Source organism: Carassius carassius, chromosome 34 (genome assembly GCF_963082965.1).
Source record: "Carassius carassius chromosome 34, fCarCar2.1, whole genome shotgun sequence".
In the NCBI taxonomy this organism is placed as follows: Eukaryota; Metazoa; Chordata; class Actinopteri; order Cypriniformes; family Cyprinidae; genus Carassius; species Carassius carassius.
Genome location: NC_081788.1, coordinates 23,988,236 through 24,060,324, shown reverse-complemented (window position 1 = coordinate 24,060,324; position 72,089 = coordinate 23,988,236). Strand labels below are relative to the sequence as shown.

The 72,089-nt window shown below is 35.4% G+C and overlaps 4 protein-coding genes across 5 annotated transcripts in view; all 4 read right to left on the bottom strand.

The window, feature by feature from the left end:
- The window catches only part of LOC132115240 (E3 ubiquitin-protein ligase TRIM69-like), an 8,927-nt gene extending 2,529 nt beyond the window's left edge, over positions 1-6,398 (bottom strand). Inside the window, exons 1-8 of the mRNA XM_059523627.1 lie at positions 6,302-6,398; positions 5,127-5,225; positions 4,873-4,974; positions 3,606-3,770; positions 839-976; positions 669-720; positions 378-404; positions 206-232 (exon numbers count right to left, since the gene is read on the bottom strand). Coding sequence (XP_059379610.1) covers positions 206-232; positions 378-404; positions 669-720; positions 839-976; positions 3,606-3,770; positions 4,873-4,974; positions 5,127-5,162 — 547 coding nt within the window. The 5' untranslated portion in view covers positions 5,163-5,225; positions 6,302-6,398. The remainder of the gene's footprint in view (positions 1-205; positions 233-377; positions 405-668; positions 721-838; positions 977-3,605; positions 3,771-4,872; positions 4,975-5,126; positions 5,226-6,301) is intronic.
- A 3,939-nt stretch (positions 6,399-10,337) lies between these two features.
- On the bottom strand, positions 10,338-21,325 carry LOC132114810 (occludin-like). Of its 2 annotated transcripts, none has more exons than XM_059523145.1 (8): positions 20,986-21,325; positions 17,579-18,367; positions 16,472-16,633; positions 13,379-13,530; positions 12,188-12,403; positions 11,335-11,506; positions 11,218-11,259; positions 10,338-11,100 (listed from the first exon to the last, which is right to left on the bottom strand). In XM_059523145.1, exons 2-8 carry the CDS (start codon positions 18,341-18,343, stop codon positions 11,002-11,004), a joined length of 1,608 nt encoding a protein of 535 aa, XP_059379128.1. In that variant the 5' UTR covers positions 18,344-18,367; positions 20,986-21,325; the 3' UTR covers positions 10,338-11,001. The 2 variants fall into 2 exon arrangements, with proteins under 2 accessions (XP_059379128.1, XP_059379129.1); XM_059523146.1 differs by having other exon boundaries at positions 17,579-18,364.
- Positions 21,326-26,087: 4,762 nt separating this feature from the next.
- On the bottom strand, positions 26,088-54,353 carry LOC132114809 (small conductance calcium-activated potassium channel protein 2-like). The gene is made up of 9 exons (XM_059523144.1): positions 52,724-54,353; positions 42,169-42,621; positions 39,850-39,945; positions 38,667-39,085; positions 33,410-33,551; positions 32,955-33,065; positions 32,531-32,658; positions 28,028-28,097; positions 26,088-27,343 (listed from the first exon to the last, which is right to left on the bottom strand). Exons 1-9 carry the CDS (start codon positions 53,477-53,479, stop codon positions 27,044-27,046), a joined length of 2,475 nt encoding a protein of 824 aa, XP_059379127.1. The 5' UTR covers positions 53,480-54,353; the 3' UTR covers positions 26,088-27,043.
- A 6,038-nt stretch (positions 54,354-60,391) lies between these two features.
- LOC132114808 (coiled-coil domain-containing protein 124) lies at positions 60,392-68,929 on the bottom strand. Its single transcript, XM_059523143.1, has 5 exons — positions 68,788-68,929; positions 66,391-66,562; positions 62,790-62,973; positions 61,986-62,091; positions 60,392-61,354 (listed from the first exon to the last, which is right to left on the bottom strand). The coding sequence occupies exons 2-5, from the start codon at positions 66,547-66,549 to the stop codon at positions 61,153-61,155; spliced, it is 651 nt and encodes a 216-aa protein (XP_059379126.1). The 5' UTR covers positions 66,550-66,562; positions 68,788-68,929; the 3' UTR covers positions 60,392-61,152.
- Positions 68,930-72,089: the final 3,160 nt, after the last annotated feature.

The following is a 72,089-nucleotide window of genomic DNA, read 5'->3' as shown; positions in this document are numbered from 1 at the left end:
GGACATATATTATACGTCTATTTCTACAAAATATTAAAATGATTTCTGAAGGATCATGTACTGAAGACTAGAGTAATGATGCCAAAAATTCAGCTTTCCATGTGTGTTTGTATTATATAATATATATATATATATATATATATATATATATACACACACATACATACATATATACACACACACACACACACACGGTGACACATACCTGCAGCATCACATATCCAGTTCCATACTGAAAAGAAAAGCAACATTTCTGTGTTACTATATAAATAATAGAAATAAACTATTGCATTTGATGCCTATAGCTGCTGAATGTCCATGCATTTAAATGGGATTCAGTTATTCATTATTTGATTAATGAACCTACAATCTCTCACCTATGTGTGGAATATAGCCAGTGCAATCTAAAGAAGATCAGAGAGAAAAAGAGATTATCAGAAAGCCCATCCGAGACACACGGATCATAAACAACTTACTAATAAAAAAACTAATAAAACTGCTATATGTGATCTTTGGAATATATACGTATAAAATCTATTCAAGAAAATACCAGACAATATGCTATTTGTTTTTGAAATTCCACTAGTGGAGCAGAAATCACTTACAGCATCTGTACTTAACTATACTTCAGAATCAATTCTGGGACATTAATGTCATTGCCTTCTCACCGATCTTCTGGGTCTTTTGTTTTTGTACCAGCCACAGTCTTGGAATGAGCTCCTACAAAAACACAGGTGTGCTTAATGTCAGTGGTGCTGGTTATTAAATAAACTAAAAATTAAATTTAGAATTTGTGAAAAGTCTTTGAATGTTGTATGTGTTTCTAGAGGCATCACACCTTGTCCAGATGTTCCCCAAGCACGACCCCTATGAGCATCTCCAAGGCAGACTGCAGGTGTGACAGGTGACCCTGCTTCCACTGCAGCTCCACGTCATCCAACATCATCAGCACCGCCTCACCCGGCCAGATACCATGCTGAGAGAGAGAGAGACCAGAAGCAAACAGATTTTTATAACACACTTTGGAAACAACCATGTTCAAAGTTTGCAAAAACATTCATTTGTGTGTATGCATGTGACTAAGGCAGGTCAGAGGAGTTGTTTGTAATGAGAGAGAGAGAGAGATGATACTTCATTAAAAGTATTAACTTGTATTGAGTTACACACAAATTACTCCTAAGAAAATAAAAAGGACTCTGAGAAAGGTATGAATTATTGATTAGGCATGAGAAAGGTAATGCTATATTGAAAGGATGCATGTCCCTATAGACTTAAAAGGTGTGTAATTTTATCGATGTTTAAATGCTTTCTCGTATCTAGGTTAATGTGTGACAGCAAATAGCTAGCCATTTGAAGGCTGACCTCCCTGAAGAGTGTCAACAGCAGCTAAATCATCTGCCTCAACCATGATGCGAGTTTGGATTGTTTAACAATTTTGTATATGAAAGAGAAAATGCATTTATTCAGGTATTGTTGCATAATGCATATACTCTTAAAATCAAAGGTTTCGCAGCGGTGCCATTGAAAGAACAATTTTTGGTTTCCCAAAGAACCTTTCAAATGAACATTTTCTAAAAGAAATTTTTTTTCTTAGTGTGAAGGACATTTAATAATATATTCTGTGCAATGAAAAGGTTCTATGAATTTTACAGTTTCTTCATGGAACCATCAATACAAATTAAAAAACAAACAGTTGCTGGTAGCTATTGACTTTCATAGTATGAAAAAAAAGGTTACACACATTCTTCAAAATATCTTCTTTTGTGTTCAACAGAAGAAAGAAACTCATACAGGCTAGAAACAACAGGAGGGTGAGTAAATGACGACGGATTTTATTTTTGGGTGAACCATCCCATAAAGAACCTTTCAAGACCTGCAGAAACCCTGGTAGTATATGGTGTACACCAGTAGTATGCAGTAAGCTACAAGTGTTTGGGAAATCTGTCATTATTTTAAATGAAAAAATTGAAATCAGTGGTAAGTCTAATTTCTACAGCTTAGCGGGCTGTGCAGGTCTCTCTCAGGTCAGTCTGTGAGGTCGTTTGTAATCAACCCGGTCTGACAAGAGGATCATATCTTAATTCTTAATCAGAGAGCAACCCGAGACTAAGATCCAAAGAGAGAGTATGATGCTTCATTAACAGCATGGACTGATATTAAACTTACAAACCAATTACTCCAGACAATGTAATGGATTTATGGATATAAACGTATTTTCTCTATAGAAGCCTATATAAACACTATCAGACAAAAGTTTGTACACACTTGATTATATTATTATACAAACCTTTTGATCTGGCTTATGCTTAAATGACTGAAATTAGTTTTGTAGACATATATATATGGCAATACTTTAAAATAGGTAACACTTGTTAACTATTAACTATGACATTTCTTTCAATACATTCTTAATTTGCTGCTTATTAATAGTTAGTAAGGTAGTTGTTAGGTTTAGGTGTTGTGTAAGATTAGGGATATAGAATAAGGTCAAGCAGAATAAGGCATTAATATGTTCTTATATATATATATATATATATAGACACACACACACAAACATACATGTATTTTTGTAGGGGTGTGCGAGTACCAGTATCTGTACCGAATTGTTTAAGGGGCAAATTCTAAATGGAAGTGATCATCGCCAACCCCATGGAGCGGTGACTTTGGAGTGAACAGGGCACTTGTGTGCCATTATGTAGTCGTTTGGAATACACTTGGCAAAGAGAGTGACTATTTCCTCATTATCTTCAGCTGGGATGTTCCCGTGACAAAGCAGCATGGTGTACGTCACCAGATGTCACTGTTTTACTGACTTAAATGTCTTTTTATTTTTGTTAGCATAACGGTTGTAAATAAACATACATTTTATATCTTAAAAAGTTAGTAAAATATGCTATATAATATATAAAAACGAATATATAAAACTTTTTAAAATATAAAATGCATATTTTTTTATGCCGTGCACGTGCCCTGCTCACTCCAAAGTCACAGCTCCAAGGGGATAGGGATGAATACTTCCATTTAGAATTTGCCCCGTGAACAGTTTGGTACCGGTACTCATACCAGCACACCCCTAGTTTGCTGCATAAAAACATGGGTGGATGTTCACATTGGTCCGAACAGAAACAGCAGATGGGCTTGTTGAAAATGTAAATTCATTCTCTACCTGTAGATTGAACAGCAGAAATATAGCCATATCACAATTCTTGTCAGTCCCTCCCCACATTTAAGACCTTTTGAAATCATAATTAAGACTTTCTTGTACCTTTTAAGACTTTTTACGGCCTTAAATATGATACAACTAAATTTAAGACCTCTTAAGATTTAAGGACCCACGGAATCCCAGAAACAGAAAATGTGCGCTGCATTAAACCACGCATTAATAAAATGAGTGGCATTGAAATGGTTTTTGTGTTAATGCATTATTAACGTGTTAATTTTGACAGCCCTAATATATATATATATATATATATATATATATTTTTTTTTTTTTACTTTACATTATGAACATTCTCAATACGGTTTGAAAAACATCCCAGAATGCACCTCATGAAGTTAGTTTTGATAGTGAATATGCAGATTAGGACTTTCTGGATCTTCCTCACCGGGTGTCTGTTGCGCTGTGCTCTTGTCCAGTCCATAATGATCCTTTTGTACGGGCCCATGTCATATTCTCCTCCCTGCTCCAGCATGCTCAGTAAATGACTCTTCCAGTCCTGCTTTTCCGGATGCAGATCCACATGAACTTGCATGGGATTTTCAATATTTTCCTTCATATTGAAAAAAACAAAACAAAACAGACAACTTGGAATATAGCATGCAAGTTATGGACTTTTATGATATTGTTATGGTGCTTTTGAATATTGAAATCTATAGTCATGGCTTTGGAATGAATATAAACTACATCTGGCCAGCTGAATGTCTGTATCATCTATATGACATAACCACACATTCTGATCTCCAAGTCCCAAGTCCCTCAAAACTGTACAAATTTTGCAACATACAGTATTTTTGATTCAATATCAGTTACTGTGAAAATAATTGCCTCAATAACTTGAGCCCCTTGAGCTGACATTTATGACGCAGTAACCTTTTTAATAAACAGCCCGTGTCTGAAAAAAATCAATTACTTTGATTTCTCAGACGCAATGTGCTGACAAGAAGCTTTTTTAAAAGTACACTAAATCCGCGAGGCGGACACCATGGAGTGAACTACAGCTCAAGGACACAAAAGGACTGTGGACTATACTAGAACTTAAAAACAAACCACGATTAAAGCTTGATCCTTTAAAAATTGACAGAATTGCAAACCCTCAAGCTACTGGAGCTGTCAGTCTGTCAGCCTGATAGAAACAGACTAGCTGGTTACTATGGGGACTGGTGGCAGTTTGTGTCTAAAGCAGGATTTTTTTCTAAATATAACACACGCCTCTAACCAACCAACATCAGCCTGTAATTAAAGCCATGCAGATCCTGAGAACCAACAGCTATCCGAAATGAATACAGGAAGCTGACTATATTTACTGAGGAACAGGAGTGTGCATCATTCAGAAATGTACTGAGAATGCTTTTTACATTTCCGAACTAAGGAGAAAAATTCAAATGAATTTCCTTGAATTTGAATGTTTTATCATGTTGGCATATAAATATGAATAATTTCATTTTTCAGTAGGAATTACACATAAATTGTTATACATACACATAGCATATGACATTTATATTTTATTATAACTTTCTTCCCAGAATAATCATCTTTTTTCAGAAAATTCTATTTTAGTCTTGATGAAGCAGCTTACAAGATATAAACTTAAACAGGACATGTAAATGTGTACAATTCAGTTGCCTGTGATTCATTTAAACTCAGGTTCTAACCTTCATCTCCAGGATGTTGGCGGTCTCCACAATGAACTCTCGACAGGCATGTGGAGGCCATACATCCTCTCCGGTCCAAATGTGAGCTAGAATATCGGACCTCTGAAAGACATCAGAATAAGCGCTTCCAACAGGGATAAAGAGAGTTTGCAAATGTGTGTAGAAATGTAGTTGATAGTAGTGGATGTATTTCTTGACCCTGACTAGACAGCTAGGCCAGGTACAGGTACAATACAACAATATATTTGTCTTACCTGACAGATCCTGTTGAGTTCTCGCGCAAGCTCCATTATAAACAGCTGACTCTCTGTTAATGGCTCGTTCTATACATGTTTCACTCTCTTCCGTGTCTCCTGCACAAACAGAAATCGTGGAGTAACTGAAGCTCCACCAAGGAATATATAATGGCTTAATTTATAAATGCTATATTAAAAAAAAAATTCTTAAAGTCATGGACATCGCCACATCTCAAATGTTGTATTGTTACATTATGGACTGTATTATAACTGCAGACTAATTTCATATCCTAAATACACAATTAAAGAATATTTTCATATTAAACATATTTAAACAATATTTTTACACTTTTTACACAAGTTCAACAGTTACAGCTTGACTGGAACTGATTATATTCAAAATGAAATTATAAAAGGATAAAAATGTTAAAACACGCAAAAGATATTTTTCTTAATTTTCCTTATTTTCCGCACGCGCCACAGCTTACATTTAATTTTGTAGCAGGAAAAACTGTTGTGATGAAAATGATGTCACAACTAAACTAGTTTTCACAGAAGTCAATTCATTGAACAAAAAAGCCTGTAATTGTGCCTCACAATTTATGTAGTTTATTCTAAATACAAAAAAATGATTACTGTATCATATTAAATAATTAAATCATATTTCCACAGTTTTTTTATATATTTTGACAATTTTGGCTTGACTGTAAATAATTATATGTGACGCTGGACCACAAAACCAGTCATAAGGATAAATTTACATTTGTGACAAGACTGGTTGTGTGGTCCAGGGTCACATATTTGGCAGAAAATAGACAAAATATATATTTAGTGATATTTATCTTAATTTCCTTATTTTCCTCATATGCCACATGTCTCATTCATATTGTCTCACTGATAAACAATTACACTACTTTATTAGTGGGAAATATTGTTGGTTGTGGTTTAAATGATGCCACAACTAAGTTAGTTTTGATCAAAATCAACTCATCAGACATAAAAGTGTCAGTAGTTGAAGTTCATAGTTCATAGCTAGCATTTTATGTAGCCTATGCCAAATAAACACAATCACTTAATATTTAACTAAATTGCCTGTTATTGAAAAAAACACCATAATATAATGAGTTTCCCTGAATTACTGGAAAAACAAATCCTGTGATGCAACAAACGAATGAATGAATGGCCCACTGTACCTTCAGACGAAACTTGAGCTTCTTGGCTGGCTCAATGAGGAACTGAAGGCAATCTTTCATCATACTGGACAGGCTGATGTGACCCTATTAGAAAACAGCAAAAAAAGAGAAAAACAGAGATTGAAAAGGTTTAAGATAGTGTTACAGCTGTGAAAGATGGGAGGGGTTTGTAAAAAGCCTTACTCTCAAAACTCAGCAAACTCAACCTGCAACATTGCATTATTTTTTGTTCACTCTGCGGCTCTGCTCCGATCGGCTCGTTACAACAGTGGGTTCAGGTCCAGAGAGACCCGAGGAAGCAGTGAGAGCACTTTTAATGGACGCTCAGGGACAGAATGGGATGTAATTGTGCCAAATCAGCAAGTCTTCTCAACGTTTCTCCAGCACACCCACAGAACCTGCCAGAGCACCTCGACACTCAATTCTTCATTCCAGTCCCAAATCTTCACACACCAATGCGAAAATATTTACAGTAAAAGCAGCTTACAGCCCAAATGTCTGAGACCACCAGTGAAATAGCTTCCATTTCACATTATTTTTAAATGAATTAAACATTATAAATTACAATTTCAATTGTCATCATGACAATCTGAGATTAAATAATTACATTTTAAATTTTTTTTTTTTTTTTTTTTACACGAAATGCCCTTTTTTGTTTTTCCACACGGCCACAATTACAGGCCATCATTATTATTTTTTTCACATGTATGAATGATTGAGGACATTATTTTATGACTAATACAGATCTCTAGGTTACATTTGTGGCCAGTGAGAAGAAAAAATAAGAGCTTATGACCCTGATGAACAGAAAATTACAGATTTTTTTAAATAAGTTTTTATTTTTTACATTAAATGGAATAGAACCAAAATGTTTGACAGCTGTTGTTATTTTCATATGTACATTAAAACCAACACCTATATAATACGCTAAATCTGCATTCTTGAAAAAAACTACATGCTAACATGGAAGTTGTTATTGATATTTATTTATGAAACCACCATTATCAAATTAGGTCATTCTAAGCATTTTTTCTCATTTTTATTTTCTTCTTTTTAAGATGCAGAGCTTTGTAATATATATGTCTTCTTCATTTTATGTAAATATTTCTTCGTTTTAAAATGTTTACAGATTAACTGGAGTTTAGTTGCTGTTTTTAGACAATAAGAAAAATGTAAACAATGGTTCTCTTATAAATGTGTACATTATGCACTGATAAAATTGGATTGACACCCTATGTCACAAACCCCTAGGAAACCACGCATACATTACGATGAAATATATAAATTCTTTAATTTTATGTTAGTTTGGTGTGCAAACACTTGCTTTCTGTTTGGCACAGCAGTGCAATGTCACCAAAGACACTACTTCAGCTTAATTGCATTTTTGAAAGATTAACTACTTGTTGACATGACAGGACTCCGATAAGTTTTTATTAATGATCTGCTATACTCTGAACTAAATTATGTGACCAATCATGTTCTTCTGGTGTGCAATGTTTTATTTAGGCTCCAAATAGCTCCCTCATCCATTTATGATCAAATAAAACTGCTGACTTACACAGATGAATGAACATCATGACTAATGAAGGAGACAAAAGTTTGTTCATATACTGTACATGGTGCACTGAGAAAAATGCACTGCCATATAGATCACAAACCACATACATTGACTACATTACTGATCAGCAATACCTTCAAGTATGTGCGCGCAGTATTGGTGGCTGGAAAAAAACTGGTGGTGTGTTTAAGCTTATTATTCTGAAAACCCAAACTGTCAGACTAGAGTTACATCCACCAAACTTGGATCAGACCTTTGGACTGTATTGACCTACAGTAATAAGCTTTGTTTTTTTAATATAACATAATGGAAAATAAATAGGATTCAATAACATATCATTTGACCGTTTAAATATAAATATTTAAATAAACAATACATTTATTTTTGCTTTGTACCCTACAAGACATCAGCAGCACCCTAAAAACAACCCAGAACACTCACTAAACTGGATAGCAACACCCTATCAACCACTAGGACACACAAGCAGCCACTCCATCTATCTGTAAAGTTTTAGAATTATTAATCAAATTAATCACTTGACTTGTTTTCAGCCAGGTGAAGTGTTGGCATCGTCACACCACGTGTCAGGTCGGGAACAGGGACAGATTAAAGAGCCCCTGACAGATTCACACACACACAAACCACGTGAACGAGCACAAGGTGCAGATCTCTCGAAAGCACACTGATCCTTTAAGCGAATTAAACCAGTACAGACCTGTGTGTATTTCTGAGCAAGCGTGAGTAGGTGGTGTTGGATGTAGATGTAAAAAGCTGCTGAAGACAGAATCATTCGTTGTCATTAAAATAAGAATATCACGTATTTGCATTTTATTAATACAACTAATAACAAAAATAATGTGTTAATATGACCATTTAATTTTCCTCATCAGAGCATTTAGAAAACCTAAATAAAATAGCCTACTTATACTTCCGTTAGGTTTATGGTTGCAGAATGTGCGTTATTCCAGATGACAAAAAAAGCAGATGAATGAAGACGTCATAATACACTCCAAACTCGGAGAAGCGCAATGCAGTCATAATATAACGCAGGTGTGCGCATATCCAAAAGTCATTACATATAGCAGGTGCACCGCTGCCAATGACAGAATATAAAGTTTACTAAGATGTAAGTTACATACCTTTCTGTTTAACCTTTCGAAATATCCTCAAAGTTTTTCTACATCACAACCTCATTTGATGCATGTGAATGTCGTTGCTGGTTCAGCGAATGCAATCAGGACAGGAGTGTGGTGATGAATCTCGTGGTGACCAATCGGCGTTCACACGTCTTGGTAATTTAGTTATTAGCCTTTTTTCGCGGAGTGATTACCGATCGTGTATTTCCGTAACGTTCCGAACGCAACCGAAAGACTCATCGTATGTTTCCGTAACATTACCGAAATTGGACAACTTCTTCTTCTTGGCTTATTATTTAAAAGACATCCACCAGAGGGTGATATTGTATAACCTTTTTCCTTTTTTTTTTTTTTTAATCCTTTCACTATTATTCCGGTCGTAAACCGAAAAATGTACTTGATGTATTATAGTATAATCTCAAATAAGACATTAATATTTAATTTATTTAAATTCAAATGTAATTTACTTAAATGCAATTTACTTAAATTTAAATGACCCTAAACATTTCTCTTAGCTCTGTATTAATAAAAGAAAAACAAACTTTACACTTTAAATACTCTACTACAGCCTTAGCTATACTTTTAAAAACAGATGTAAAACTTAAAATACAAAACTTTATTGAAAACAGAAAGGACAAAAAATGTGTACAGATGAAAAAAAATGCTGTTATGCACGTGAGAAAGTACTGTACTGTACCACTTGAAATGTTTTCAAACAAAATATTTTACAGGAGTAAATAAACGGAACAGAACTTACTTGCCGTCCATAACAACAGACATCTTGCATAGACATTTGATTAGTTAGAGATAAAAGCAGCAATTATTGTTTTAAATAGCGTGCAAATCACAATTTTCAAAACGAATCAAATGCAATGAGACAGTGAGACATCTAGAACTAAATGAACAGAATCCTTGCATATTTGCATATTTACATAGTGCACCATTGGCAAGGTTTTGTTTCTTTCCAAACTCGACTGAATATGAAATTAAATATACTACAGTTGAATATCAAACATCTTTGTGATTTAAAATTCCATTTCTTCTTTTTCAGAGGCAGTCAGCTGTTAAAAAAAGAGAATATTCTGTAATGATCTGCATATTTAAATGAGTGAGTGATGTGAAATGTGGCCAAGAATGGTGCCATACTCAGAATTTGTTCACTACATCCAAGTGCAGTAGTGCACACACACAGTAGTGAGTAGTGAACACACACACTGAAGCGTGAACAGACATTTTTACTGCGGCACCGGGGGAGCAGTTAGGGGTATGGTACCTTGCTCAAGGGTCTCACTTCCGTCGTGGTCATTCACTCCCCCCCCCCCCCCCCACCCCCCCACCCCCCCACCTACAATCCCTGCCAGTACCGAGACTCGAACTCAGAGTCTCTAACCATTAGGACACAACTGCCCAACTAAATACCTTGTTTCTGGGAACAATTCTGGGACACCTCGAAACAAAACAGTTTATGATTTCTGACTTGAAAACAAGCAGTGCCCCACTGTTACATCTTTACAGACAATAAAAACACACAACTCATTTACAGTCATACACAAGGAAATGGATTGCATAGATGCCAATGCAGGTGCAAATTACTCGGTAGAAGAGGATTGTCCAAAGTACATTTCCTCCAACAAACACATGCACCGCTGTAATCAGCTGACCTTGAAGTTAGCACTCACAGCCGCACCCAACAAACAACAGAACAACAATATTTTTATGCTTTATGGGATTGTACAGGCCATATGAAGTCACTCACTTTAAAAAAGCAGTTGTTTCTGGTGAAAGAACAAGCTCCAGGTAATGGAAAGACTTTGGAAGGACCGGTTTTGGAATCTTGGAGTTTTCCAACCATCTTTAGGGCTCAGGTTAATCCTAAGAACTGGGTGAAACCATGGTTACGGCAGTTTCGGGCAACTTTGGTCCCACAGTCATTTGAAGGCTTTGTCAGTTAAATGTAAAAGTGTTTAACAAGGAGAGCAGGTGTGGTGGTTTAATGGAGCTCATTATTACTGACGGCGGTCGTAGATCTTAACCATTCGTTTAATATGGAAAACCTTGTGGCGCAGTTTGCGACATTGGTGCTTCTTGTTTTGATAATCTGCCATCTAAACAGGGAATAAGGAAAAGAAAGCCTTATATTAGCATCAAAAAAGCAGAGCATCTATTACTATGAACATGAGTCAAATGTTTAGTCATACTTCAGTTTTATCACCATGACTCACCCGTTTTTGGTCTTTGAGACGATTATATTCCTCTGCTACAGCCTGTAATGTGAGATAAAAAAGAAAGTCAACAACAGGGAGGTGAAGTAGTCATCTTAAAATGTTTCAGTCCCTCACCTGGTACTTGGGCGAGCCTTCTTCAAGTGTGTCCAGCTCTCTGCTGAGTTTGTTTATCTTATCGTTGATGTCATCCATTTCGGCACACAGTTTCTTATAGGTCCTGAGGTCTGAGTCAAACTCTTTCTTATACTCATGTCGCTGGGCATCAGATGTGATCTCTGGGTATAGACTGATTGGAAATGAAACACAAAGCAGTTGTTGTGATGTTACTTTCTGTGATTAATATGGTCATGCAAATTAGAAAGTGTTGACAATCCAAAATTTGCTTGGTTTGAAAATGGCCACCATTCATATAATTTCAATAAAGTGAAAAAAGTGAAAATAATACCATTCGTCAAAAAAAAAAAAAAATCACTAATTCAACCGTTTGCCTTAATTTTGCAAACATGAAAAGTTTTGCTAATTTCTCTAATGTGAAATACTACAATTCGCCAAGAAATTTTCTAATATGAGATACAACCATTTGCAGAAGTTTCAGTAATGTGAGAAAGTACCATTTTCCCAGACATTTGCTAAAGTAAAATACAACCATTTGCAGAAATTTTGCTGATATAATAAATACTATAGTTCGCAGAAATTTAACTTTTGCGAAATACTACCATTTACCAAAAAATTCACTTATGTGAAATACTTCCATATGCCAAATTTTTGCTAATGTAAAATGCCACTATTTGGAGTAATTCCTAATATAAAAATACGTACCAGCATTCACTGAAATTCTGCTAATGTGACCATGCCTTAACTCTTTATTAAGGTAATTTTTGTTAGGTGTATTGTGTTAGCATGTGGACATGCCTACCAGAGATGATTACTATACTAACACTGAGCCTGAACCACAACAAATCCTCACCGTGTCCATAGATCTTCAAAATCATTGGCAGTCTCTCCTCCTGTTGTGTACTCGGTTTCGTACTGGGACTCATCCAGCTCGGGGTTCCTCCTGCGTCTCTTGCCCCTGGAGGTGGACGGTTTGAGGATGGTGTCCGTCTGGCCGGAGGGGCTGGAGCTCACTTCTCCAGACGGGGATGTGGAGAGATATGGGCGGCTAAAAGAGTGCTCAGGGTAACTGTGGGTGGAAAAATTGTTACTACTTTTTTCAAAAAGAGAAATGGTTTAATATGGAAGTTTATTTCTGCCACTAAAAAAAAAAAAAAAAACGAATTGCAAGTTTCTATCTCACAGTTCAGACTTTTTTCTCACCATTGTGAGTTTATGTCTAACAATTAAATACAAACACTTTTTTTTTGTTCTAAGAATTTGGAGTTTACATCTCGGAATACTATTTTTTTCTGTCATTTTGGTATCTTAGAACTCTATGAAAAAAAATCTGAATTGTGGGACGTACACTCAGAAAAAAAAATCGCAATATACTTTTTCTTGCAATTTTGATTTCATATATCACAATTCAGAAAAAAAAAATCTGAATTATGAGATATAACCTGGGATTTTATATTATTTTATTCCATGGTGGAAATAAACTTCTATGGGTTGAAGACTGTGACGTTATTGTAGGAAAATAATGAAGTGAATGAGAAAATGATTATTAGAAGTAATTTTTGTGAGGACGCCTTAGAAGTTCCTAATGCTTTTCTGGCTGAGATGATATTAAGGCTACTAAACTCTGTTCTTAAACATAGCATTGAAAGAAATAAGAGTAAATGTAATTAGCTCATGGATTTCAAATGTTGCTCTATCACATTTCACTGTGCTAATAAGCAATATGTTTTCTTCATTGTCCTTCACTGTGATGTTTTTGTGTTTTCCAATATACATATTAGGTCAAATGAAAGAATACTCTTTTTTCTTTCTTAAATGAAAAAAAAAATTGTAGCCAATCATCTTTTACATAGAGGCATTGCCTGTGTTTTTAAATGAAAAGTGTTGGTCAGCATAAGAGACCCCAAACTAGATCAGTAGTGTACAGTATTTAAAACTGGAAAATAGTTTCAAATGACTTGTTAAGGCCTTAAGCAATAAAGCAGGGACATGCAATATTTGCTTGAACGTTTCCAGCTATCCCAGGGTTGGATCACTCACTCACCCGATAACTTTGTGGGACTCAGAGCTAAAGACACTGCCAGTCTTTAGGGGGATGGAGCCGACACTGGGGGCCGAAACCAGAACAGGAGCCATCTTCTCTGAAAACACCATGGATGCCTCCTGCACGCTCTGTCCATCCTGTACATGGTTGACCTGAAAAAACAACAACTGTTTAGTACAAAGTCTGCAAACTTTGATTCATATCTGAACGGAGAGCATGACGAGCAAAACATCAGGAAGCAACATATTTTAGATAATGACAGGCGAAAAGGCATCACAGACAATAAAGCAAGTTAGTGAGAAGAACTAAAAGCAGATTACAGATATTTTAACATGATTTTGAAACGGTTTCTTTTGCTTGATGAACAGTGGCATCTTTAATCAGGAGTTATCTCATTATTGAATCATTTCAATAACTCCCTCAGGTCTGTTTATAATTTTAGCAAAAATATTTTGCTTCAACTTCATAGTTTTTCATGATCTGTGATCTTTGGACAAAAACTGTTCTTTATTGCTGCCAAGCCTTGAGGAAACGTTTGTATTGCATTGATTGATATACAATGCATTTATATGCAGTAATAATAAATTAAATGTGAAATAAATGTGTAATCTTAATGGCTTCACACTCTTTATCACTCAACAATCTGTTTTTCTGCAGGTGCTGTATTTAAACATACAATACCATTCAAAAGGTTGGGTCGGTAAGATTTTAAAAAGCTCACCACATTTGATGAAAAATGCTGTTGAAACCAATATTGTAAAATATTATTCTTATAATTATATATTGATATTATTATTCTGTTTTAATAGATTTCAAAATGCAATTTATTCCTGTAATGAAAAAGCTTAATTTTCAGTCTGCAATGTCACATGACCCTTCAGAAATCATTCTAATATGCTGTTTTGGTGCTTGAACATTTCTTATTATTATCAGTATTAAAAAGCATTTAATACTTGTGTGGAAAGATATGCGATAGGATTCTTTGGCAAACAGAAAGTTTAAAATATCATTGAATTTTGTATTTTGTCACATACATTTCTTTAAAAACGTTTGATCAGCAGTGTAAATCTGAAAAATAAGATGTTAAAAATCTGTTTGGAAAAGTGACTTAACATAACAGATAAGTTTTACTTATAAAAGCTTACGCCTGACTGTAAGGATGTTATGTATATTACTATAGTGCACAAACAATACACTACTGACAACATCATAAATCTGTCTTGATCGCAGACTTTTGAAATTGCATTGTATACATTATACCAACACAGAAACCATTTTAGATCCATTGTTCAGACTTTATTTTCCTTCTGCTGCTGTACAGGAAAGACCGTAGGGAATGAGAAGCAAAAGTAGTCTTGCTCTTCCTGTCGAAGTTTGATTTCAGAAGATGTTCTCAGCATGTAAGTCAGTGTTTTGTGACAAACACATACTGCCAATAGTTTATATTTCTAGCACAATATATGACTTATAATCCTTTTCTTCTAAAGCAAAAAAGTGTAAGAAGGAGTGGCTATAAAACCACATATACAAGTAAAAACCATAAGGAAAACAATTCTGAGCAGTACAATGCTGAAACAATGAAGTCAGGTGTGTGTGTCAGCGGAATTATTTGTTTTGTTCTGAAGGGGTTTTGTGTGAAGGTATGTGTGTGTGTGTGTGTGTGTGTGTGTGTGTGTGTGTGTGTGTGTGTTTGTGTGTGTTAGGAGGGAGGACGCAGCAGGAAAGAGGGTGGAGGAGCGTTTCCCTGCAGCTGGGGAGAAGGGGAAAAGCAACTGTGTACAAGAGCCCAAATCATCCAGGAATTCCAGCCATGCTTTCCCTGCATGAGCTACTGCCACCGTTGATCCGTGATCACGCTACATACTGTAAGCATGGAAAGAATGCTTGAGAACACAGAAAAGAGGGACGTTTCAGACTCGTGACCTCCTTTTGCACCAGAAAAATGTGAAGGAGAGATAGAAAGGCAAGGAGAGAAAGGAACTTAAAGGGATGGTTAGGGACGCTGTCAGAGCTCATTGATTTACTGAAAGCACCAGGGCAGAGAAAGGCAGACCAGTCTCATGATGGTAGTAATTATGTTTCCAAAGGACTTAATCCAAAATCAAACCGCACCCCAACAGAGCCTTCACCACCAGCTATGGGATCATTAACCACCTGTAGACCCAGATGAAAGATTTACTAGAGGTCGCTCATTTTAAGCTCAGGATTTTCAGTTTAAAGCTTATTTTTAATTATCGACTGTGTCTCAGACATTTCTTCTAAAATTCCGAGAATTAAAAAGAGAAACAACTTTAACACATCAAGAGTATAGAGCTATAGAGTTATGATTGCTTTTGGAAAAAAATTCATGTTTGAGTCGACCTTTGATTGCAAACTTTGGAATCTTAGTAAACTTGAGCAGCGTTTCATCTCTCACATATACAATACATATTTGGCATGTACCCAAAACATATTTTAAGATCTAAATGTGTTTTCCTGTCCTTTTAAGTCAATTATTGAAATAAATAACTCTTTAAATATACATATAATAATCAGTAATATACCAAGCCGTGGTCACACTTACATCTGTCTCAGCCATTGAAAAATACTTCTAATAAATATGTTTATACCTAAACATTTAATTTATTCTTTGAACTGTAAAAAAATAATAATAATAATGCTGATTCAAGTATGTTTTCTAACTGTCTTGGTATTACAAACGTTTAGTCATTCATAGTCATCCATCCAAGGAGTTAAAAGCCACTTGACTTGTTCAGTTTGGTTAATGATCAATCACAGCGAAACTAGGCTGGCTGTTAACAAACAGACCGTATCAGCAACATATTCAACCTTTTGACTGAATTATCACAGGCCACTGAAACTTTTATAGGATATAGGACTTTAAAACACACCTTCAAACCACTAAACAAAAGACTAGATTGACTATAACAAACTATTTAGAAGAATCAAACTGCTTGTCCCATGGACAACTGCTGGGATGCTAGATCCTATATATATAACTTCGACAATTAAATGTATGGGCATTTCCCCTGAAAAGTACTTGGATGCTGTTTGCTGTAGAGACAAACAATAAGTGGTAATATAGAAACTCACCCAATCCTCCACATCTCTGCCCTCGGTTCCTCCCATTAGTGGTCGATCCCAGTAGATGTTTGGTTTCCCGTAGTGCCAGATTTTACTTCTGGTCCTATAGGAGAAGAAGGCCGCCACAGCCAGTGCCACCACAACCATGAACCCACAAACCATTGCAACTGCCTGGGAATGACAAAATTGTAGTATTAAGTCCAGTGCATAAATAATTATCAGAATCAGTAATGGCTTTATTGCCAGGTATGTTTACACATACGATGACAGAATGACAGTGACAAGACAAAAAAAATAAAATACACAATATACAAAGCACACAATACACGGTATTCATGTGTACAGGTGTGTTATGTACAAATGCAACGAAATGTAAAAAGTGGTATGTGTGTTAAATAAATAAATAGTAGTGTTGTGTAATGAGTATTACACGTTTATTGCCAAGTTACCTGTTCATGAGATGGATTGCTTGAGGGAAGAAACTATACTCATGCTTGGCCGTTCTGGTGCTAAGATTATCATGTATGCATACATAAATTATGCAGTCATAGCCTTATGGTTAGAGAGTCAGACTTGCAACCCAAAGGTTGTGGGTTTGAGTCTCAGTACTGGCAGGTAGCAGCAGGTGGGAGGAGTGAATGTACAGCCCCTCAATAACACGACTGAGGCGAGAGCCTTGAGCAAGGCACCGAACCCTCAGCTGCTCCCAGAAGCCACAACAAAAATGGCTGCCCACTGCTCTGTGTTCACTAATCACAATACATGTGATTTATATACATGTGACGTCACTTTAAATTATTTATCATACTTAACTAAACTGATTTAGTGGTGCGCTGATTAACGCTTATATGTGACTAAACACATAAACTCTATGTTCATCGAAATTGATCACATCTCTTCACAGGACTTGGATTAAACCACTCAAATCAAATAGATTTCTTTTACAATGTTTTTGAAAATCTTAATGAAAAAATGCACTTCCTGTAAGGATTTACACAATGGGGGAGTTGAAATTATGGTCTGTGGCAATCCTTGGATTGTTAACTATAAAGAAAAACTCAAATGAAATGTAGTGTCTAAAGACATTATGAAACATCCTGTAACTTTAAATGGTACCTCTTGAGGGTCCACGTAACAGTAGTGGTACAAGTACTGGTTATAGATGGGAAAGCTGCCCCCCATTCCTGTCACACTGCTGCCATAGAGGTTCTGACACATCATAAGCATGGGGTTGTAGTATGAGCTGGTGGAGCTTTGGGCCATAGGGTTCACTCCTACAATGTACACAATGTTTATAATGCCCTGAATCACTGCCATTATACAACAGACAACAAGCACCGCCAGGTAGAACTTCCTGCTGCGGAACGTTTTGGTTTTGGAAAAGCTGGCTGCAAAGAACCCCAAAGCGATGATGAAGTTTATGGCGGCAACGGCAATCATGCTGGTCTTGGCCGAGTAAGGAGTCGGGTAAGAATTGTAGTAGCCTCCATATCCAGATCCACTTCCATATCCATATCCACTTCCGTATCCATACCCACTGCCATATCCATATCCACTTCCACTTCCGTATCCAGGATAGCCGGAATGTCCAGATCCATAACCTAATCCATACTGCATGTCCCAAACCAGAGTCGAGGCCACACAGGCGAAGATTCCCAGACAGAGGATTATAACGGTTGCTACCATAATCTTCACAATTCCCGGAGGGGAAAACCATTTGTAGAAATGCTGTGGTACCTCCTCACCCACATAGTAAGATCCTGGAGCTGGAGGGTAGGGATCAAATTCACTCCGTGGGTCTTGGAAGCTCCCAGGTGGTCCAAAGCCATTGGAAGGTGGGGTGTACATGGGGGGACCATCGTAGGGATGTTTCTCAAACATCTCTCAAAGACATCCAGTGACCTGCTAAAAAAAAGCACATGAATGTATAAACATGAATATCATCACCCAGGTGCTACAGTCATATAGAAAATGTTATAGGTTCCTCATTTACTGTTTAAGACCAGCTAAATTTTTCTTTAATATATATATATTAAATATATTTCTTTATATATATATATATATAATAGCATTCCAGTCTAACTATTTCAGTCTAAGATACACAATAGCTTTATGTAAGAAACAGATCAAAATTTAAGTAATTATTAACTGGGGGGGGGGGGGGGACTGCCTTAATTATTAAATAAAAAAATGTATTAAATACTTTTATTTAAAAAATAAATAAATAATGAAATTAAATTAAAAAAGTGACTTTTACATAAATTATATGAATTTTCACATATACCGTCAGTAAGATTTGTAATGTTTTCAAAATAAGTTTCTTATGCTCCCCAAGACTGCATTTATTTGATCAAAACTAGAGAAAACACTGCATTTCTTTTTATGATACCATGATACCTTTTTTCAGAATTCTTTGAAGAATAGAATAGATTCTTTGAAATAGATTTTTTTTTTGTAACATTCTAAATGTCTTTACTGTCACTTTTGCCCATAAACAGGATCTGCAATGGAATATTATACATAAATAATCATAAGCATAAATAAATACAAAAAATAAATGTATTTGTTTGAAGGTTGACATACAATCCTTGTGTATCCTGGAAAATATAACAAACAGCATACAGGCTGGGAACAAGACGAGTGTGAGTAAATAATGACAGAATTTTCATTCATGGATGAACTATACCTTTAAATGTCTTAAGCCAGCACATTAGCAGTGACATCAATTAATACACGGGCCAAAATGATGTTACCTGAAACCAAAAGCCTGAAATAACTGTGCTATTGATCAGTGTGAGGTAACAACAGAGAGTATAGTGGAGACATCAGCACCATGGATCAGAGTCTGTCCACACAAAGCCGCTGTTTACAGGCCCGACCGTGGGAGTTAAACTCAATCTCAATCATTTGTCCGGCATTGACTTCAACATGCACAGATTTACATTCTGCCCAAATGGCCAGGTTGTTTGTTTAATTTCAGATTATATGCTCCAGGGTTGAGGTCCCAAACAGGGAAAAACAAGACAGAATAGGCATAAAAAAGTACTCAACAAAAATATGTTATAAAATATGTCAAACACTACTGGAGGTAATATGTTGGTTACATTTCAATGTTAGCTGTCCTTTTATGTTACTGTGAATGCACATTTGTAATAAAATACAGAACAATCCATTGATGGAATTTTTGTTTTGGCATAAAAAACAGGTGTGTCTTTCTGACACACTGCTCAAAATTTGTAGTTTTTAAAAAAGTTTGAAAGTTATGCTATATCTTCTCATTATTTGTAAATGTCATATGAAAGTCCCTGTATTGAAGTTGTTTAACAAGTTTACCGTCTTCAATGAAATATAATAAGTAAAATAATAAAAAATTAAATATATTATGAAATATTCTAAATAATTCAGAATTTATGTCTTTATGCTCAAAATTGCAATGTCATGATTTACAGTTTTCAATGAAATATAATATTTAAAATAATAAAAAATATAATATATATAAAAAAAAAAAAAAATATATATATATATATATATATATATATATATATATATATATATTAATTTACATTTATAATGTCTTATGTCTGCAATTGTAATGTCTTCAATAAAATATAATATTCAAAATTCAATAAAAAAAAAATCTCAATATCTACAGCAGCATGCAAAACCACAGCAACAGAAGAATGCATGCTACACTTTCAGTCCCTGGCCCAGGCCTAGATAAAGCCATCTATCTGTTTACTGTGTGTTCACCTACTGCCCGGCCTCCCCCAACTTCTCTCCTTTGTTATAGCAAAAAGTCAAGGCTGCACTCTGTCTGTGCATGGTCACCATGGTAATAAAGGCCTGAGGTAAAAAAACAAAAACAAAAAAAAAAAACAGGCTTGGATAGAAAAACACAAGAGCTTCACTGTCTGGACCACTCCGGAGAGGGGGTGCCTACGTAGGCAGATACAATTATAGTGATCAGGTGTCCTCAAGAGAATCCTTTCTTATTTACCAACACAGCACAGTTTTGATTTAATTTATTATTAATTAATGTAGAAGTACCATGGTAAAATCTTGGCATCACATCATAACACAATGGTACTTTAATATGTACCACGGTAGATCGAGGCATTTCAAAGAATGCTACCATGCATGACTGAAAACGTCGTATTATTGCAACATGAAACTCTTTATACTGTATAAGTAAAGATTAACATAGTAAGAAACATTGGATTTCCATGGTATTTGTCCAAAAAGTATTGTACTGTCTTAATATTATGCACAAAAGTAATATGGTATTTTTGAAGCAGATGATGAAGTATAAACTCCAGAGACACTAAACAAAGTGGGTTAGCTTGGAGCCAAGATCACAAAAGCAGTTATTATCTACTTTCCATATCTTAGTAAAACTGCTACATGTGTCTATTACACACTAAAATTTGTTTTAGTCAATAGTTTCTTTTCTTTCTTTTTTGTGAGACAACAACATATTTTTTATTAATAGGCTGAAAAGCATTAGTAGCAACAATATATATTACCTTTTTGAATCTGTCTTCCCCTGAAGATATGAAGTTTTATTAATATCAATATTATTTTCTCAGATTTGTCTTCTTTGTCTTCAAATAAAAATGTTCAGTTCGAGTTAAAAAAATAAATAAAAATGAAGCAGGTGAGAGTAAAGGTGTTGGCAGTTTCTGTAAATCTGAGTAATGTTAGTCCACCTGCTCCTACATGCAGTGAAACACATCTGCACGAGTCTCTCTCTATCAGATGATTCTCCAGTGCTCTTGACCCCCCTCAAAAAGATGTGGGCGGAAATTCGTGACGGCTGTGAAAGTAAACTTCCTTCAGAACAAGACGTTTACTCGATCTAATCTAGAAACGTGACTCGTCCGCATTCCGCAGTTCCACAGTCGATCCAGGTTTTATCCCATTTTATCCCGCAGAGGGCGGGGCATTTCTGTCATTCATTGTTTTAGCGTGTCTCCATCTTATTATAGTGGATAAAATATTAACTTCCAACAGGTGTAATTTTTTATCACATGGTCTATAACGTTATAATGGTCATTTGAAAAGAAAAGAAAAAAACAACAACAGCCATTTAATTTATGAAGAAATATTCTGGGTTATTTATTTCAATAGCTAGTTTTTTGTTGTTTGCAATCCATCACACCCTACAAGAAGTGACAACATCTGTGATGGGAAAATCAAAATAATAATAATGATAATGATAATAATAATAATAATAATAATAATAATAATAATAATAATAATGATAATAATAAATAAATAAATAAAATTCGGCAAGTGAATCAGTTATGTGTGTATTTAATTATTTATGAACACTAGAACATTTTATATAAATATCAAATTCAATCTCTCAATCATGATTAACTAATTTAGCTCTGTATTTCCACACTGTTCGACGATACGATAATTTAATTGTCACTGTATAAATAATCAGGTTATAAAAAATAAAAAATTATCGGTGTTAGAGAGTGGTTTTTAGTGTTGAGAGATAAGCAGGTTGTAAAATGCTGATTAGCCTTAGTTCGTACATTTTTAAGCGCAATATTTGCATAGCGCTGTTAAATAGCGCCGTCCTGCGTGGAATCAAAGAATGTCATGGGAATAAAACGAGGTGAGAGGGATGGGGCAAGTTTTCTTGCGAGACCTATGAAATAAACTGCAACATATAATATCTCTTTGGTTGAGGTTATTTATAATTAAGATGACCACTGTAATACAAATAGTAATATAACAAACTTCATTCAATTGGTCTATGTACCCCCCCACCCCCAAAAAAAGGTAAATAATAAAATAATTACACAAGGCCAGACTTTTGATAAGTCGAAACAAATAGCATTGTAAATTTATAGGAAAAATGTTCAACATGGCCATCTATGGCTCTCTTGCTATAGGCCTTATTTTTAATAGTGAAAATCAGAATGACATCATGGGCCAGGTGCATAAAAACAGCCAACTGTATCTTAGGAACTAGCTTTATCAACCAGTAATAAGATAGGGTTATCCTACCTACCTATCCTATCTACCTTTTTGTAACTAACTTTAAAAAGTTATGACTAGTTATAATATATATATATATATATATATATATATATATATATAATTAAGACTAGTCTAAATAGTTGATATATCCGGCCACAGATCTAACTGAATCAAACTTTCAGATCTGTGAAAGAAAAAAAAAATTAGGCAAGAATATTAAAAAATTCATACCCCCCATTCTTTATTCTCATAAAAATCTTGACATTCTTTTTTGTAGATCTGTTTGTTTTACCCTTTATAGACAAAAAGCTCTTATTTAGTCCACTCCATTTTTTACTTTTTAGTAATAAAGTAATAAATAATTGATCAATCCATTAATTCACATCACTTCAGGGGGGGACAAACCTGCATGAAAAATGTGCCAGATTTGTTTGTTTTGGTTCTTAAATATTAATAAATACTCAGAGCAAAGATAGTGGACCTGAGAGGAATGTTAAGTGGACACATGCATGGGGAAATGCAGAAAGTATATATATATGGAAATGGAACTTCCCCACATCAGAGCACTTGTGGTAAAACAAATTTGTGACAGAAAATTTTTAGTGTACAACAGCTTTCTGACTGAGAAAGTTTATAATTTTTTATTTTTTTTTTACAGAATGTGCGAACAGATGGAGGTTGAACCAACTGATTGAACTAAACTGTAAATGTGTCTGAAAGTGCTTCATCAGCTTTTTCCAAATTATTAAAAATGAAAGGAAAAAGAAGCAGAGAAAAATATTGAAACTTTCAGTGTTTGAGCAATTTTTTTGAAACAATAAATAAATCACATCATCAGACAGTGATTTCAGAGGAAAGTATTTTAAAGTTCTTCTTCTTCTTTTAAGATTTATCTGTAATTTCTTAATAGTATTATGCCACTAGGCAGAGCCTGCGTGATTGTACAATCATTTGAGAAAGTGATCTTCATTCTGAATGAAGATAAATGTGTAATATTTAAAATTTAACTGTATTTTGATCACATTCATGCGTGACACTGAAGCACTTTGTAGCACTGAAGTCAATTACTAAAACAAGACATAATACAAGAATTTCAATGAGGGTGAGATGAGACACATTTGTCAAGATCACAGCAGCCACTGCTTTGAACTGACTGAATACATCAACTTTCACAAATGCATATGTAAGAGATAGCCTAATGTAGGCTACAGTTAGCGGGTCATTATATTGCAATGTTATTTCACTGTATTTTGTACATTATCTGCCAGGCCATCCAAAATGTAGTAGAGTTCATTTCTTCATTGGAACAGATTTGAAGAAATTACTCATTAGGCCTAAATCACCTACTCACAAAAGGATCCTCTGCAGTGAATGGGTGCTGTCCGAATAAGAGTCCAAACAGCTGACAAAAACATCACATCACATCTTGTGAAGCGAAAAGTTGTGTTTGAAATAAACGACTCCATCACAAAGATGTTTTTACTTAAAACCATTGCTTCCAGCTAAAATATGAGTCCTCTTTCCATAACAACGCTGTCTTCAGTGAAAAAATAAAGTCTCTCCTGAATCATTATTATGGTTATTATGGATTGTTTTGCCCAGAAGCATTTATTTGAAGTTAAAACACCATGATGGATTTGTTTATTACAAACACCCAACTTTTTAATTAAAAAGACTTTAATTGATGGACAGGAGATGTGTGGATTACTTGTGTATCATTGTGATGTTTTTATCAGCTGTTTGGACTCTCATTCTGATGGCACCCATTCACTGCAAAGGTTCCATTAGTGAGCAAGTGATATAATGCAAATGCAAAATTTCTCCAAATATGTCCTGATGAAAAAAACCATGGCCTTGAATGGCCTGAGGGTGAGTGAATTTTCAGTACATTTTCATTTTTGGGAGTACTATTCCTTTAATTTTCTCTTGCCAATCCACAAAATAGTGAGTGAACGCACAAATGCAGAAGAGTTCCTGAAGAGTAGATTGATGGCTGAATAATAAAATATATAAATGCTTGCGTGTTACAGATTATAAAGTGCCTTGTTCAGAGTGGCCTAAAAATACTGTCCATTTTCTTCAGCCCAAATGTTCTATGCATGGTTAACTGGGAGTAATAAAGGGACTGCTATTCTTAGATTGTGCGCCACATTCTGCGTCATTACTACTGTTGCCGTCTTAAAACAGAGCAAGTTAAAGATTAGTGGATTTAACCCAATGAAGAATCCATATCCAAGAATTATAACAAAAGCAGTTATGTAAAGACAACACGTCCAACAAAGACGAGATATATAAAAATGCAATGTGACCAGGTAGTGGAATTGTTCATTTATTTCTTTATATTCGAGCCCAGCATTATGTAAATCCGCTACAGCTTGGTCAACAAGGCCAAAGACACACAGTAAAGGCAGTTTGCTGTTTTTCAAACCCGTAATGACAACCACATCTTGATGCTTTCATTCTAAACCTAGAACTGGGAACAAAATTGGTTAATGTAAGTGGTATGATATTCAAGTGTGGGATTAATCTTCTGTTGTTCGCTTCTACATTTTGTTTAGGTTCATTTTTTTTTAATCAAGGAATGCATGTTTTAAACTATTCTGCCGCTCTGCTGTAACATTTTGTATATCCTCTACAAGCTATAAAAATCTAGGTAAATAATAAAAAAGGAACCTCTGTAAAAAATGAGAAAAGAAAAGGAAGGAAAAGTTAAGAGAAAACCATCCTTTAGGTCAGCTCCATCATTAAATTGCATTGAAACATGAAAGGGGATGTACACTATTTCCTTCCCATCACATCCCCAGGCTGTCTTAGAGATCGCCTGCGCTGAAGATGCTTTAAGGACCTTTGGAAGCTTTGGCGAATTCTTATTTTGTCTTTCACACTTGTTGGAAAAAGTGTGCTTGAATATTGTTTATTTCTATAGAGAGAATGCATATTATTCTATAAGACCTTGAATGTCGTCAGTGTAATATAAAGAAAATGTGTGGTGTGACTCATGAAAACATTTATGAGTTGAATTGGACTAGCTACATTTTTTTCGTTTGTAAAATATTAATTTGACAATAAAATGTTATCCTTCTTCCTTGTTTTTAGGCATTTCCTACATCTGGTTGCATTTTTTTTATTATTATTATCTAGTAATGATTAATCAATCTGAACATGGGACTTCCAAAGGACCTTCCTCAGCTTCTATGAAAACAACAATTATATTTAATGGATAAGAATAGCAGCATGGTACTCAATAGTGTGCAGTATATACTGTATACAGAACCTCTTCTTCCATTGAATTTGCAATATTCAGAAAATGTGTAGCTGTTGCCACATGATCTTATAACATACCTAGTGAAAAATAAATATAGTAAAATGAATTTGAAATATATTTATTTCATGCTAAGTATACTACAAATACATTTACATATTTATGTACTTTAAAAAGAAATACCTTGCAATTGTACCTTTGCTATACTTCAAGTCTGCTAAATTGTAACTACTAGTTTTGTACTTGATGCACTTTTAAATGTGCGGAAGTATTGCTGAAGCCCAATGAAGTATATTTGATTGTGCTAAAGTGGAACTATTGCAAGTATACTTCAGATACACTTTTTTAAAGTCCAATATTATTCAAAGATCATACAATCTTCATCAAAAGTGACATTAAAACACATTTTAGGTTTAATATTAAAAAAATGTACATTGTAGACAAGTAGTGCTCCAAATAAAGTTTAAATATCATTTTTATATCAGTAGGTCTCAAGCAATATGTCAGTAAATATGTTAATAGATTTGAACTATACTTTGTATGAAATAAATGTATTTTAAATACATTACTTTTTTTTTTACTAGGGATTGTATGTTTAGTTGTTTAGCAAGTGCCACAAAAGTCCCCCATTCCAATGAATTCAAAAATGTAAACATTTCAAAACATACATTTTATAATTTTTTTGGTCTGAAATGACCAATGACAACATGAGGGTTAACTGAATTTTGGGTAAAAAATGTCTTGTTTTAATGTCAAAATGTTTTATACTTAAAACTACTAACACTGAAAAAGAAAACTTGATATAGGTACGGTATTCAACGCACTGTTCTCTGATAAATGCCAGGGAATTTTAATGCATACAGAACATTTGCATACTGTACACTGTATACAAATATATACTGCAGTAAGAGTAAGTAGCATGCTAGTATGCTATTCAGAACTTAGCATATATCTTTAATGTCTGCCTGTCTGGTGACTTCCTCTCCCATTTTTCCTTCCTTCTCAATCCTCTGTATTTCCATGAGGTTAGCTCCATTTAATTTTCTGTTTCCAAACAGAATTTCACCCCCTGCAGTCTGAATCCAGTCCATACTATACAAGGGCTTTACAAAAAAGCTAACGTTAAACAGCCATACAATGGCTAAACATAAACCATATCTCTACCATGATGAGTTAATTCATTACATTTTTATTCCAGTGTGTTGAAGTTGTCATTCTTATTAACGTTTCAGTACTAAAAGTATATTTAGCAGTGTTAGTTGGTGATAGAGGTGTGTAGGAGTGTGTGTGTAGGATTAGAGTATGATTTTGAGTGTGTGAGCGTGCTAGCCGCTATCAGAGGACGTGTGTGGTGCGGTAGAGGGTGATCTCCGCCGGTGAACGGATGAGGCCCAGGAGCGTTCGGAGGTCTGTGAGGAGGGGCGCGTGAGAGTGAATCCACGCTGGGTCAGCCCGTCCAGCAGGTGGTGCTGTTGCTGCTGTATGGCTTGTGAGAGCAGGCCAGGCAGAGCCTGCAGACTGTTGTTTATGGAGTCCAGTTTTGTCTCTAGGTGACCGATGCGCTTTTCCAGCTCCTCGCTGCGCTCCTGCAGCTCTGAGACCAGGTCGTACATCACATTCTGTGTCTGAAGAAGTGATTAACACTATTAGTAGACATAAAAATGCAAGAATCACATATATAAATGCACTGTGTTATCTACTGACATGGAAAAGTAAGCACATTTTCGGTCTACAAAAAAACTAAAACATATAAAATATCAAAAAAGATTTAAAACATACATTAATATTAAAAATGAAAAGGCACAAAATACATATTTACACAAATACGTTGTCAAATAACGAATTTAAATAAAATTCCCATTATTTATTCAGGCACAGATGTCACTTGCCAAATAATATGAAGGATGCAGGTCATGCTGCATACTGTATACTATTTCACATACTATTTTAGAGGTTCATTCAGGTAACAAGGTCCAATTTACCCAAATTTACAGCACCCTAAGTGCAGTTTTCACATATGAGCACACATAGACTACCGTGCAAAAGTTTGGGGTTGATAAGATTTTGAAAGTTTCTCTGCATTTATTTGATCAACAATACAGAAAAGAAAAATACTATTGTGAAACATTATTACAGTTTAATATAACTCAAGAACTAAGTGTTGTTATTATTATCTTTGTTGGAAACAGACGTGCTGCTTAATAAATCCATCCATCCCATAGAATAAACATGCAGTCCTTACAGTGCATGGCAATACTACAAGACTACCAACATGTCACTACAGATCTACTACTTAAGACTGTACTCACCTTTGCTAAGTCCACCAGTGTGTTTGCTTGATCATTCAGCTTCCTTTGCTCCATCTTCACACTTCGCAGTCTGGGAAAACAATGAAGCCAGGGAGCAGGTGGACAGACAAAGGGAAAAAGATGGGCCACAAGGAAAGAAGACACACAGATATATAATGGAGACAGTAGTTTATAGAGGAAGGAGTGCAAAAACAAGTGCATGAGGTTGTGATGGGGTGTCAATGAAAAGAGCAGGGAAATTAGCAGGGAAAAGAGGAAGAAACAGAGTTTGACAATTAGGCTGAAATCTAGAAGCTATAAAGTGTCACATTATGATTATTCTTCCATTAAATGATGTGTCCACATGCAAACATTTACATTCCAGTTCGGTCCAGTCAGACATGCAAACTTATTCAGCCACAGGAGGTAAAATAAAAAAAGAAGGGTCAAAAAGAACAACAGTTGAGCCATTGTCCCAAAACTCCATAAGCATATGGACATGGATATTATAATACTACCTCAAAGTCACGATACTGTGCTGCAGATTTTTTTTAGATGGTGATCTGATGCATTTAGAAATTCTCCACAAAATGTAATGGATAGTAATGAAATGCAGTTAGACATTATGAAGCAATAAAAGCATACTGTTTAAAAGTAGCTATAAAGTCAAAAGATTTTAGTTTGATATTGAAACTATTTGTTGGTAATTTTTTTATTTTGTTCTATTGAGATGTTATTATCTTGTGTTTTAATTTGGTAGAAAAATGTTACTTTATACATTTTTAATATACATAAATTGATATGAACATATTTCTATTACACACACACACACACACACACACACACAGATATATATATATATATATATATATATATATATATATATATAGTTTAGATATATATTATATTTTATAGTATAATTTATTAAGCTTGATTCTGTATATATAATATCAATATTTTCTATAATAATAGTTATAATAATTGAATAAACTCACATACTTGTGGTCAAAATTCATGTTTGAATTTATATTTTCAAACAAAACCTGAAAGTCAAGTAAGCTTATGTTAATCACAGACTTCAATTTAAAAGTAAATCAAAGACCATAAACTAAAAATGTTCAAATCCTATTATAATTTTTCATCTGACTGACAGGCCTACAAATTGACGTCATGACTACGCAGCTCTATTGCATCATGAATGGTTCAAAATGTGCAAAAATACAACCCAAACACCACCTTTATCAGCAGTGTGATGGCAGACGTTCATTATATTGTGTCAGACTGTAGTGTGGAAACAGATGAAGTGATAAAAACACAGAATGTGGACACACGGTTTGTGCTCCATGGTAATGACAGATGTGCTAACAATGATGCATTAGCATTAACCTAATTTCAGTGTCTATTGAATTCAGAAAGCCAACACCAGAAACTCTCTAGATAGACATAGCTGGGCTTTCCTCAAGGAAAACACCAACATAACCCGGAAAGGAAAGGGGAGATTCTTGTGTAGAACAAGAAACTTTTTTTTATTGAATCTAAGAACAATTTCTTGAGAAAAATGCTTGTCAGTAATACTCACATGCAGAATATAAACATAACATGATGGCTTTTAGTGTCTTTTTCAAAATATTGTAAATGTCTTCTCCAGAGTTAACCAGGCAACCTAAACCAACCCCAACCATCGATTTGCTTCAAACTCTCCCCCTCCCATCAAAAAACGAAAAAGTTTGCAAGCTTTAATGGAAAATAAAAAGTGGACACTTTGCACTTTTTCACATGTGCTTGCACTGTTGTAAAGATGAACTCTCAATTTTGGGACGGCCAAAATTGGTCTGTTTGTTTCTGTACCCAGACCTCCATAGTTCCCTGCACTCCAGCTGCAATTATTACCTTCTCCACAACACAGGCCGATTTGCTGAGTTTATGAAGCATTTAATGTGCAGATATTTATAGAATTTTATGATTGTATGCATTAGGCAAGGGAATGTTTATGCGGTCTCGTAAAAGTGAAGGCCAAATACATTATAAATGAACTGTTGTGCTCAGCAGTTGCACTTTCTCTTTGACTGCGTGCCAAACAGAGGCAGGACTGGCAATTCACATCAGAGAACCTATGTTCTTGTCTATGTTCCTATGTGCACCTATGTATGGCCAGAAAATGTTACAACACCTAAGGGATTAATTCAGCTAAATATTAAAATTCTGTTCATCGTTTAATCAACCTTATTCTTAAGTCTAAAACGTCTAATGTAGTCTTATAAGAATCACATACGATATTTCTGTAAGTGTATCTCCATAAGAATGATTTGCAACAGATTTGTGTTTGCAAGAAAACACTGCAGACCAGCAGACTAGCAGGTTTTATGACTAAAAGGATGAAAGTGCAGTGTGAGGTTCTGTGGAAATCTGGTACAGGCTAGATGAATGAATTTCAGACATTGTGGCATCTGATAAATTTGAAGCTGAGAAGATGTGAAGAACTTTCCCCTTCCAAATACCGTAACAGGCTGGTGAAACATGTAAATGCAGTTCATCTAAATACCGTAATGGATAACAATGCTAAATAAAAATGGAGCCCAGCTTCAAATGTTTTCAATGTTCATCATGTTGGTTGATACTGCTGAGTAAGACTTATAAAAATGGAAAAGGGTTCCAATGGTAAAGAAAAAAGAGAAGACATGACTTACTTCTGAGCTCTGCAGTGATTTAAGGCAAAACAAATGGAACACAGAATCAATTTTTTTTTTAATCCTCAAGTTGCACACCACACTATAAGACTTTCAAACTTTTATGACTGACTGAAAAATAAAAACTGCCATTTGATTTGCTTCACCTGTGGTCTCATTTATAAAACTCTCTGTAGATTTCATCCTTTAAGTGTACGTATGCTCAAAGGTTTTCAGATTATAAAACCATGCGCATAAAATCCTGGTCAGGAGAAGATTGTATGTGTGTGCATCTCCAACCCGACTCATCGGGCAGTACCTCATCTGTATATCATTTCCATGCACATCCATGTGATACCATGTTTAATACCGTCAAGGGAACAAGACGTTAAGGAAATATGAGATATGGACTATAAATGCCATTTGTGGCAAACATAGTTTTTTATTGCTAAAAATAATCCAGTATCCTTGTTGTTTTAGAATAAATATATCAAAATATCCATAAAAACAAAACTTTAAAATAGGTCTCCGATAAATATTCTCATTCTATCTCATTCTTTTCCACTGGCCAAATAGTATTTCAATTATTTGAGACAATTCAAATCAAATGTAATTTATGCAGTTTTCTGATAAGGGGAACATCTTTTAGCTTATTGTTTTTTTTTTTTGTGGAAACAGATAGGCCTATATTTATTGCAGTATAGAATTCCTCACTGACAAAATATTTTAAAAAAATGATATGTTAAATTACCATTTTCTTCAAGCTGTATCTTTCAAATATGTTGGTATTTTTTATAATGTTATAGAGATGCCTTCACATGACATCAACACCTCTGTGCAGCTGCGGCTGTACAGTAAGCTATTATCACTGTACCTATTCAAGGTATGTATTTTATGTAAATTTATATACAGATCGTTGTGTACTTATTACTTTTCTCACTCCAGGAAAAAGAGTGCATACGCATGGTCTATAATGTCTGTTCAGTGCGTACATATTTCATATATTACACAAGTCCCATTTTGTGCACACGTAATGTTTATAAATGAGACCCCAGGCCATTTATCAACAATGATATTTCATTACGCTCCATAAAAGTTTCAAAGCAAAAACTAATATGCTATGAAACACACTCTTTTATTTAAAAAGTGTAATATTTATATAAATAAAAACAAATTAAATAAAAGCAATGGTATGTAGACTTCAAATATATCTCAATTAAGGAAACAAATAGATAGTCAGCAATAAAGAACAAAGAAATAACTAACAGCAGTGAGTGGGTTCTCTCTTCTTCTTTGCCAGTATTATTGTTTGATCAATATTAACATGATAATAGGCGGTGGCATGCAATTACACTTTAAGTTCCAATGCACTCTTCTGATATTATAAGAATTATTATTTTTATTTTTTGTACATTTACTTAAGACAATCCTACTGAGCTTACATTAACATCTCACCAAGACAGTAGTTTGTAACCAAAAAGTGCATTTGGTCATTTATGCACACAATTACGCTGCTTGTCCGATATACTAACTCTGTACTATCCCTAACTTTTTATTTTTGGCATCATTAGCATCAAGATTTCACCCCATGATCTGGTAAAATACACAAGATCTTAAAATGCCGTGGCAATAAATTAGGAAGGAAATATGAGGCTGAGATAGAGTCTAAAAGGTTCAATTTCGTTTCCAAAACTCCATTCAAAAAACTTGAGATTCCCTAAATTGGAAAGTGAGAACTTGAACTAAGTCCAGTTTTAAGCACCATCAAATTTAGATTTATATCTCATCTCATATAAAATACAAATGCAGACAGCACACATAGCAAAAGGAGGATTACAAATGTTGCAAATATACGTACTGGTGAATGGCCTGCAGAAACTTGCGCTGATGTTTCCTGACCCTGGCATGGTCAATCTTCTTCACAAGCTTTGTATGTTTGTAGATTAGCCATGTTTCCCTGAGTACATTAGCAGCCGTGTTTTTCACCTGCGAGTAAATGAAATCCAGATAAGAAACTGAAATATACATTTGAAAAAAATCACTACAGCTAGTGTAGACAGAAAGATGTACAGTATGTTTGGAAACCTAAAAGCCATAAAAATATTAAAAGTAATATTAAATTATACTAGATGTAGACTCCTGGTAAATTAGCAATATGGGTTAAATGTGCCTGCCAGATTTTGTCTATAAGATGATCTCATCAAGGGAATCTTGGCTAGTTTCCACGGCTTATGTAACATCAACATTTGCATCAACAATTCTGTATATTAAAATATGCTCACTCTTTTGCAGAGTTGAGTGTCCATCATAAAGTTATGGACGTGCTTTTCAGCCTTGGTGAGCTCTAGCTTCCTGGCTACGACAGCCACCACTAGGGCAGTGCAACCGGCCCCCTGAAAACACACACAAACACAAATCAATGCAAAATCATTAAGAAGGCTTTTTATATACAGTTCCTCTATAAAATGGCTTTACAGTTTGATGGCGTTACAGCTGAGTGGGTACTAATTACTATAAAAAATATGCAGATAAACTCACAAGGGTGCAAATGTCTCGAAAATAGAATTTTCATATGCAGTTTATCTACAAAATGGCTTTATTGCCTGATGATGTTATGGCTGAGTGGACACTAATAACTATAAAATATATGCAGATAGACTCACAAGAACATGAAAGTCTCAAATGTAAAACTTGCACATCATTTGTTCATAATTAGAAGGGTAAAAGAGAGATGCACCATGATCCCAGTAAGAAGACACACTCCCTTCCCACAGTATGTGTTGGGCACCATGTCTCCATAACCAATAGACAGGAAGGTTATGGAGATCAGCCACATGGCTCCCAAGAAGTTACTGGTGACTTCCACTTTATCATGATATCTGATGAGATAAAATGACAAGAAAACAAACTGAATTAGTAATTAAACAACACCTTACAGGACAATTCTCAAAAAAGAAAAATAGTTTAAAGGTGATCACAGTACGAGTTTGTAAAATATAAATAAATACAAAAAAAATGAAAAAAGTTCAAATTTTAATACATTTAATTCATATAAATTATGAAAAAGATTTTATTTTATTTTCAGGTTCAAATTTACACTAACTTGTTTAATTTAGATTATTTCAAGAAGTTAAATCAATTAAGAAATATAATTTTAGCTACATTTATGTTGACAAACAAAATAAACTAAAGGAAGATAACTGAACTGGTTCTTGTATATTAGTTCAGGTTAAAATCTAAATGTATTTATTATTTTGATTATTTAATCATTTTCTACATTTATGTTAAGAAACAAATTTAACTGGAAGATGACGCTTTAGATTATTTATAGAATTTCCAAATAATACATTAGATATAATAAAACTTGTATTGACGTTTACAAACAAAATTAAATGAAAACAAATTAAGTTAATCTTGAATCTCAATTTAGGTTAAAATCTAAATTAATTAATTTGATTATTTTAATAATTTAAACACATTTAAATAAATACAATAGTAGCTACATTTACAGTGACAAACAAAATTAACCCGGAGCTACTCTCGTACCAGAGTCCAGGTTTTCCGACGCCTACTTAATACGCTGTGCTGCTGCAATCATATTTTCATTGATTTGTCCTACACTAAATAATATGGTTACAAAAGCTATATACAAACAGTCTCTTCAAAATTTGAGCAGCACTGCACATTGACACTGGTGCACAGCTGAAATATACAGGTACAATTAGCATTAGGGGTCTTTGAAAAGCCCGATTACATTTGAAGGGTAATCTTAAAGGCAACCTAAAGTGCAATATCAATAAGTATTGAATGCAGCAGCATATATCAATATTCAGGCCTGTCCACACTGGATAAAAAGTGGACAAGCCAAATACGAATCAAGGTGCCTTTGTGTACGTAATTTCAAAGGTGTGCTGTCCATATTCTGCTCATATGAACAAGAGGGCAGCCAGGGCCCATTAGATGGCTTGCTCTTGTTCCCCAGTGTTCTAGCTCGGTCTGGTGTGGAGAATGCGTCTTTGTAAAACTTGTGGGAGTCACAGTCCATTACACGAGAATAAAAAGGGTATATGGAAAAACATGCTGGCAGTGTAAACAAATCCAAAGCTGCCATGAACTCAGATAATGCACTGCTCTGACAGTATGGGGCACATAAGAGCGTTCAGGCAGTCGATTTCAACCAAGGCACTTTAGCATTATCTCAAATCAGAGAACACTTATTTGAGAGCTCCATTTGTACATATCACAGAATCTTAAACATAGATTTGTCCCTTACAGAAATTTACCACAGTAACTGCCAGTTACTACAGTAACTGATAATAGAATTAAACACGTGGAGACTTGGTATTTCTGGCATTACTGTAAAAAAATTTAAAAAAAAAATTATATATATGGCAGAAACATTCTGAAAGTAACAATCATCACGGTAACTATACTTTTGGTTAAACGTTTGGAGATTACCACTGCAAATTTCTGTAAAGGGAACAGCATAACATCTATGTTGATTCTTACAGAAAAAAAAAACATTCGTAACAAAACGGTCTACTCAGTTTCAGTAACATTCGCCCCAAACACCAAATATAGAGAAGAAAACAATAAAAAAAAAAATAATGATGATGTCAAAGTTTCAGAACAAGGTCTTCTCTTGGCCTCAAATCCATGTTCCGTCAGCATGAACAATATGTCCATGTGCTGATTACAGAGTAAATCTACATTTATGTTCAAATAAATCAATCAGTGAGCATCCAGCTTCTATGCCTATGAATTAAACTGAGAACTCATTAGCTTGAGTGCTATTAAACGAGTTCTGTCGACTAGCCTGCTGGCAAATGATTTAAAGTGAAGAAGTAGCTGTGGCCATTTAGGGGTGAAGTGAAGCGAAATACAGTGTCTCGGAGGGTTCTAAGGTGCTGATAAAGCACCTCTCCATTCCTCCGACAGATTCATCCACTATAACTCTTACACAAGACATAAGAATACAGAAAAATAACAAGCTAGCATGACACCTGACTAGCACATTAGCTTAGTTGGTGTCCTCAGCACTTTTTTCTCAACCACACTGCAAAAAATCTATTTTCTAAATCGAAATGTCTTTCCAGTAACCATATATAGGCGTGCATAAAACAAGATACATTTATCTGAAAAACAAAACTTTTTATTGTTTTGATTTTAAACCACACAAATTCTCAAAACAAGAAAAAAATGGGGTAAGAAAAATAAACTTCATTGAAGATATAAGTGTTTTTCAACAATTATGTGCACTTTTATTTTTGTAAATGTGGAGAAATTTTTACTACACTTCTTAGTTTTGTTTTATCCTTGTTCCCTGTTACACACACACACACATATATATATATATATATATATATATATATTAGAAGTGTAACGGTAAATATATTTGTATTGAAGATTTACAGTATGGGTCTTTTAGTTCGGTGCGCATATGAACCGAGCAAATACAGCATACTGTACATGTTTGCATACATGTTGATTCTTATGTTTAAATGAATGTATAAATGAATAGTAATTAAATTTAAGTTTTCATCTTATAGTAACATAAAGGGCTCCCTAAAGTTTAGAGCAGAAGCTGAGGTTGATTTTTATCCCTACAAAAATGTTAATTATAATTGAATTTATTTAAAGAAAGAGCAATTTGTTCAGTAAACCACAAATTATAATAATATAATATATTTGCATCTTTATATATATGTTCTGTATTGGATTATATTATATATGTTATACGTTATATTATTTGCATCGTGACCAACTGATAAAGTTTTATCATACTAATATCACTAACACCATAACCAATACTGTGTGGAAGAAATTAAAATCTGAAAAATTACTTAAATGAGTTATTCTTGTACCTCAGATCAGGTTAAAAACTAAATTAATTAATTAATTAATTAATTTGTTAGATTAAATCATTTAAATAACTATTTTCAGTCATAAAATATGAAATTAATCAAACAATGTTTTTAAATTTCAATAACTTTTGACAGTTTTTCTAGTTTTTGTATTTAGCATTTTATTTAATGTTAAAATATGCCATTCCTCAGTTGTGGCATCATTTGCATCATGATCAAGACCATGTAAAACAAAGAAACTCTATCACTATCAATACAACAATGCTGTAACTTTGTGTGGGGAAGAAGTTAAGAATAGAATGCTATCAATAAATATAACATCAGAATGCGAAGAATTGGAATGAATAGAATGCTAGCAATTCTCCTGTGATGCATTTATGTCAGCTGTTAAACTTTCTGAGTAAACAAATTAAACAACAGTAATAGAAATGTGAAAAATGTGACTACATTCTATAAGCCAGGGTCAAAAGTGGTCATAGTTGAAGAAAACACATATATACATTATTGACTATTGTTGTGGTGCAGTGCATTGAAGAAAAAGCAGGTGGATGATGTGGCACATATAGCCTAATGGGTAAGAAGTGGGTGCAGAACCTGGCTAAAGAGCTCACGATGACCTTATTAGCATAGCTGTGCATCTCTCTCTATGTTTATGGGTCATGACAACATACTGGATCTTTACTCTCCCCCGAGGTCTAGGTCAAGATGGCATCTTGGTAAGAATAGCACTTGAGAGCACCAGGAAAGGTCAAATATATGACAGCGGAAAAGAACAGGCTGCCATGAACATGATGACCACCATGTTGACACATGGTGTCAGCTGCGTGAAAATCCCAAAATCAAAAGAATGAATCAAAAATGTAATTACCCAACACTAAGACCACTCTTTATCATAGGCTACAAGATGACAGACCATTTATAGGAGAAAACAAATAGATCCGAATTTGGAAATAAATAGAATTTGGGATTTCCAGGATGCCAGCAATTTGCCGTTTTGCAAGTATAGCTCATCAAGAGATGAGCAGAAGCTAAGAGCCAAGTGATAGTTTTTCCTTGCAGATCACAGACTCACTTTGGACCCCTATCCAGCAGCAGCCATGTGGGAGAAACATAGAACAAAACCGTAAACAATGAAACACACACACATCCGCTTGCCACTGACATCACATTTTAAAGGCAACAACATAGGGTCTTGACCAACTGCACTGGATGGAAAAAATTACATAAAGGAATTATTTACACACAAAAAGAAAAATCTTTCATTATTACCTCAAAAAAAAAAAGAAAAAAGAGAGAGAATCTGAACCCACTGTTAGATGCATATCCTGATTACTTGTTACAATATAATAAAAGTCAATTGGGACTTGGTCTGTCAAGCTTTAAAATGACAAGAAAGAACCATAAAAGTATGATATAAGTAGTCCATATATATATGGCATATACCAATACTTATGAAGCCTTTAAGTGAGGAACAGACTGAAATGTATGACATTGCTCCCTTACTTCTAATAAACTCTGAAATGGACTATAAGAGCCATACAGACAAAATGTCAGCTTCATGGTTCTAGTTTATCATTTTGATCTGTTTATCACACAAATTATTGAATGACTTCACAATACATGGAAATAGTGCATGAATGAAATGGACTACTTTTATGGTGATTGTTTTTTCATTTTGGAGCTTGACGGACTAATTCACTTACATATACTATGTAAAAGATATATTTTCAGAGATTTTTCATAAGAAATTCAAATTTTGTGTTCCATACACTGAAAACAATGGTGTGTGTGTATATATATATATGTATATGTATATATACATTTTTTTTTTTTTTTAACAACAATTTTCACTTAGAAGTTGCCAATACATTACAAAATGAATTACAAAGAAATGGCAAGTAACACTTAATTAAATATGACGTTTTAAAGTAAAAAGACTGATACAGTATTTTTCTTATAAAAAAAAAAAAACACTACTCTAATAATCTTTAAACTTCATTTTTTTATAGAAAGGTATCTTTAAAGAGAGTTTTGGATCAAAATGAGGGGCGAGTAAATTTTTGGGTAGAATATACTTTAAATACTCCAAGTACAGACAGTGTTTCTTAATAAATCAAAGGTTTATCTCACCTCTCACAGACGTGCACTGTCCAAGCAGCAATGATCCATGATGATATGCTGAAAACCAGCAGGACCGTGCCTGGGCAGATAGTCATCAAAGTCTTCATGACAAAGCGTGTGTTAAAGTTGATCTTATTGAGGGCTCCGATACTGCGTGATGAGGCGTCCGTAAAGAGCTTACTGTGTAGGAGCATGACCCGGCCAATCAGATACAGCCGCAGGAACATGGGGATGGAGAGGATGATATCCACGTCTGCATCCGCCACAGACGGGGTGTAGGTGAAGGCCAGGCGGGCGGTCCAGGTGAAGACGTACTGACCTGGAATGGGGTGGATGGCGCACACCAGCAGCTCCAAAACGATGAAGAAGATACGTTCGTACGTCATGGCTATCCGCCAGTCATCTGCTCCATTGTCAACCATGAAGAGCTGAAATTTAGACAGACAACAAATTTGAATGCATTGATGGGTGCTGCAGCAGTATTATGATCTTTTTCATCATCTTTCATTTAAAATTGGATGAGAATTGATATTAGATGTTACATACAATATATTATATAAAATTAATCTCTAAACATTTTTAAAACGAGATAAATTGACCTGCTTAAAGTACATTTTAATGTGTGTATATATGTGTGTGTGTGTGTATGTACATATTACACATGCACTGTATAATATAAACTAGTCTAATATAAATAAACTTATATACAATAAAAACAGTATGAAAGCATTCTCTGTGGTTTTAGTATTATGACTATAATATGGATTTATTCTCTTTTATTTCAATGTTTGTGTTGTACACAACCTTCAATCAGGAATAAAGTTTTTTTAATTGTTCATCCATTCAGTAATTTGACCATCATCTGATGTTCCAAGTCATTAAATAATGCTCACACAGCAACTGATTGACAGGCCTGTATTAAATTATATCTCCTATTAGCCATAAGCCCCACTTGTAATACCATCATTAATCAAAATCAGTGTCTTTTCTATAAAGACCTCTTAATGGATAGGTAAAAAAGCACAGACATTGAAAGCAGATATCAGGAATTACAAAAGCCAGGGCGAGTTTTAATTCTGCTGCTACTATAAGTCATTAGGAATTGGCATAAGTGCTTCCTCTATAATCTTTTAGGCTCCCGTCTCAATCTCTGCTCATGTTTATTGCTTCCAAGGTTAATTCAGCTACTTACCTGAATCTCTCGTGCATGGTACATAATGATCAGACAGAGCAGAATTACAGTAGAGAGGCTAATAAGGCATTTCAGTGCAAATGAATATGAGGATTCCTGCAGAGACATTGAAAACAAACAAACAAAAAAACAACTACATTAGTTTACATTTTATGTTCTTGCATCTTAACCATTTGCAGCTCAACTTTCTTGTGAGAACTTGATTCCCAGAGAACATGCATAGTAAGGAAACATAAAAAATATTCCTTTACTGCACTGTATGTTGCTTTGGATAAACGTGTCATCCACAGTAAATATATTAAAAAAAGAGACAAACACCATTTCTTGACGGCTGCTGTGTGAGTGTACAGTAGGCAAGGCAAGTTTATTTACAGTATATAGCACATTTCATACACAATGGTAATTCAGAGTGCTTTACATAAAAGAAAGTAAAATAATCATGAAAAAAAAATCACAAAAATAAAATTATAATCTCTTACATTTTAGTCTCTCACATGTGCTAGAAGAAGCAGAAATTTGTGGAGTTTGAACTTTGTAGGAATCTTATTATTATTATTTTTTTTTTGTGATGCATGAAAGCTACCTATATAAAGAATTTTAGTTTTTAGCAATTAGCATTTGAATAGGATTTGAATAGGAATTTTTGGAATAAAAGTACTTGTTTTAAGAGTAAAATAAGGTCTGTGGTTAATATCACTTGTTCTACAATCAAAACTACGCACAGTCCCACTTTTAAACTGAATTTTAAGCAAGGTTTTATGTTGCTAAGTTGCTGCTAAGAAGTTGCCACAGGACCACAACACCCCTGAGTTATACTTAAACCAGCTGGTTGAATCTATGATATTTTTTCAGAAGGGAAACATAGCTTGTGTTCTTTCACCTATTCATGCGATTGAATGGTTTAAAATGCTTGAATGTTTAAATTTGCAACATGTGCAAATGATCAACTACGATCCATTTTACCCCTACAAGTGAATGAACAATACGAATCAAGGAAGGAATTTTATTTCACTATTCAAGATAGCCCGTCAGGCAGGGCGATGGTATATTTTGGTTGCCTGACTGGAAGACACAATAGTCAGGCTAGTGATTTTCCGAGCCTGAGTATTGACTTTTTTTTCACATATAATCATAATTTCTGTTTCTATCCCTTAATCCTAGCTCTTGTTCTTTCATTCATGTTCTTTTTGTACCTTGGGATAAAAGAATGTAATTGTAATAATTTTCAAGAGCATGTTATGAAGATTTCATTGATTGATGCTCTCTGATGCCTCTATCCATTAAGGACGTATATGCACAAAGTAGCTGATGTCAATGATGAATTTATCCTTTAGTGTCTTTAAACTGTCAAAAATAGATCACTCCTAGACTTCAATATGCTGAGGCATTTAATTACATAGTAAAAATCTAAGTACTAAGCATGAAGACGTATAAATCTAGCACAGCTTAACATGTGAAATCTTGTGATGCATCACTGCCCTGTTGAAAAAGACCATCTTACATTCACGCATTTAGCAGACACTTTTATCCAAAGCGACTTACAGTGCATTCAGGCTATAATTTTATTTATTTTTTTACCAGTATGTGTGTTCCCTGGGAATCAAACCCACAACCTTTTGCTCTGTTGATGCAATGCTCTACCACTGAGCCACAGTGCTGGTCTAGCCTTTTTACAAGACAGTGGGTTTTCTTGGTGAAGCAGGCTGAACTTCTTAACTACAAGTATTTGTTTTCAACCAATACCCAAAACAAAAGCATGCTAGTATACTTGCAGCGGCCTCAAAAAGTACTGGACATTTAAATCTAGGAATGTCTTATTCCTATCCTAATCCTATAAACCTTCAAAGAGTGTTGTTTTAGCATTATTTATATACGATTATAGTATATTGATACTTTGAGTTAGCTTTTATTTTTTATTTTCTGCTGGCAGTGCTGGAAGACCAGCTTAAACCAGCTTAGACTGGCAAACCAGCTTAGGAATCAATTGGTTAAAGGCCACTGAAAAATTGCTTTAGCATCATTTGTTAGGAAATGGTTACTTGCCACTTGGTTAGATATTTTTCCATCTACAGCAATGACATTCAGACATTTGTAATTGTGATAGCCCACCAAAAATGTCAATTCTGTCATCACTTACTCACCCACGTGTCGTTCCAAACCTGTATGATGTACTTTATTCCGTGTAACATAAAATAAAATATTTTGAAACATTTTGGTAACTAACTAGTTTCGTTCATAGCTTCCCACTGATTTCTATTGTATGGACAAAACTTCAAAACTTCAAAATATCAGTGTATGAGGTGACTTGTGAAATTTTACCTTTGTATAAACTCCCCAGGAGAGTTCGGTCTCCGTCACCATGACAACAATCCCAAACATTCCAAAAATCAGGGCGTAGTCGCTAAGGCGCTTGCGTTTTTCGAACAGCACCCTCCGGTGCCCGAGCTTATGGCCAATGTCCTTGTTCTTCTTATGTGGAGCGCTGCATGGTCTTTGCCTCACAAGGTTCTCAGTGGACTGCTTACTAGGGTCTTCCCCGTTCCCTTTGGAGACCACCACCTCAAGGCCGGAAGAGTGTAGGGTCTGCAAAGGCTGTGTCTCAGAGTCCAGCTCTGCTAGGTTCCTCCGGGACGCCCCCAGACTGCTGAGTGGTCTGACTATGCCCCCATTGTACTTGCAGCTGTTCATGGCTATCTGAGGATACTGTGGGCCGCCGTGGGACAGGGAAGGCCGCGATCCAGCATGGCTCAGCCTGTTGGCATCCGCATTCACCTGCCAGAAATGAAAATATATTTTATCATTGTTTTTTGTGTACAGGAGCTTATGTAATGGCTGAGGGGGAGAGCACTACCAATTCGCAACAACGCTGATTTAATGGACATTTCTTTAGAAAATTACATTATATGCTAGCATCTACAGGGTTCATAATGCATGTGGAAGGAGAATCGTCTATGTGCTGTGACTACTGAGAAATCTTTTGGTCATGTGAAATCAACTATTTACTTTAAGAGCTTGCTAATTGAAATGATAAATATCACAGAACTATAATAAACAAAAACTTGAAATTAAAAAAATAATACAATTTTAAAGTAACAAGTAACAGCTAATGGCCAATCTATTCTATCATCAGTAAGAATTGGGGTCAGTAAGATTTTAGTTTTTAAAGAAATTTATACTGTTATTCAGCAAGGATGCAAAATTAATAAAAAGATACAATGATACAAAAGATTGCATTTTCAAATAAATGCTGTTTTTTTTTTACTTTGTATATATCACATGAATGTGTAATGATGTTACTGTATTTAGAATACAAATGAGTTGCTAAAATGACATACTTTCTAAAATTAAAACTTATTTTACATAATATTTACTCAAATGAAAAAAATCAGACAACAGAAATGTTTTACTTTGTATAGAGGAACTAAAAGTAGGGAGACAAATATAATCGAATATACCAGTTTATCACTAGTATTCAGTAACTTGGTTGTCCCAGTAAAATACAATGGAGGAAGTAGGACAGATACTTTTACTCTTAAACCAACAGACAAAGAGAAGGTATTAAGTCTCACATGCAAAGTAGCAAAAAATTGATCCTAAATTATATGGGTTGAAATTTGCCATAAAATTTGTTTGGTGTCTTGGTTCAGCTTTTTTAAAACATTAACATTATCAGTGCATCCCAGGGAAAATGATGAAAATATATATTCTTTTAATCTGTAAAAATAAAAATAAAACACTGAAAGCATGAGATCATGCAACATTTTTCACAGTGTTTGGAATTTAGCGAATATTTCACCTACTGTGATTATATTACAGACCAGTAAATACAGCAAAATACTTGCAATAATGCTTAAGAAGATGATAGAAAAAAAACTTGCTTACAATAATCTCACATTCTTAAATCATTTCAGAATTGAATTTTTATTCTGAATTTATACTGTTCTAATTTTCATGGCAATAAGGATCCATGTTATCTAGCTACTGCTGCTGGGCTGACACAATGCCAACTCATTTTCAGAGACCTACTTCTGTAATGTCATTTTCTGATAGGCAGCCCACAACGTAGACCCACATTCTATCTGACTAGAGAGACACCACTGGATTAGAAATTACAGCTGCTTTGAAAACAGTACTGAATACATACACAAACATATCCAACATACACTGCTGATTAGTCATAGTTAACCAAAACTAGTTGTGGCACCACATGAAAACCATTCATATCACAAACCTGGCATTGCTGGTTTAGCTGAACCTTTGTAAAGACCACGTTAAATCCAGAATCACTCCTTGAACCTCCACCATAACTTACAGTTTCACTGTTTTTACTCGAAAAATTCTGTTTATCCATGTTACTGCACTATGGTGTACTGACTACATCTATGCAGATACCGCTACTAGACACTGACGTTTAAACTTAGGTTACAAATAATACCATTCAGGACAAGGAAAAAAGTGTTTAAGACACCCAAGAGTAAATTTCTATCAAGGCCCCTTGTGGGCGACAGTTCTCATGAAGTCTTTCAAATGGCTTTCTGCTGACATGGCAACAAAGAATATATATTCTGTACTGCTTTTTGTCTGTCTCACTTTCTGTGTTTGTTTTCTTCAAAGCAGACTGTGGGAACTTGCCCAAAAGTACAGTATTGAGCTATCTGTACCCTTTTAGGAACACTCTAAATATCTAATTTAATATACTCTAATGCACACTATGCGAAAAATATATTATATAATATTAAAAATGAAGGACAGAAAGAGACTTAAATCTCATTTACACCAAAAACAATAATGATCACGATTACAATAACTATATCAGCGTTCCACACCAATGCACAATAACATTCAGTTTATAATAACCGCACGCTGCAGTTATGTCAACTGCCACTTTAAATGCTCAAGCTCTTTAAATGCAGGATGGATTAGCTGTCGATATTTTTATCGTTCATCAGCTGGAAAAATAAAAATAGTTTTGAAAGTGATTCCAATGATATTGTCTCTCTGTGCCGTCATTGTTATATTATAATTGTGGTGTGGACTCTCAGGCCTTTACTGGAAAACAAACATACTTTGGAGTATATGAACTTCAACAGATTTCTCTAAAATACTGTAGGCTATTTCAGCTAGAGAGAAATATATCAACTGTCCTTGTACCACTTGTGTGTATATTCTACTTTAAAATACACTGGAGTTATAGTCATCATAAAACAGACCAAGAGGTTCAGAACTGATTTCCTACAAGCAGCGACTGTCTCTCTGTTGAAAGAGCTCCAGGGATCAATTGCAATACATAGCAAAGCTCCTGTCAAAACTTTCACTCTTTCCAAGGCCAACATGGTCTGCCAGTTGCCAAATTAGCTCTTTTTTTCTTTCAATGTCCAGAGAAAGCCAGTAGTCAATGGTGTTATTAGTATTTCTTCCTGGAAATGTTAAAAGGTACCAGATTGTTGAAAGACCCTAAACACCCAATGACCCCAGGGAACAGCACTGAGGATTTGTCCAGGAGCATCACTAAAGTATATACAGTCAAGTGAAAAAGTTAGGACACCCTATTGAATTTCATGGTTTTCTGCATCAGGGCATACTAAAAAAAGCAGAAGTTTTGGCAGTTTGCTGGTCTGGAGCCTTAAGGTGTGTGTTAACAATGCCAATGAGGAAAGACATCAGCAATTATCTTAGAGAAGCAATTGTCAATCAATGCTATCAATCTGGGAAGAGTAATACAGCTGTTTCCAAACAATTTCAAGTCCGTTATTCCACAGTGAGGAAGATTATTGAAAACTGGAAGACAGACACCAATCCTCCCAAGAGTGGAAGTCCCAGCAAATTCACCCCAAGATCAGACTGTGCAATGCTCATAGAAAATGGCAGACAGCCAAAGCACTTCACCCCAGACTATACAGGCCTCAGTTAACATGTTAAATGATAAAGTTCATGATATGATGACAAATATGGGCCAAGTATGGCATGCTAGGAAGGCTTGCCAGAAGAACGCCTCTTCTCTCAAAAAGAAACATGGTAGCATGGTTTATGTTTGCAAAGTTGCATCTGAACAAACCATAAGACTCCTGTACAAAGTCCACTGAACAGACGAGACCAAAGTGCACAATGCCACGTTTGGTGAAAGCCTAATGAGCACATCAGCACAAACACCTCGAACCAAAAACTCAAGCATGCTGCTAGAGGGCTGATGAATTTGGGCTTGTTTTGTAGCCACAGGACCTGGGCACCTCACAGTCACTGAACCGACCATTAATTCCTCTGTATACCAAAGTATTTTAGAGTCAAACAAGAGGCCATCCATCCGACAGCTATAAAGTTGGGCCAAAATTGGGTCAGGCAACAGGACAATGATCCCAAGCACACCAGAAAATCTACAACAGAATGGCTGAAAAGAAAAGAATAAAGGTGTTAGAAGTCCAGTCAAAATCCAGACTTCATCCTGACTGAAATGCTGTGGCGAGAGACGTTGTAAAGAATAGTGAGCCAAAATTCCTCCAGAACAATGTTAGAGACTGATGAAGTCATACAGAAAATGATTACTTCACGTTATTGCTGCTTAAGATCTACAGGCAAGAGTTTGATAAGGTGTCCTAACTTTGTCACACATGGCTTTTCCATTTTTGTTAAATAAATAATGACACAGTGTGATATGTGATGTGATGTTGTTCATCTGAGGTTTATTTTCCAATTTTAAGATCTTCCAAGGACTAGATATTTTTTTTATTATGTCCTGATACAGAAAACCATGGAATTCAATAGGGTGCCCTAACTTTTTCCACATGACTGTATATGTGTGTGTGTGTGTGTGTGTGAGACAGTATAGTCCAATATATTCCAAATGATCAAAGCTGTTCTAGTCAAACTTTTAACAAATATACTGTACATGGAGAAATCCCCTACTTTTCATTGCAGACATTCAGTATCTTGACAAATCCCCACACAGTTAGTGACATTGATCTATTCTGAAACTCTAGAGGAGGCACATTGATTACTGCATTTTTTTAAGCAAAAGTCTCCATTTGCTCTCTGTTTAATCACACTGCTGTCAAGAGGAACAATTTGGATATTACAGAGATCTCATTTGTGATTTTTCTTTCCAATGGGATATACGACAATGTAACTTCCAACATAAATGACAGCACAGCTGCTGTAACAACAAAAGATAGAAATTCTTTGCATGACCTTGAAGAGTCATTTAAAATACACAGCAGCACAGTTGTAGAACATTTTTATGCTGATTTGGGATACATCTACAAAATGTATCATATATCACTCACAAAAACAACATCTGCTCATCTCCATTTTGATGCAACAGGCTAAGAATGTACCAAGTTGCAATGGCGTTTTCATTGTCTCAGCCTCATAATTTCATATTTCGCTAATTTTCCATATTAACCAATATTCTCTTCGGTGCGTGTCAAAGCTGAAGGGCCCTTAGACTTCACCCTCCCCTGCTCATTCGTTCCCCTGTCTGCAAGCTTTGGTCTGTACAAATTCAATTTAGGAAATCTATTTTGACATTGAATTCATTCAGATGTAGCATCGGACTCTATGTTCCTCAGATCTCTTTTTGTATGAAATGTCTGCAGCAGACATGAGACCTTATTACAGATCCCGCAATTCGAGAATATCTTTTCTAACTGCTCTCCACTATTAAAATGTGATCTTTACATCCAGACATCTTCCCTCATCTCGTGTTGCAAAAAATTGCACCTCAGGGCCTGTTCGTTGTAAAAAACTAAATAAGAAAAACATTTGCATGTGATTTGTTTCAGCCATTATTATTCTTTTTATGTAGATCGAGCTATGATAACTGGAGAAGGCTATTGGTTAGTATTTCAATGCCAGTTGCCTGGCTGACGCAGGACCATCAGGGATTTGCAATCAGAAATCTACACTCTTTGCTCAACCACAGAAATTTCTGAGCCAATCACAGGAGCTGTAAATGCCATGTGATTAATCATTCTGTACTAAAAAAAAATATTTAGGCATAGATTTCAAATACAGTCCCAATCACTAATATTTGCACCCTTTGTAAATATGAGCAAAGATGGCTGTGGAAATAAATCTGCAGAATTCTAACCTATCACTGACGTAAAACAACTGAAATTGGGGGAAAACTCACATTATAAAATAAATGTTTTTCTCCAATGCATTTTGGCCACAATTATTGGCATCCCAGAGAGTAAAATATCTCTGAAGTATATTCCCATCCATATTTACAATGTTTTTTTAGCTGACTAGGGGCATGAAATTCTCCAGCCATGACTTCCTCTTCCATAGGATTATAAATATGAGGAACACAAAGGCCAATTTCCCTTAATCATCCATCAAAAAGAGTAAAACAAAAGAATATAATGTTGTGCAGAACAAGATTGTTGAACTTCACAAAACAGAAAGTGGCTATAAGAAAATCCCCATTTCCCACATCAGGACAATAATTAAGAAGTTCCAATCAACTAAAGATGTAACAAATCTGCCTGGAAGAAGACGTGTGTCTATATGGTCCTAATGCATGGAGAGGAGGACAGTTTGAGTGACCAGAGACTCTCCAAGGATTACAGCTGGAGAATCGCAGAGATTAATTGAGTCTTGGGGTCAGAAAGCCAACAGCTCCTACATCACCACATGTTGTTAGGGAAGCTTTCAAGAAAAATTATTTTCACTCATCCAAAAACAGCACTCCAAACTCCAGCATAATCAGTTGTCAGACATGATTGGAACTTTGAACGGGACTGGCTTCTATGGTCACATAAAACAAAACAAAAATAGCTTTTTGGCAGTAAACCCCAATAGATGGGTTTGATGCAAACAGGGATAAAACCCCCATGCCCACAGATAAATATACTCCTGGATCTTTAATGTTGTGGGCCTATTCTTCTGCTGGAGGTCCTGGCCATCTTGTTTAGATATTGGCATCATGGATCCTATCAAATACCAACAGATAAGAGTTGTGGCCTAGTGGTTAGAGTTTGACTCCTAACCCTAGGGTTGTGGGTCCGAATCTCGGGCTGGCAATACCACGACTTAGGTGCCCTTGAACAAGGCACTGAACCCCCAACTGCTCCCCGGGCGCCGCAGCATAAATGGCTACTCACTGCTCTGGGGGTGTGTGTCCACTTTGGATGGGTTAAATGCAGAGCACGAATTCTGAGTATGGTATCACCATACTTGGCTGAATGTCACGTCACTTTCATAAAAAAAAAATCTAAACCTGCCTGCCTCTGTTAGAATTCTTAAAATGGGCCATGGTTGGATCTTCCATCAGATCAATGATCCAAATCAAACATCAAAATCAACACAAAAATGTGTCACTGAAGCTTCTGCCATGGCCGTCTCAGTTCTCTGATCTGAACCCTATAGAAAATGAGTGGGGTGAACTGAAGAGAAGGAGCTGCGAATCTGAAGAATGTTCTATGATCTCTTGTCAGGTGTTCTCCAAACTCATCAGGCATTATATGAGAAAACTCAGATATCTTGGGAAAATGATGTTGCAATAATTGGGTGCCAGCAATAGTGGCCAACATAAACTAGAGAAAAACATTTTCCCTCCACTTTCCATTGTTTTACTTCAATGATAAGTTAGAATTTTGTGAATTTTTTAAATGAAAGATCAAAAAGATTAACGATGCAGATTTATTTTCACAGCCACCTTTGCTCATATTTACCAAGGGTGCCAATATTAGTGGTTGGGACTGTATGTACCAGTATTTGAAAAGCATATAAAATATTAGATAGAAACTAATTTGACCTATTTATGATAAATATATAAACCTTGTTATTGTGTATTAAAAACATTCCCTTAATTAGTATTATTGTATGATTGAATAATCCAAATGGTTTGAAATTCTAAATGCAATTCAAATAAATAAATATTAAATTTAAAATATTTAAATAATGAGTGTAGAGCTGCAATGCTGATGGCATCACATGAACACCTAGTCCCAAACCCTTCACAAGCAACATTCCTGAGATGTAATAATAAAAAAAAGCCAATTTCACTATTATTATTGCTCACACATATCATCATTCCTCCATTCCAAAACAACTCATCCCGCAACAGTAATACACAGACAGGAATGATGACTCAAATCTTGCCTATTATATTTCTAATGGACTTTTTTTTTTTTTTTTTTTTTGCATGGTGGATGATTTTATCATCTATAATCTTTATCTCTGAAAGAAAAAAAAACATAAAAAAGGTAACTTGTAGGCAGCAAGCAGTTGGTCTAGTAACAAGCAAACTAGCTATAACCTAACAATGCCACTGAAACCGGGAATACTGAAAAAAGATTGTCCAGCCAACTCCAGCATCATGAAAAGTAGCCAATAAGTTAGATTTTTACAATGTTTCACATGCAAAACTGTTTCCTGAATCATAGGTTAAAAAGACATTTACATCCTCTAGCAATTGACTGAATTTTCATTGTTTCAAAGTTAAATTTAGTGCGCAATCACACAAATAACTGCAGGGGCTCTCATGGGCTAAAAGACAACAAGAACAAATGCAGCAGAATCAAAAACACTGTTTCCAAATCTAAGTTTTTGATAACACTTTATTTTACAGTGTCCTTGTTACACGTTATGTACTTACTTTAGTGATAACAGTTAATTCTGCATAATTACAACCAATCCTATTCCTAACCCAAACCCCTCAGTTTTTGATCATTTATTAATATTACTGAGTACCTAACACTTAGTACCTAAATGTATATAATGTATAAATACCCAAGTATGTTAGTTTCAGAAAATATTCTTTTATTAAAGGAATAGTTCACCCCCCAAAAAAAATTTAATTGCTGAAAATTTACTCACTCTCTACAAAGATGATAATGAGTTAGATTTTGTGGAATAATCCACAAGTAGTCCACACAACTCCTGTCCATCAGTTAACATTTTATGAAATGAAAACCTGTGAGTTTGTAACAAATGAATCTATCATTATGGCATTTTAACTTTAATCCACAGTTTCTGGACAAAAGTCCATAATCCATAACTATTTCTCTGGTGAAAAAGTCCATCCCCTATTGTCCTCACGTATCAAAATCCACTGACATATTTGTTTAGAATTGCTTCTGCTTGTAAACTCTGCTTGATCCATGCATATTTTCTCTCTTGATTCAGGCGAAATGACTTTTTCACTGGAGGAAGCGTTATTATGAATAATGGACTCGTATTTCAGCCAGGAGCATTGGTTTGAAGTTTAAAACATCTTAATTATTTTATAAGTATAAACACAGATTTTTGCTTCAGAAGACGTTAATTGATCGGCAATATTAGAGTGGATTATCTGGATGTTTTTATCAGCTGTTTGAACTCATTCTGATGGCACCCACTCACTGCAGAGGATCCACTGGTGAGCCAGTGATGAAAAGCTAAATTTCTCCAACTACATTTTCCGATGAAGAAACAAACTCATCTACATCTTGGATGGCCTGGGGGGTGAGTACATTTTCAGCCATTTTTCTTTTTTGTGTGAACTATTCCTTTAATAGTCGATAATATCCCAGCAATAGGGTTTGACATAGTCTGACTTCCAATAGATACAAACACACATAACATATAGGTATTGCAGAGCCCTCGGCCTGTTTCAGTTCGAATACACACAGAGACAAGAGAGCTCAGCCAATTATACTCTGCACAAATTATCCTTGATTAAGCAGCAGAACAACAGCTGCAGAGCAACAACACCCAGAGATTCTCCCCTCTGCCTGCTCGCTCATACTGAACCAGTCATTCCCTCAACATCCACCGCACATCCCAGTGCTTTCACTCCCTCTCATGCACAATCAAGAAGAAGCCTAACTGTAAACTCTGCGTAAATATTTGCATAATTATAACCCCCTGTGGAAGGATTTCTGCATAAATGTGGTTTTCCTAAAAGACAGATTTGTCTAAAAACAGCTAATTTGTCTACAAACAGCTAATTGTGTTTTTGAACTCCCAGGGTTATTTTACTTCCTACCAATGCTGTGCATCAAACAATGAATTAAATAACTAATTAATCAAATGCCACAGGTAAAACAATCACTTTTTATAGAACAAGCACAATGCAGTCAAACACAATAACCAATCTACCAGAGAAAGAAACAGGCACTGACGCAAACAACGGGAACAGACTTATGGGAGATTTCATGGGAAGAGATCACTGATGGGTTTTACCTCCATCTGCTGTGCATTGTGAACTAAACTGATAATGTCTCTCCGTTCTGGCAGTGATGTCTAACCCGTCATGAATAATACAGGCCTGAAGTACATGTTAGTGCCACTCAGGGGGGCTTTCCCTTGGCTTGCACAGGCAGAAAAATGGAACAGCGAGGCAGAAACAGGGTCGACTCTCCCACAAGGAATGAATGACACTGATTTGCCTTTCTGTCTTGCTTTTCTGCCCCCTGGTCCTTTCAGGCGACGAACGCTCTGACAGACAGACAGACAAACAGACAGACAGACAAATAGATAGCTAGATATATAGATGCTTAGCTGTTACACACATAATGAAGTAGAAATATTCAGTGTTAGACTACATACGAATGATGCAGGTGTAGGAATGAATGAATGCTTCATAATGCTTACTTACTATTAAACGCCATCATTGGACAGCCTGTTGCAAAGACCCCCGCCTGTTCTTTCTTTCCATGCTTTCGAGGTTAACACGAATACCAATAGCAACTACAAAGCAGCCCTATGCATCTACACGGCCGAAATTTGGTGTGAAAAATTGCAAGCGATTTCAAGCATGACCTCCCAGTATTGCGTTGCCTGCGTAATCGGGTGCATTGATAAAACTGGCCACCTGTTAAGCATAAACTTCAGAGTGCATGTATAAACGATGCGTATTTCATGCGCACGAACGAATTGGTGTATGCAGGCTTACCTTATAGCCTTCGTTTCTGTGTTTATTCTCCTCGAACCACAGGCGACTGTCAGATGACAGCGGGCTGCTTTTACTCCGCGGCGAAACGGAGTTCCTGGTTCCCTGGCATCTATCAGGCGTCCACGCACGGCCGTGATGCGCTATTTTCCGCTGCTCGCCTGATCTCAAGCTGTCGTTGTCACGGTGCTGCAGCAGCAAAGCTGGCTGCTGGCTTCTCAGCTCCCCGGATCCCCTCACGCAGCAGTTGGGCAGGCTGCTCCTCAGCAGCCGCTGCTGCTGAACCTGTAGCTGGAGGGAAGGTGGAGGATTGTGATGCTGCTGCTGCTGCAACAGCTGTTGATGCTCTTGCAATACGCAGCTGCACGAACAATGATCTTGTTGGCAATTCGCAGTTTTGGCAGCCCCTCCAACACTCTTCTGCCGACTTGGGGGGGGTTTGGAACGGTCTGCGAGACTTGGGTTGATCCCTTGGCTTTTGACCGGTGTTTCCTGACTGAAAGGGCTGGGAAGGTTCTCTTGGCTCTGTTTTGGCAAGGGGTGTACGGTCTGACCAGGGCCACCCTTATGCTCCGTGTGTTGTTGTTGATGGTGGTGGTGCTGATGGACGGCTCCCGAGTAGCGATGCTGCATCCCCGCCTCACCTGCGGCGGAGTGCCGCTTTGCGTTGCAATGATCCGGCACCCTTTCGCTGCGCGTAGCCCCGGTGGAGTCAAGAAGGCCTGTTTCATTGGTAGGTTTAACCAAGACAAGCCTCATCACGTCACTATGGAGTTACAGGGAGCCCCGCCTTCATGTGACACTCGAATTGTTTATGAATGAGTAGATTAAGAAAATTGCACAGTACGCGGCTGCGAATTGAGGATAATGTGGGGAAAGCAGACTCCCCGAATAAAGGCTTGAACCCCCCTAAAGGAAATCGAAACAAAAGGATGGGGCGTCTTAGTTCAAATAGGCTACATTTTACATATAACTGCAGGTTTAACGAACAAACGCTAACAAATAAAAGTTGTGTTCGCCTGAGTGTATAGCAACAGCAAGCCTCTCGAGCGATTCCATTGCGGTCAGATTCGGGCGATGTGTGTGTAAAGGGCGAGAAGTTTAGATTAAGATTTAAACATCACTGGTGTTTTTTTTTTTTTTTTTTAAATAATTGTAAGATAGTTGACATTCAGCTAAATATCGCCAGATTACAGTTTGTGTGCGCAAGAGGAATAATTAATTTAAAGTCGGCGTCCATGGCGCCCGTCTTCAGGAGGTGGTGATGGCTTAATGGTGAAGGATCTAGGTTGCTAACACAAATCCTGCCGGTTTGATCCTCAGTAAAGGTGACTCAGGAATTCGAGAAAAACTGAAATCACAGACCTGATCTGGTACCATTGTAATAAATGGCTGGTCAAGGTGAATTGTCCACGCAGTAAGTGACATTTGAGTTGTTTTGCATCAGCAAATAGCCTAAGGTTTGTCCATTTTAATAACATAAGATTATGTGTAGAAATGATCAATTGTAATCAGTTATAAAGATGGAAATAAAAACCTTACTATATAATGCTGAAAACATTTACAATAATAGTAGGCCTAATAATAAGTTGTTAAAAAAACCTATTTGTTATAACTTTCTGTGAGCTGATGGCCAGGTTATCATCTCCAAGTGACCTGCAAAAAGATCAGAGAATAAATAGACATCAGTTTAAATGAAATCTTCCTTTGTGTTCTCAAACAATAAACTATGCTAGTATTTAATTGTATCCCTTCTGTCAGCGCATGCACCTAAACCAATATTTAAAAAGCCTTGAAACCCAAGAGTAAAGTTGTTTAGATTTCAGGATAGTAGTGTCAGTTTTCACAGGATTGAGTGCCGATGTCAGAGAGATGCCAAAGTTTGGAGTTGAACTTCGGCGTGGATCTGGGGCACAGATGAAGAAAGCTGGTAATTTGATCTTTTTCATTAAGTAATTAGTCCTGGACACCTGTATGGGTTCCTGGGCAGAATGAAGTATCATTTGCTTGCTGGTTTTGGAGGCAATGTTGCTTACAACCACATTAATTATTAATTCCCATTTCCCAATCCATGTTCAAAAACGTTTGTGTGTGTGTGTGTGTGTGTGGGATAGCCTGCTGAAAAGACCCTAGTGTGGAATTTGAAAATCTTTTCAGTTGTCAATGCTAGAGTTAGTTGTTTTGTGAGGTTAGCTACAGGCTGAACATTTCAAAATGAACACCAGAAGAGTATTTGTTAAAGTGAATAGGAAATATGTATAACCATTAAACACATTCGACATCTACTCATATTAAAATGATAAATAAATAGCACTTTAGGTTTAATCTGTTAATATGTAACATAAACTGAAAATAAAAAAAAATACTGTTAACACTCTACAATAAGGGCCTGGTCATTAACATTAGTTATTTTTTTATTAATTCATATGAACATTATTGCTGCAGAAGCCGTTTACCTATTGTGAAATGTTTCTGAAATACTTTTCAGAATGTATTATTTCTTGGTTAATTTCTGCACATACTAATACAGTTATATCACCCCAATTTATAAAAGTTAATATAAGTTAATGTATACAGTATATTATTGTTTGTTAATAAATCAAGATGCATAAATGTAATTAAAAATGTTCTTTGTTGTTAGTACATGATACTTAATGCATTAACTAATGTAAACAAACTGAACCTGATTGTAAGGTGTTAATTAAGTAGCATTTTCAGCAGACAGAATCTGTAGAACTGTCTACAATCATTTTTTGTTTACTTAAATTAAACACATTTCAACACATTTCTGTCGTCTGACATCAGAATCCAACTTCCTCGGAGGGACCAGATTGTAATTTGTAAAACCACTCAGGTCCTGGAAACAGCACACCATACAAACAGAGCAATTTTATGGGCTATCAGGTATTTAATATCCTGGTATCACTTTTCCAACAGAAGGGCCATCTGTTTTCTATTTTAACCTGTACAAGAGTGTGAACATAAGTAATTCTTTTAGCAATCAAGCTGACAGCTCTTATATTAAGGCCTCTCAGTGTGCATTATTTATATATCTCCTCCTGCCGTTCCACCTGTTCATTAAACTACATTCAAACTTCTTGCCCACAGCCACGAGGAGGTTACACAGTCTAAATATAGATTTTTACCTTTAATTGCCTTTCTGCTGATCTTGGACCATTTTCTTAGAAAAAAATCCAGACCTGAAGAAAAGCAACACTGCCTCAAGATCAGAGAAGGCAATGATCAATATTCATAAATACACTAGAGCAGTTTGTGTTAATGCAGATTCATTTGCATAAATGTCTGTAAATTGAATTTTACTGTTATATTCAGTTTCAGAATGGAAAACAAATATCGCAGTTTACATTAAATTGATATAGTCCATTTGAACACTTAAAATGTGTTCATCTCAGGAAAACATTGCGAAATGGTTGTTCCTGTGTTGATTTTCCATTTGCACTAACTATGTTACCATTGCAGATGCTCTTTTCTATGAAGAAACGCATGTTCCTGTCTAACAGCAAGAGAAAGATGGAGAGGCCCTGTCACAAGCAGATGAGTGTTTATCACTTTACCCTTGACGGGGGGTTTAGGCAACGGGAAAGAGATTTCATGCTAATTTGTGGGATGACACCATAGCGATTTACAATACATATAAAACAAACAGACCATAACACCCTTGATAACACTTTGGCCCTTTATAAACACAATTTTGAGGTAACTTGTGATTAAGTATCTCCCTCTATTCCATACAACAGATCAAAATGGATATTAAAACAAAATAAAATGGCTTGTGTGTCATAAAAATAAAGGATATTTTCCCCATGCGTCATGTACAATCAAACACAGCTGTCCGAGAATACAGTATGATAATCTGCTTTGAGTAGTTAAAACTGAAATAGGATAATGCATAAAATATATGTAAAAACACTGTTCAATAATAACTAAGAAATGTCATTTTATTTTGTATTTTCTAGCATTTACTCAGGAATGACACCTGTTGATTAGACCTGTATTTTTTTAATCAACTTTCCAAAAGGCTCAATCTCTGCATACTAGATTTTTAAAAACATAAGAATCTGACATATAGATATAAAAACACTAATAATTGTAAACAGCATCATCCTTACCTTAAAGCAGCGTCCTCGTTTCCTTCGGCGAGCATGTTATACTTGGGTCCCCTAACATATGCAAGCTTTGAGTGTGATGGGTCGCTTTTCCGAGAAAACATGATTTAGTCATCAGACATGCAGCTTTTTCCTCAGACGCTAGTCAGATGTAGGGGGACGGCCGGTCTCTCTTTGAGACGTATAATTAGGATGCAGGCTGAAGAAAGGACAGCCCAGCTTGATAAGGGCTGGCATGCAAATGGATAAGGAGACAAAGAAACAAGCAGCACAGAGAGACAGAAGGACAGCAAGACACTGTCTTGCACACACCACACCACTTTCTGCTTTAAGAGTCGGGTATCATTATTGAGTCCACTGCTTGGGTTGGCTGGTATAGTCGAATACATTGAGGTCCGCAGATGAGGAAATCGAGGGGAGAGAAATCTGCGATTGATGCTCAGCAGTTCAAAGGCCTTCCCAAACCCTCTTATCTTTCCCGCCACAGAGGCAGCTCAGATAAAAGAGCAACACACATCACACCAAGTGTTGGACGGAAACATGGATACGTGAGATGTACATGTATACAACCTGCAGGGTTCAGTGCGTTGAAGTGTGTGTATGCTACTCCATTCAAGCTTGCAGTGTAGAGGGTTGATTTCAGATTGACAGAGGTTTATATTTGGTTAATGTGTGCCATTAAAGAATTTAGCAATGCTAGAGGGACACAATATAAAATGCTGGAAAATATTTTAGGGGCCCAAAAGTCTTTTAAAAAAGGGTGAATTATTAAAATGCTTCTGGTTTGCAATTTTTTTATTTTTAATTCTTAATTGTAAAAATAATAATAATAATAATAATTTTTGGATGACAATCTGTTTCAAAATTTTCTAATATATTTTTATATCTTTTTTTTTTGGTAAATGTTTGTCACTAAATATGCAAATAGGACATGGTACAAAAATGCAGAAAAAATACAGTGGGGCGCAAAAAAGATTTTATTTTTAAAATAAAATCAAATGTTCAGCACTTATCTAAACTAATAATTGTTATATTAAAATTATTTAATAGTTTTGGTTAATGTTTATCATTAAATAATTTAACAATGTTAGAGGGTTATGGCCAGAGGTGGACAGTAACTAGGTACATTTACTTGAGTACTGTACTTAAGTACACTTTTTGAGTATCTGTACTTTACTTGAGTATTATTTTTTCTGGAAACTTTTTATTTAGCTTCACTACACTTGAAAGAAAAATATCTTTTTACTCCACTACATTTCTGTCAAGGTCCTTGAGTAGAAAGTAGTTTTGACGTCAAACCATTCTCATTTTCAACCAAAATACAACGTCTGTCCAACGTTGGAGATTAACGTCAATGTGAGGTTGAATTCTGGCATCAACCAGATTTTCATTTTCAACGTTGGGTCTGGTCTTCTAAATATGTATTTTGTCATTGTTTTGGAGCACACTAGCTTTTAGGTAACAGTAAGTCTAAACTAAAAAAAAACTAAAACAGAAAATTCCACTAATGTTTTTTTTTTTTTTTTTGCATTTTAAATTAAAATAAGCAACATCTGCTAAGCATTTTAATGCATTTTTCTAAGCAAATTATTATTATTGTTTTATGTTTAAATAAAACAAAACCATTACAAATGTCTCAAAACAGTTGAAGGTAAATTGAAAGATGCAAATGGATTCCCTAGTCTTGGTGTTAAGTAGAATTCAGTATCACAAACAAAATCTGATAATTTTCTTCAGCATTTAGTGCTGCAAAGGCAGTTAACATTTTCAATGCCACAGATTTGTTCATTGACTACCTCACCCTCGATCTAGAATGAATAATGGCAGACTTTGCATTTTGTGGTAGACAAATGCGGGCCGTCATCAATCAGTGATGCTTGGAGACTGCACAGATAAGGGAAATACGTGCTATTTTAGGCCTGATGCTCTCTAAGACAGCAGGGTGCCTCCTTCTTAGATTCATCATGCTGCGTGGTCGTATCAGCTATTTTATTCAGTTTGATCTTGCGAGTAGACCACTCATTTAGCAAAGAATTTTGCACTTAAGAAGCCCAGTCTCTAAAGAGATCTTGATCAACTGATCATGATGAACCAGAGCTGCTAATAAAGATTAGCCAAATATAGTCATTGCCCTTGAGTGCAGGGAGGGGATGTTTTTTAATTAACATTCTCAGTGGGTCACAACTAATAATGTGCAAATAGGTTTAAAAATAAAACAGCATTCTTATGCGAGGAATATCTTTGCTTTAAAACCCCCTCGCTCTGAGATGTTTAGGTTGATTAAACCACTGTTGTTTCACAACTGTATTTCAGGTCTTCAAATATTGCCATTGTTACTGTTTTACAGGCAGTTATGTATTGAAGTTATGAAAAGGACACATTCATTAAAACATTCTGTGTGGGAGAAGTGTTTTAATGGAAGGTAAGTAAATGGGTTATCGCGAGGTTATAGCATGATCTCATGATGACCTACAGTTCTTTTACTTTGATGCTGCTTGATGACACATTATGGCCATAAATTACCTTAAGTGCTAAAGAGCGTTCCTGCAGGGCATAAAGGTGGCCACTGGGAATTATCCAGCCTGCAGGCTAATTTCCTTTCCTTCCAGAACGTCCCACAGGGGTCAGTGACCATTCATGTTCATCGCTGGTGTACCTGCAGAGATGTTATTAAAAGGGAATCTACATTCAGTATATCTGAAGTATCACATAAGCTGCAAGGACCTTTTTAATGTGGTCGAATGTAGGAAAATGTAATCATGGGTTATCAGTTAGTGCGAAATAAGACCTGCGAGTCAATTTTAGGGCTCAAACTATTAAAAATAATTAAATATAAAATTAAATTGTAAAAATATATTAGACAAATTAAATATCACATTAATGTTTTAATATTTAATGTTACGGAGTTACATGACATGCAGGAAAAAATATAAGGCTAAATCGTGCGCACGATTTACTAATTCGTTCCCTCAATGTACTAAAATGTGCACACGATTACTATTTCGTTCACTCGATCTTTCGTGCACACTATTTAGCAAATCGATGGAACGCATTAGTAAATTGTGTGCACATTTTAGTACATTGAGGGAACAAATTAGTAAATCGTGCGCACAATTTATTTATTTTTTCTTGCATGTCATGTGCAGGGCTCCATATAAAGTAAATTTACTATGTGAAATGCTTAAATATAGTAAAGGTTGCAAGTAACAGTTGTATAGTTACCCTAAATTAAACTGCGATCCATCCATCATTTGGTGTGACTTATTAGCTAGTTTGGGACCAAATGTTGCTTTGTGTTACCCAGTGGATTTTTTTTTTCTTATAATAACTTTGGTATCAGAGTTGAGCTCAGTTTGAGAAATGCAGTCAACAATACAATATTTGTAAAAGAGGAACAAACTTGGGTTAGTCAAAACAGACACCAACTTCTTGAAAAATAAATGAAATAAGAGACCAAAAAACAAAGTAAACTGCAGCTACAACTGCTTTGCATTATACAAGGCCATTTCTTTTCAAGGAAAACATTAGGAAATGTAATAACAGCTGTTTATTCCTTACTTTTTATTAGATTTAGTTTTTTCCAAGAGTCAATGAGAGTGTTTGTACTCCTCCATAGATGCGAAGCACAGACCAGAGTGTGTTCGCACTGCTTGACATGTGTAAACGGCAGTCCAACGGCTAATAGTCCACTCGCCTTTGGGATGTGGAGACACTGTTCCATACCAGGTCCAAAGTGCATTTTCAAAACAAAGAGCCATGTAAGATCAATCAAGCAGACAAATCTCTATCCATATCATCTTGATTTAGAGCAATTATCAGATCACCTTTCTCTTCTCCATAAATATCAAACCAGAAGCTGAACCCTAATGATTATCACACAGACACTAAATAAAAAAATAAAAACTTGCCTCAGGTTAACCACACTTCAGATCATGTTCTGCATATTAGATGAAGACATTAATAAATGAACTCAACACAGCAGGAAAAACATGTTATGTGGAGGAAAAGTGTGCTAGTTGAGAATCCACTCTGCGTTCACTAAAAACCAAACCTAGAAACTTCCCAGCAGCTCTCGATAGGCAATGGTCTAGCAGATAAGAGTTTTAAGTTGTATGCTGTTCATACATCATCAGACATTTATTGAATAATTAGTTAAATAATCCAAGTTTGTCTGTGAGTTCACACATGAGGTGAGGGGTGTGAATAGATCAGCTGTAAATTGTGTGTCCAAAATTAATTGTGGTGCCTTTTTGTATTTGTTAGGATCTGCGCAGAGAGTCAGACTTTAAGTGCCCTTGTGTTGGTTTACTTGGAGTTGTAGGCAGCCACACGTTGGTTGAGGGGGTTTTCCGGAGACTTTGTCCACTCCTTCTTGAGCTGTTGTTTTAGCTGGGAAAGTCGCATATTGGGGTTCTCCATTTTAAGGCGCGCCATGTTTGCCTCTTCAAACGCAGCGTAGGCGGCTTTCATGCGGCGCTCAGGGTGTCGATCCAGGTCTTCCTTGGTGCTGAAAAACAAACATGAACTAAACCACATCTAGATATTAAGAAATGCAATAAACAGATTATTGTGCCAATACTACTCAAATCTATATAGTGAATGTATTTAATGATGTTCTTAGCCTTTCTTTCTTGTGACAAGAAAAGAAAGAGAAGTCACAAGAGTTTACACGTAAATAAATGGAAGTTTACTGTGTAACCAATAATCAGAAAAAAAAGAAAAAAAGCACAACACTATGAATACACTAGGACCCTTATTTTGAAATGTCTTTTCTTTATACTTCCAGCTGCTCATTCAGAAAGTTGAGGGAGAAAAAAAAAAAGTATGCACTCTTACATCCATGTACAATATAAAAATGTTGCCATAATTCATCAAAAGTAAATCATTCCTATTTTACACCATAAAATTCAAGGCATCTAAAACGATAATAATTAGGCTTTTGTTGTACCCTATAAGATATTTAATATTTTTTATCACCTTTGATAAAAAAGCTTTTGATAAAGACTTTGGAAGAACAGCACTTAAGAGCACAACCATCTGAGAACTGTGACTCTAACAAATGTAGATCTTTCTAATGTTTGTAGAACAACGGAGTCTCCTTATAACTCCAAAAAGTTTTTTTCCAGAAAACAGGATACCTGAGAACTGCGATGGCATCCTCAATGGTTCGGGCCTCCATCGTGCCTTCTTCTGGAATTATCTGATTGATGTTCTCCTCAAGCGGCATCTCCAAGTGGCTTTTTTCTGTAGATTTGAAAGGATACACAAGAATAAATGAGGAAACTGAAAAGGCCTATTCAAAACAACAAAACAATAAAGGCACGTTTAAGCTTAGTGTGATAATAAGGGCATCTTGTTTTATTTATGCAAACTGCCTACAGTGTGCACTGTATTAGTATGAATTTTGACATACAATTTATTTTGTTGTGTGACTCTGATGCAAATAGTGCCTAATAATGTCAGCGTGGAATGAAAATTCACTATATTTATTTTCTAACTCCCCAATGCACGCATTTAATTTTTTCTTTTATTTCGTTTTCTTTTATTTTTTTTGACTCCAAATATCATAACTTCTTCGATTTTCTATGGGGGAAATGACAGACTTTTCTCTGGTGATGTATGCTGGACGGAAATGATAATGTCCAGCATTCATTGACTTAATTTGATTAACCCCACCCTTTTGAACTGAACCAAGTCCCTACTCATCATTTTTTTTCTTTTGTGATAATCTGTTTTATTCAAATGTACACCACTATATGAATTACATTTCACTGTGACTAAGTTGTCGGAGTTTCCTTAACGACTGGAATGACACAGTGTTACAAACTGTTTATATAAATGTACATACAGTATATGAAGGGCTTTTTGTGTGACACACAGGGTAATGTTTCCTACGTAGGCAGCGCTCTACATCCAAGTCATTGGATTGGATTTGGCCTTACCTTTTTCCTTGGTTTCCTTAACATTTTGCTCGCTTTGTAGGTTCTCCTCAATCTGGGCTCGAGTCACTTTACCAGGGGCTTCTTTTGTCTGTTTACCCTTTATCTTGGCAACTTCTTCCTCAAAGAGCCTTTGGTTTTCTCTCTTCCTCTCCAGAGCTTCCAAACGCTTTCTCTCCTTATCATCCTGTACAAGCACGCACACACACTCTTTTAAATTACAACTGGACTGATGTTATCGAGGCAGCCTGATGGTCATTAAGCAAATGTAAGTGTAAACTGCAGAGTAAAGAAATTAGAGATGCCTCCTGCGCACTCAAGAGTCACTGTGTCAGCGCGGTGGTTAAGTAATAGTTACTAGGATCAGACATGGTCTTAACTGTCCACATCCTAACCACCACCCAGCCACCTTCCTGTTGATAACATCCGCAGAAATGGTGACACAACAGTAAGGAGATACGCATAATGAGATGACACCTTCAGATGACGAGCAGAGGCTGAAATGTCATTCGTGTGACAGATAAGCTGCACGACAGGCCGTTCTCAAGAGCAAACCAAGATACGCTCCTCTCTCTTGACATTTTCTCAGGACATATCTACCGGTGATAAATTACAGTATATCCGTTGTGCCCGGTCTTTACCCAGTCTCAGGCGGTGGCTGATCTCTAGAAGATGTAAAGGATAAATCAGTGTGTTTCCAGTGCAGGTGAGCTTGCTTGAACACACACAGCCGCCCCAGTGACATAAGGTATAATTAGCAGAATGGCTGCAGTAGGATAACAGCAGCGTGGGTCAGATAGGCCGGCGGGGATCAGATGGCAGCGATGGGAGGAAACAGGAGGAAAGGAACAGGGTGTGAGGAGCTCTTTACAAGAGCACCTTACCAACTAGACAGGCACATCATGCCAGCATTGCGGACGCTCAGTACATATGCCAACACTGGCTCAATAATGTATGAAACAGAGGCAGGAGAGAGCCAGGGAGGGAGAAAAGGCACCAATGACTACCAAATTATATTCTAATAATTCAAATTTTAAAATAAATGAGTTTTGATTCAGGAAATATATTTATATGGCACTTTGGGATAAGCTTGTTCCCAATAATAATATCAAAAGAGATAGTTTAGCCAAAAATGATAATTGTTAACATTTACTCACCCTCTTGTTGTTCACAACCTGTGTGCATTTAGTTCTTCTGTGGAACACAGAATTTTGAGTAATATTGTTAGCCTAACAGTTTCAGTTCCCAGCGTCTTCCATTGTATTTTTTGCTCATATGATGGAAGCCAATGGAAACCAATACTGTTTTGTGACAAAAATACTTCAAAATATCTTTTTACATTAAGCCAGACCGGTTTAGAACAACATGAGTGTGAGGAAATTTGACAATTTTCATTTTTGGGGAAAATGAATGCAAGAACTGAGTCAATATGATGCAGTGCAGCATGCAAATGTGTAGTTCACCCAACAATAAAAATATTCTGGCATAATTTACTTACCCTAATCTCATTCCAAACCTGTTTGATTGTCTGTCTTTCTGCAGAATAAAGAACAGTTATTTTTATCCATACATTAAGTCGAAGGGTTCCAAACCAACATCAAACCCAGATGACTGATGAAAAAAAAAAGACAAGACATTTGTCAGAATATCATACAGTCAGTATGATACATGTCAGAAAGTCATACAGGTTTTCAACGAGATGAAGGTAAGTAAATGATGGGATTTTTTGGGTGAACTGTTTCTTTAACACATCTGCAAACTGCATTGCATCGTGCTGCTGACTCAGTTCTTGAAATTAATTGTTTAATTTTTATGAACAGTTAAATAATTTACATTTTTGTGAACCATTGCTTTAAGATTTTTTATGTATTACGACAGGGCAGTTAATATATTAGACAGCATTTTGTTTTACTCTAAGCCTTTATTACATGTAAATCATTTGCCATCTGGTTTGCAGACACTGAAATTGGCATAAAATCGCGTAGTAGACATAAACAGCCAATCACTGCATATCACTCAATACATTCGTCTATGGACCTCATCCAAGCATAATTTCAAAATCAAGCTCCATTACTGACAACGAAGACTCATCAATATGCGGCATAATTGATAGAGGATATCAGAACTTGCGTGACGGTGTTACTTTAACCCAGTCGGCTTCGGCTTTCATTTTGCTCGTGGGGAACTCATTTCCTGAGCAACCCTAAACCTGACATGCAATGTATTAAGCTATTGTGTGCTACTCAGACTCACATGTCTGCTGCTTTAGCGAGGAAGACAGCTGTGTCATTTAGATACAAGATTAGCAGCCAACGGCAGGAATGTTAGACAACATATCATGAAAAACATGAATCAATTTTCTGTACATTTAGTACAGAATTCAAAAGCAATTCCATGTCATTATGTCAATTACAACCAAGGGGCAATGTTTGTCTGGTTAACATGGGTACTAGTAGCATCTTTTTTCACCCAAGCAATAAACAATCTCATTTAAAATAAATTAATACTTTTACTCAACATGGGATGAATTGAACTGATCAAAAGTATCAATAAGTGCATTTTTAATGTTACAATATATTTGTTTATTACTTTTGAACTTTCTATTCATCAAATAATTAATTAAAATAAAAATGTATCATGGTTTCCACAAAAATATTAAGCAGCATAACTGTTTTAAACATTGATAATAATAGGAAATGTTTCTCGAGCACCAAATCAGCATATTTGAATGATTTCAGGAGAATCAAGTGACACTGAAGACTGGAGTAATGATCCTGAAAATTCAGCTTTGCATCACAATTACACAAAATACATTAAAATAGAAAACAATTATGTTTAATTGTAATAATATTTCACACATTACATTTATTGTGTTTTTGATATTAAATGCATCCTTTGTGCGGATAAGAGGCTTAAAAAATGTAATGTTACCAACCCCAATAAAATCCAAATAACTCATTATTTCATAACAGATATTTCTACAGTTAGCAATCTGATTTCGAAGAACTCAAAATGACTTTTTCTTATATGGAGAACTCAAAATAACTTTTCTCTTTGTTACATTTATCTTATATTTTCCTTATATGCTGATGTCACAGTTCAGGGCTCGTTCCCCAAAAGCATCATAAGCCTAAGTAGATTGTCGATCCAATGCCACCAATGGACTCTACGACCAACTTGGCTCAAAATGCTTTGAGAAATGCAGCCCAGGCTAGTCACAGGTGAAGGGTTTTCTTATTCTTATGGTGTCAACTAGCTTTGTCATGATGTTATTTTCCTGTGACTTCGAATAGACAGCAATCTCTCACCAGGTAGGTGCTACTAACTACTTCATTTAGAACTATTTCAATGTTAAACTTTCTTAAATTCTATGAAGGAACTGGTCTGTAGAGTGGTCTTTACTGCCACCTTGTGCTTATACTAGACACTGTCTCTGCCAATTAGGGATGGATGCTGGAGACAAAAATCTAAATCACTGTAAAGGTACATTTCACATGACATTTATCAAAGGCCTACTGGATCATCATTATCATTTGACCCCAACAAAAGATCACTTTCCCTGTTCTTAAGGACATACATTGTTAAACCAAGTAATTAGTTCTACCTTCCTCTGTTCTTTCTTCATGACATGTTTGTCGGTATCTTGCCACAGCGCGTCCTCCAGCTCCTTCTGTTTGCGTGCATCAGCGACTGCTTTGGCCTCAGCCTTCCGAGCCCTCGCGGTGGCCGATTTGGAATTCTCACCCTGGAACTTCTTCGGCATTCCTGGGACTTCCCTGCGGAGGAAAGGTTGAGATGATGACCATATTGAAAGTGTCAGAATATGTGTTGCTTTCACACAGGACATTAGCGAGTAGTGTATAAACAAATTAAAATGAAAGAAAGACAAAAACTTAACACATGCGAATCATGAGGCTGAATCATAATATTTATTTAGGACGTGATGTTATTGGGCTCTCAACTGGATTTTGGCATCTTCTGATACACAGTGTTCAGTGTTCCAGTCATGCATGATGAGTAATAAATTTCACAGCAAAATACAGACCTCAAATAACAGGAGAAAAAAAAGGGATTTAGAAGGCCCTCGTCCTCACAGTATTAACATAATCTGGCATTACTGGACAGAGTTAAACTTAAAATATTTCTATTAAAGTACTTCCAAAAAAGAATGAAATTGAGGAAAACAGTTGCTGCTTAACAAGTAAAGACAAAGAAACATGATATCAATTAAAAACTGTCCATATTATGTATGGATGTATCTCTCGCTCTCTCTCTCTCTCTCCACATAAATAAATATATATATATATATACACACACACACACACACACTAACAGTCAAAAGTTTGAGATCAGAACGATTTTTTAGGTGTTTTTTTTATTTACAGGAGTTTCTTGTGCTCATCAAGACAGCATTTATTTTATCAAAAATACGGGAAAAATTTTATATTGTGAAATATTATTATGATGCAAAATAATGTTCTTATATTTTGATATACATTAAAATCTAGCCTAATTTATTCCAGTGATGCAAAGCTGATTTTTCAGCATCATTACTCCAGTCTTCAGTGTCAGATGATCCTTCAGAAATCATTCTAATATGCTGATTTATTATCAGTGCTGCTTATATATATATATATTATAAATTAAAACTTTTATTAACCTGTTAACTGTCACTCACGTTTTTGAAGATAGACTTGAAATTTGTATAATTCATGACTGAAAACAATTTGTAACATGATTTTGATGTACCATTTACATGGTAATGCAAAGTCTGATTTTAAAATGGGTTTCAAAGGATGAATTTTGAGATTTTATGTTTTCAAGTGATATATAACTTCTGATGATTTCTAAAATGTGATAGAGAAAAAGGCAACGAGGAAGTCTTTTTTTTAAACAAAGGTCAAAACTCCTTTTGTAATGTAGATTTCTGAGGGTGCACTCTTGTCATAAATTAATCTATTACTTTTCCTACATAATTTTTAACAAAAAATATTGGTAAAACATATATTTGGGAGTCTTAGACCTTTCCAACGATATATAGTTTGTCAAGATTAGATTAGATTTGATTGTAATATTGTATAGTCAACGTAGGCGTCCCGTATACGGGACGGGGTGACAGTTAACAAGTTAAGCAAGAATATGTAAAATGTTTAAGAAGTGATAACAAAGATGGATATTGTTAGAAAATATCTATATTTTGAATAAATGCTGTTCTCTTAAACTTTTTATTCATCAAAGAATCCTGAAAAAAAGTATTGCAGTTTCTCAAAACAATATTTGGCAGCACAACTGTTACCAACATTAATAATTCTAATTATAAATCGGCATATTAGAATGATTTCTAAAGAATAATGTGACACTTTATACTTGAGTAATGGCTGGTGGAAATTCAGCTTTGCATCACGGAAATAAAATATATATTTAAATGATATTAAAATAGAAACCATTATTTTATATTGTAATAACATTTTGTTTTTATACAGAACATTTATTCTGTACTTATTTTTGATCAAATAAAAGCAGCCCTGATGACCATAAGAAACTTGTTTAAAAAGAAAAAAAACATTACAAGTCTTACTGATACTGATACTTACAAACTTTTGACAAGTAGCGTATATTTGATGGAAAGATAAAAATGTTTATAATTAGAATATGACTGTGTATGTCTGACTATGCATAAATATAATACACATTCACACCTAATGTTGGTTTTCGCACGCTTAACATTTGACTTATATTTCCTAAAATAAAGTGTTAAAATGGAACACTGGAACTGTAGCAACAGTTTAATTATATTTTTCCTTTTAAGAAACATTCTCGTTAGCATTTTTGCTAATCACTCTGGTTTCAGAGAGTGACAGTATTTACGTTCAAGCTTGTATCGGAAGCGGTCATTTGAACAATGAAAGCAGATATAGGGGAGAACGTCTTGAACATCTCACTTTATTAGTCCAAGTCAATTTCAGGCACCGAATCTAATATATAATATAATAGCACCAACCTTTTCCTGCGCCCGCCTGCTGGGGTGTTGCTCGCTCTTCTTCTCAAGCCGCCGCCGCGATACAGTTGAAGCGTTTCGTTTAGCGCCACCTGGAGGCTCGACGGTCACTGCGCGCCATGCATGCGCTTATTTGTGGTCCGTTGTCAACAGGTTGTCTTGACAATATGTGGATAACTGCACACAGTACCACCAGAAACACTGTTATAAGGCCATTTACTCCTTAGTCAGTAAACAGTGGCGTGTCCAGGATTTTACATTCAGGACGACAAGAGCAGAATGAGGGGTGACAACGATGCTTAAATCCGGTTATTGCCATAAAGAAAGACGATCGGTATAAAAATTGAGCTATACAGATCTTAAGGGGAAAACAATGACGCATAATTGACAACAACAGTTCTTATGATAGCCTAATAATACCCTAACAAATACAATAGCCTTAAATAACTGCCTAAATGGCATCTTACGCAATATACATCCAGCATTTTTTTTTTTTTACCTAAGATGTGTTTCCTGGGAATCGAACCCACAACCTTTTGCGGTGCTAACGCAATGCTCTACCACTTTGCATTGCGTTAGCACCGCAAAAGGTTGTGGGTTCCCAGGAAAAAACATCTTAGGTAAAAAATGTTAGCCTGAATGCATTGTAAGATGCTTTCGATAAAAGCCTCTGCTAAATGCATACATTTATTTATTTCTTGCTACGTCCGCTCTTTCACCCAGTAAAAATAATTCACAGCAGAGCCAAGTCACTGAGAACGAACCAACAGACACGAAAGTTTGTGTCGTGAACAAATTAATCAGTAGTTTTATCAGTTCCCAGCCGGCATTTCAATGTTGATTTACTGGTGAAGCAACAAATGTAATTATTTCAACCATATTTCAACGTTGAAGGTTGCCGGCTGGGTTATTAAATCAAAGAAGCACATTATAGGATTATATTTATTTGAATGCATTTTGAGAGAGCGTGATTATGTGTTAATTAGTCATGTCTCTCTAGTAAGAGCTGGGTATAACTGTAATATGGATTATTTACAAAAATGAAATGCTTGTTATTAGATTAAATTACACTTCAAAATACTACTTTTTTATTGATTACATGATTACATATTTTTCACATAATAGTAATAAATTATTGATAATTTATTGATTTCCCCTAATTCCTCTTTTTCATCTTTTAAATTTTCCTTTCTAACATTGTCTTTAGGCTAGCCTACAATCTGAGAGTCGGTCAGTTTTGTGGAAACTGACACAAAGGCCAGGTGGCAACACAGCATTTAACCAATGGATTTGTTTATTGCAAAAAGACAGATTTTTGCTTCATAAAACATTAAACATTTGGATTTGAGTGGTGTGTATTACTTGTGGATTATTGTGATGTTTTTATCATGTTTGGACTCATTCTGACGGCACCCATTCACTGCAGAGCATAATTTCTTCAAATCCGATCCAATAAAGAAACAACAAACTACATAGGATGGCCTGAGGGTGAGTGGATTTTCAAAAAATTCAAATTATTTGGTGAAATACTCCTTTTAAGCAACCCAATTTTATTTTTATTTTCACAGTACAATGCTGTACATTGTTTTGGAGATTTTTCGTAATCATCCAGGCTTCCCAGTTTTTTTTCTAGCCAGTGCCTACAGTGGAACTTTAAGGTGTTTGAAACTTTCAGAACCTTCAATGAGAAATGGAATAAACCACTCGTTTCTGTTTCCACGGTATACCATCTCCACCAACATCATAGCAGCTGTTACTATGGAGGATGTAATGAAGTCGTGGATAATCAGTGTTTCACAGAGAAAACAGCTCTTGCTCTCCAAGTCATTATGTAGGGACAAAAGCAACTTTCCATCATTTCCTGTAGTGCAAGTTAAGATTATTATTATTTTTTAGCACTTTATACAATGCAGATATAGTGTCAAAGCAGCTTTACACTGTTAAACAGGAAAAACTTGCTGATAATGCAAGAGGACAACAGAAAACAGTCAGTTTATCACTTAAAGTCATTTCACTGTTGTTTCAGTGATGTTGTCGTCCAGATCAGTTCAGTTCTCTTCCAATAGTGTCTGTGCAGTGAAGTCAACAATGTTGCCAAAAATTGTGTCTGCAACTAAGCAAGCCAAAAGTGACATTACATCAGTGTCTTAAATTGATAAAATGTCCCCAAAGTGTAAGCAATAGCTTACTGTATGTATTTAGACCATCAACCAAATCTTGCTCTCCACTTACAGTTAAAACTATATTACTTTACATTACATTATACATATCAGTTAATTTACTTTTACTTACCACAGTTCTTACCACCTGAAATCCAGTTTTATTTTAGTTATTATATTTAAATTATAGTATTTATTAATTATTCATTTTGAATTTTGCCATTTTTATTAGTTTGCCATTTTATTTTGAAAATAATGTATAAAATTATTGAAGATTATTAGTATTTACATATAGTTATATAATGTTAGTATTTGTTCTGCCTTTATTAAAAAAAATAATTTCATATTTAATTGTCATGGAATTGTCACAATCCAAAATAATTAGGTATAAACAGGTCTCATTTCTTAATGCTAAATTTTCATTTATTTCTGTCTTGATTTAAATTAACATTGAATTTGCAATGCATTAAAAGAAGACTATTGGTGAGACTTGTTTTTAATGCAAAGCTGTAACTACTTATAAAAGTAAGAGACCATGATGTTTTTCTGCAAGTATCTGCTGATATCAGTCTGATAATGTTTATAAATATGATTACAGAATAATTGAATGAAAATCTCAACAGATCTTACTACTTACCTCAATGACTGTGTGTTGGATTACTACAGGACCCACCAAGAAGGATTCTATCAGTCCTGGTTTGTTACGGTGGAACTTGGAACTAAAGACATGCAATGAATCCCGTGATAACTTGGTAAGTTTCATAGTAACAATTAATTTACTAGTACTTATAGTCCAGTTCTTACCACCTAAAATCATGTTTTATTTTAAGTCAGGTTTCTATTTTCAAACAAAATGTTTAAGAAATAGCATTATTTCAAATTAAAATGACTTCTTGTAGAAGAACAACTGTGCGTATGTACAATGAAAAGTTGAAAGACTCAGCTTTTCTTTTTAAAATCACACAAACTACATTTTGCACAGTCTCTCATATCATAAATGTCAAAAGCCATACTGATTTGAATAATTTCCTTTTTGTTTGGCATTACTGAATACCTGAGCATCCCCACCTGATTCAAAAGATGATTATTTGGCCAATTAAATAACAGTGTACATGGTTTTTTGAGAGTATAAAATCATGCACAATA

Bases quoted from the DNA above. Each gene is read 5' to 3' on its own strand.
- LOC132114810 (XM_059523145.1), bottom strand. From the start codon at position 18,343: ATGTTTGAGAAACATCCCTACGATGGTCCCCCCATGTACACCCCACCT. The intron at 11,507-12,187 runs GTGAGGATTTGT...ATTTCCAATCAG, and splicing joins TTTGAAGATCTATGGACACG to TCTATACCCAGAGATCACAT. The intron at 11,260-11,334 runs GTGAGGGACTGA...CTCACATTACAG, and splicing joins AAGGCTCGCCCAAGTACCAG to GCTGTAGCAGAGGAATATAA.
- LOC132114809 (XM_059523144.1), bottom strand. From the start codon at position 53,479: ATGAGGCTTGTCTTGGTTAAACCTACCAATGAAACAGGCCTTCTTGAC. The intron at 32,659-32,954 runs GTGAGCATATTT...ATTTACTCGCAG, and splicing joins ACACTCAACTCTGCAAAAGA to GTGAAAAACACGGCTGCTAA. The intron at 28,098-32,530 runs GTACGTATATTT...TTGTTTTCCCAG, and splicing joins TTTCTGCAGGCCATTCACCA to ACTGCGAAGTGTGAAGATGG.
- LOC132114808 (XM_059523143.1), bottom strand. From the start codon at position 66,549: ATGCCGAAGAAGTTCCAGGGTGAGAATTCCAAATCGGCCACCGCGAGG. The intron at 62,974-66,390 runs GTAGAACTAATT...GTGCTTGTACAG, and splicing joins TGAAGAAAGAACAGAGGAAG to GATGATAAGGAGAGAAAGCG. The intron at 61,355-61,985 runs GTATCCTGTTTT...TTTGTTTTTCAG, and splicing joins GATGCCATCGCAGTTCTCAG to CACCAAGGAAGACCTGGATC.